At 43.9% G+C, this 72,089-nt stretch overlaps 1 protein-coding gene across 2 annotated transcripts; it reads left to right on the top strand.

The window, feature by feature from the left end:
• Window positions 1–11,652: 11,652 nt before the first annotated feature.
• On the top strand, window positions 11,653–48,296 carry MAT2B (methionine adenosyltransferase 2 non-catalytic beta subunit). Of its 2 annotated transcripts, none has more exons than XM_069970758.1 (7): window positions 11,653–11,784; window positions 34,592–34,783; window positions 36,976–37,090; window positions 38,962–39,114; window positions 39,212–39,405; window positions 41,727–41,840; window positions 47,220–48,296. In XM_069970758.1, exons 1-7 carry the CDS (start codon window positions 11,755–11,757, stop codon window positions 47,388–47,390), a joined length of 969 nt encoding a protein of 322 aa, XP_069826859.1. In that variant the 5' UTR covers window positions 11,653–11,754; the 3' UTR covers window positions 47,391–48,296. The 2 variants fall into 2 exon arrangements, with proteins under 2 accessions (XP_069826859.1, XP_069826850.1); XM_069970749.1 differs by lacking the exon at window positions 11,653–11,784 and adding an exon at window positions 27,150–27,326.
• Window positions 48,297–72,089: the final 23,793 nt, after the last annotated feature.

Below are 72,089 nucleotides of genomic sequence, written 5' to 3'. Positions count from 1 at the left end.
TGCCCATACAGTTGTTTATACCGACATATGAGGTACCGTTCTACTCAGGAGAACCTGCGTTACAGATTTTGGGGTGAGTTTTCTCTCCTGTTCCTCGTGAAATTGAGAAATTTCAAACTAAAGGAAAATATTATTGGAAAAATTCGAGTTTTTCATTTTTACTGTCTACTTTTGAATATTTTCCTCTAATACCTGTGGGGTCAAAATGCTCACCACACACCAAGATGAATTCTTTGAGGGGTGCACTTTCCAAAATGGGGTGACTTATGGCGAGATTTTATTCCGCTGGCACTACAGGGTCACTGCAAACGCACCTGGCGCTCAGAAACTTCTTCAGCAAAATTTGCATGGAAAAAGCTAATTGGCACTCCTTCCCTTCTGAGCCCGGCTGTGTGCCCATACAGTGGTTTATACCGACATATGAGGTACCATTTTACTCAAGAGAACCTGCGTTACAAATTTTGGGGTACTTTTTTCTCTTGTACCTGTGGGGTCGAAATGCTCACCACACCCCAAAATGAATTCTTTGAGGGGTGTACTTTCCAAAATGGGGTGACTTATGTTTTTTTTTTTCTCTCTGCTGACACTACAGGGGCTCTGCAAATGCACCTGGCGCTCGGAAACTTCTTCAGCAAAATCTGCAGTGGAAAAGCTAATTGGCGCTCCCTTCCTTCTGAGCCCCGCTGTGTGCCCATACAGTGGTTTACACCCACATATGGGGTACCGTAGTACTCAAGAGAACCTGCGTTACAAATTTTGGGGTGAGTTTTCTCTCATGTTCCTTTTAAAAATGAGAAACTTTAATCTAAACGTATATATTATTGGAAATTTTTAATTTTTCATTTTTTTTACTTTCTTCCAGCCCCTGTAGGGTTAAAATGCTCATTTTACCCCTAGATTAATTCTTTAAGGTGTCTAGTTTCCAAAATGGGGTTACTTATGGGGGTTTCCAGTATACAAACCTCCTAAATCAACTTAAAAAAAGAACTGGTCCCTAAAAAAATCAGTTTTGGAAACTTTCACGAAAATGTGGTAACTTGCTGATAAATTTCTAAGTCCCGTAACACCCTAAAAAAGTAAAATATGTTTATGAAATGAAGCCAGAATAAAGAGGACATATCGGTAATGTGACTTAGTAACTAATGTATGTGATATGACTTTCTTTTTTTAGAAGCAGAGAATTTCAAAGTTCATAAAATGCTAATTTTTTCAATTTTTCATGATATTTTGATGTTTTTCACAAAAAACACACAAAGCAGTGACCAAATTTTGCAACTCATATAAAGTTCCATATGTGACGAAAAAACATTCTCAGAATCGCTAGCATACGTTAAAGCATCACTGAGCTATAAGAGCATAAAGTGAGACAGGTCAGATTTTGAAAAATGAGCCTGGTCTTTTAGGTGCAAATAGGCTTGGTCTTGAAGGGGTTAAAGACAGAGCAAATTTTCATTTTTGCGCTTTAGATTTTTCCTCCTTGTGCTTAAAAGGCCATATCACTTGCATTTTTTCACCTAGAGACCCAAATGAGTCCTTATTTTTTGCGCCACTAATTGTACTATGCAATGACAGGCTGATTTTTTGCATAAAGTACACTGCGAAACCAGAAAATGATTATTTGTGTGATTGTGGTGGTGGTGGGGGTTGTGTTTACAATGTTCGCCCTGTGGTAAAACTGACTTGTTATAAATGTTCCTCAAGTTGATACGATTAAAAAGATATGTAGCTTGTGTAACTTTTATTTTATTTGATGGCTTTTAAAAAATTAAAACCTTTTTTTTTTTTTTTTTTTAAAGTTCCTTAACCCCAGGTCAATGCCAATTTTCATTTCTGTGCTTTTGCTTTTTCCACTTTATGTTTAACCCCTTAAGGACAGAGCCTGAAATGGCCTTAATGACAGAGATAAATTTTATTAATATGACCAGTGTCACTTTATTCATTAATAACTTCGGGATGCTTTTACCTATCCGGCTGATTCTGAGATTGTTTTCTCGTGACATATTGTACTTTACATTTCTGGTAAAATGGAGTCGATACTCATAACGAATCTTTATGAAAAAAACCCAAACAACGTGAAAGAATGTGAAAAAATGCATTTTTCCAACTTTGAAACTTTTTTGCTTATACAGAAAGTGATTATAACACATAAATTATATATTAAATAGCATTAGCAACATGTCTACTTTATGTTGGCGGAATTTATTAAACGATCTTTCATTTTTTTTTAAACAATAGAAAGCTTAAAACACTAGCAGCAAATTTCTACATTTTCAGTAAAATTTCAAAATCAGATATTTTTAGGGACCTGTTCAGGTTTAAAGTGTATTTGAGGGGCCTGTATGTTAGAAAGACCCACAAAGCACCCCATTTCAGAAACTGCACCCCCACACTCTGCAAAAGCATATCCAGAAAGTTTTTTAACCCTTTAGGGGAGTCACAGAAATAAAAGCTAAGTGTGTAAGAAATTTGAAAATTTTAATTTTCTGTGCAGAGATTTTATTGTAATCCAATATTTTTCATAATTATAAACCTATTACCAGAGAAATGCACCCCAATATTGATTGCTCCGTTTCTGAAGTTTATAGAAATACCCCATATGTGGCCCTATTGCGCTATTTGACGCAACCACAAGCCTCAGATATAAAGGAGTGCCTAGTGAATTTCAATGGCTCCGTTATATTTGGTCATTTTTGACCGTACCACTTCAGGTTGGCAGAGGCTCTGGGGTGCCAAAACCTAAAAAACACCCCTAAAGGGACACCATTTAGAAAACTACACCCCTCAAGGAATGTAACAAGGGGTGCGGTGAGCATCTGGACCCCACAGGTGCTTCACAGATTTTCCGAACAATATGGCGTGAAAAAAGAAAAATTTATTTTTTACACTAAAACGTTGTTCTAGCCTTCAATTTTTCATTTTCTTAAAGGGATGAGGAAAAAAAAGACACAAAATGTGTAGCGCAGTTTCTCCCGAGTACAGAAATACCTCACATGTGGCGATAAAGCGCCAAGGGGGCGCAGGACGAGCCTCCAAAGGGAAGAAGCCCCAATTGGCTTTTGGAAGCTGAATTTCACTGGAAAGGATTTCAAGGGCCATGTCGCATTTACAGAGCCCTCGTGCTGCCAAGACACTGGAAACCCCCCACAAGTGACCCCATTCTGGAAACTACACCCCTCAAGGAATCTAACAAGGGGTGCAGTGAGCATATGGACCCCACTGGTGACGGGCACAAATGTGGAACAATGTGACGTGAAAGGGAATATTTTCATTTTTTCACTTTCATGGCACAAATACCCGTCATCAAGGGGTCAATATCCTCACTGCACCCCTTGTTAGATTCCTTGAGGGGTATAGTTTCCAGAATGGGGTCACTTGTGGGGGGTTTCCAGTGTTTTGGCAGCACGAGGGCTCTGTAAATGCGACATGGCGTTCATCATCCATTCTAGCCAAATCCAACCTCCAAAATCCAAATGGCGCTCCTTCCCTTCGAAGGATTGCCCTGCGCCCACATGGCGCTTTATGTCCACATATGGGGTATTTACGGACTATTTACGGGGGGAATTGCTCTACACATTTTGTTTTTTTCCCCTCTTTTAACCCCTTGTGAAAATGATAAATTCAAGGCTAAACCAACATTATAGTGTAAAAAATGTAATATTTCATTTTCACGCCACATTGTTCCACATTTGTGCCCGTCTCCAGTGGGGTCCATATGCTTACTACACCCCTTGTTACATTCCCTGAGGGGTGTAGTTTCCATAATGGTGTCAATTGTGGGGGGTTTCAACTGTCTTGGCAACACAGGGGCCTTTTGAATGCAACATGGCCCCTCGAAATCCATTCCATCCAAATCCAGCCTTCAAAAACCAAATGGCGCTCCTTCCCTTTGGAGGCTTACCCTGCACCCGCATGGCGCTTTATGTCCACATGTGGGGTATTTCTGTACTCAGGGGAAATTGCGCTACACATTTAGTGTTTTTTTTATCTTTTAGCCCCTTCTGAAAATGAAAAAAATCATGACAAGATTAATGATTTAGAGTAAAAATTTTACAAAAATTACACTAAATGTTGGTCTAGCCTTGATTTTTTCCATTTCCACAAGGGGTTAAAAAAGAAAATGAACACAAACCGTGTAGGGTAGTTTCCCCTGAGTACGAAAATACCCCACATGTGGATATAATGTGCAATATGGGCACAGGGCAAGCCACCAAAGGGACAGAGCGCCATTTAGAGGCTGGAATGGAGGATGGAGGCCATGTCGCAATTACAAAGCTCCTGTGCTGCCAGGATAGTAAAAACCCCGACAAGTGACCACATTCTGGAATCTACACCCCATAAGGAATCTAACAAGGGGTCCAGTGAGCATATGGACCCCACTGGTGACGGGCACTTACGTAGAACATGTGCCGAGAAAATAAAAAATACCATTTTTTTTCATTTTCACGTCCCAAATGTGGCCGTCACCAGGGGGCCATATCCCCGCTGCCCCCCTTGTTAGATTCCTTATGGGGTGTAGTTTCCAGAATGGGGTCACTTGTGGGGGGTTTCTACTGTCCTGGCAGCACAAAGGCTTTGTAATTGCATCATGGTAAGTCTCTAATGGGAATGGCGGCCATATCTATTTAGCTGGGGAAAAGGGACAATTCTAATTTATTTGGGGGTATTAGGCCAATTATTGGTTTATAAGGTTGAAAATGACAGGTTTCCATCAAACTTAATCTGTGTTGATCCAGAGGAAGGCAAAAAATCATCGTGAGGCAGACGACAGTAGCCTCATCACAGGGGAAAAATTCCTTCCCGACTCCATATTGGCGATCAGAATAATCCCTGGATCAACGTGACCCCTGAAATAGGAATAAGCCCCATCTGGGGCTGGATTCGGGTGTCCCTTCCTACATACACTCTAAGGGTACGTGCACACTGCGGAATCGCGACAGATAACCCTTCATGCATTCCACAGCTGGCACCCACCGGCGGAGTGATGCAGGCGCACGTCTCCATCCATGTCATAGACTCCATTCTATGCACGGGCGGATTCCGCTCTCCGTCCAACGTGTTCATTCTTTGGATGGACGATGGAATCCGCCCATGCATAGATTGGAGTCTATGACACGGGTGGAGACATGCGCCCGCATTAGTCCGCCGGCGGGTGCCAGCTGCGGAATGCACGAAGGGTTATCCTTCGCCATTCCGCAGTGTGCACGTACCCTAAATCTGTAAGTGTACCCTGGGGTACTCTCACAGAGTTTGGAGAATTTCATACCGTCATCTCTTATTGGGACGGTACTGGCGGAAAAGACGTGTCTGGGGGGCAGCGTACGCTACGCTACCCCCAGACACGTCACTGGATGATGAGGATGAATGGAGGAAAGAAGGATCCCCCCATTTATCCTCACTGGCTGTTTCGGTGTCGGAGGCAATAATAACGTATCCCTCTTACGCCGAAAACACCCTGGGGGCCATCTTTATACGGGGATTGGTATATGGGGTATGTAGTGGTGTAGTGTCAAACTTTATTCAATATAGTGTAGTGTGGTGTAATGTAGTGTTTTTTACGTGTTTTTTTACAGTAAGTATTAAAAAAAACCTACGCCAACAAAGGAGTTGCTGATAAATGCCGCACTTATGTGCGGCACTTATCAGCAGACCGTGGCAGTAGAATATAGGAAAAAAACACCCTACGCCAAAAAGGAGGAGTTGCTGATTAGCAGCGCACTTTCGTGCAATGCTGATCAACACTCAGGGGCGATAGGGTGCGGAAAATAGAAAAAAAAAACAAAAAACTTTTTCTACATTCTGAACATCTCTGTAGCTGCTGATAAGTGTATTACACATATAAGCCACTAGAGGGCAGCAGAGCGCAAAATCCGGAAAAAGACAAGCCTGTAGCCGAAAAAAGCCGATCGGGACCGCCGGAAATAGCCGAAGACCCGACAGAAAGATGGAGGTATTTACTATTTTTGTGGACTCTGATCGCCGTGCCACCGGCCACCGGCCCGTGACTACCATTACTTTTTACAGTAATGGCGGTCAGTGCCGTCCTAGGACAGCACCGACCGCTATTTTTTCCGGGTCATTGGGTCACCGATGACCTGGAAAGGTTCCGATCGCCGCTATTGGCTGATCTGAATTGATCAGCAAATAGCGGCGATCGTAAGCACTGGGGGTGTTAACCACCCCCCATGCCGAGAAGCTAAGATGGCCTGCTATGATTTATAGCAGGCCATCTTCCCCGATCGCTGTGTGCGAACACACAGCGATCGGGGAAACCGGGCGTAAATTTACGCCCTGATGCGTTAAGTACCAGGGCGCGAGGGCGTAAATTTACGCCCGATGTCTTTAAGGGGTTAAAAGGCCTTAGCGCTTGCATTTTTTTACCTAGAGATCCACATGAGCCCTTATTTTTTGCGACACCAATTGTACTTTGCAGTGACAGACTTTATTTTCCCATAAAATATGCTGCGAAACCGAAAAAAAATCATTTGCTTTGTCAAAAAAAAAAAGGAATTTGTTTTCTTTTCAGGGAGTTTCGTGTTTACGTCATTCACCCTGGGGTTAAACTGTCATTGTTGTATATGTTCCTCAAGTCGTTACGATTACGATATGTAACATGTATAACTTTTATATTATTTGATGGCTTTTAAAAAATTAAAACCATTGTTAACAAATATATGTTCCTTAAAATCGCTCTATTCCCATGCTTATAGCGCTTTTATCCTTTGGTCTACAGGGCTGTGAGATGTCATTTTTTGCACCATGATGTGTTCTTTCTATTGGTACCTTGATTGCGCATATGTGACTTTTTGATCGCTTTTTATTAAATTTTTTCTGGATTTGATGCGACCGAAAATTTAGCAATTTGGCATTTTGGAATTTTCATGCTCGAATATGCTCGAGTCCATCCGAACCCGAACTTTCGGCATTTGATTAGCAGTGGCTGCTGAAGTTGGATAAAGCCATAAAGCTATGTGGAAAACATGGATATAGTCATTGGCTGTATCCATGTTTTCCAGACAACGTTAGAGCTTTATCCAAGTTCAGCAGCCCCCGCTAATCAAATGCTGATCGTTCGGGTTCAGATGGACTCGAACCCGAACCTGGTTTGCTCATCTCTAATGCTGTGTATAGTCCAGAGAAAAGCCGCACATCCGGGGGCAAAGGCGTGGGTGCCAGCGAAGAAAGTCCCTTGGCTAGGGATCCCAAACACAGTCCACAGAAATCCGCAGCACTCCAACATGTGGTAAGAAAATTTATTCCATCAACACAGGTACAAAAATGGCGACGTTTCGACCCTCTCACAGGGTCATTCTCAGGCCTGAGAATGACCCTGTGAGAGGGTCGAAACGTCGCCACTAATGCTGTGTATATACACAGCAAAGATCCATTAGATCGGTGATCCATTGCAACGCTGAGTCCCGGCCCGGCCAGAAGCACGGATCTCCCCCCCGAGATCCGCCCCACTAGACACCAGGGATGCACAGAGCTAAGCATCTAAATGCAGCTGTCAGGTTTGACAGTTGCATTTAGATGCTTAATTAGCCAGCACGGCAACTGGACCCGCGCCAGCTAATAGAGGCGCTCCCCGGCTGCAGATCACATGGGACATAGCGTCATGGGACGCTAAGGGGTTAAAATTGCTCTATTACTATGCTTATAACGCTTTTATTTTTTGGTTTATGGGACTGTGTGAGGTGTCATTTTTTGCGCCACAATCTGTACTTTTTATCGGTAACTTGTTTGCGTATATGCAACTTTTTGATCACTATTTATTACAATTTTCTGCATTTGATGCAACAAAAAATGCACAATTTTGCACTTTAGAATTTTTTGCGCTTACGTGGTTTACTGTGCGAGATCAGGAATATGATAATTTAATAGATTGGGTGATTATGCATGCGGTGATACCAAATGTTTGTTTATTTTTATTTATAAAATTGAAAAATGGGGTTGATTCAGACTTTTATTAGGGGAGGGGATTTTTAATTAATATATATATATTTTTTTTTACACACTAACTAGAAGTCCCCCTGGGGGACAACTAGTATAACTACATTGATCTCTCATTGAGATCTATGCAGTACATACTGTATATACGGCATACATCAATGAGATCAGTGATCTATTGCTCTGGCTTGCTGCAGCCAGGAACAATAGATCGTTGAGCCGGGATCAGCGCCACTACGGCGCAGACCACCGGCTGGACAAGATGAAGGGTTCGCTCCAACATCGCGCCACGGGTGGCGATTCCCTGCCACTAGACTACCATGGATGGGGGAAAGCAGTAATTTAAATGCAGCTGTCAGCTTTGACAGCTGCATTTAAATAGCTAATTAGCGGGCATGGGAATCGGACCATGCTTGCTAATTGCTGCGGTCCCGGGCTGCAGATAGCAGCTGGGATCGCGGAGGTTAAGAGCAGGGTCGCTGCACAGTTTCCCCCTGAACTCCCCTAGCAACGCCAGGGTGTACATGTACGCCCTGTGTCGTTAAGGGGTTAATAAACTAAATGTGTTTAACTACTTAACGACCAGGGGTGTACATTTACGCCCCTGCAGGCTGGGCCTTAACGCAAAGGGGCGTAAATGTATGCCCCGCTGGGGGGCTGCACTATGAAGCGAGCAATAAGCAGCCGGCCCCAGCGTTAATGACGGGCCGCCGTGATTGCACGCCCGCCATCAACCCCTTAATCGCTGCGATTAAACGTGCATCTCCTGCCACTTACAGATCGTAACCCCCGCAGTGTGTCTGTGGGGGTCCCGATCACACTGCCTTACTGCTGGAGGTATACTCCTTACCTCCGTGCAGTCCGATCTCCTGATAGAGTCTGCCACAGGCAGGCTCTATCAGAAGTTCGCAGATTATACTGATCTCTGCTATGCTATGGCATAGCAGTGATCAGTGTGAGAAATCTAATGTTTGTATGTAAAAGTCCCCTAAGGGGACTTATGGTGCTATTACACAGAGAGATTTATCTGACAGATTTTTTAAGCCAAAGCCACAAACAAACTATAAACAGGAAACAGCTCATAAAGGAAATACTGAGATTTCTCATCTTTTCAAATCCATTCCTGGCTTTGGCTTTCAAAATCTGTCAGAGAAATCTCTATGTCTTAAATGCACCATCAAACAGTGTAAAAAAAAAAATTATAAAAGTTTTCAAAAATGCCCCAAAGCCCCTTCCCTAATAAAAGTGAAAATCACCCCCTCTTCCCATTTTATACATAAAACACATAAAAATAATAAAGTTAATTAACATATAATATACCGTAGCGTGTGTAGTCGTCCGATCTATTAAAATAAAACAACGGCGTGAACAAAAAGCGATAACAAAAAGCAGAGATTGCTTTTTTAAAATTACATTTTATGTATAAAAAAAAAAAATTATAAAAAAAAGTGATCAATCTGTATGATCTAGAAAAAAATGTTACTAATAAAAACTAGAGATCATGGCGCAAAAAATGATGCCCCATATAACCCCATAGGTGAAAAAATAAAAGTGCTATAAGAGTCACAATATGGCCATTTTAAATATGCCTATTTTTTTTTTTTTTAAAAGTGTTACTGCTAATAAAAATAGTAAAACGTTAGAAAACCTAGTAAACATCATATCGCTGTGTTCAGACTGACCTATAGAGTAACTAAAAAATTTCAGTTTTACAGTAAAGGGCATTACGTAAACATAGAACCCCACAAAATTTGCGGAATCATTTTATGACCCAAATTCACCCCATAAATGATATTTTGGGGTTCCGTCATTCATTTTATGGCAGATTAAAAGATACCATTACAAAGAACACCTGTTCCTGAAAAAAACAAGCCCTCACATGGCCTTGTAGGTGGAAAAATAAAATAGTTATGGGTCTTAGAAGGCGAGGAGAAAGAAACGGGCTCTGTCCTTAAAGGGGTTGGCCACTTTATAGTAAAATAATTAAGTGTACAGTATTAGTTAGTGTACTCACTGTATATACTGACAGCAGCTCCCTGTGTGCCTCATAGAGCTGAAATCAGACTCCCCTCCTCCCGGCTGTTTAGCCCTGCTCTGTGGTGTTTCTGTCCATAAAATGGCCGACATGGAGAAGCATGTGACCAGGCCCCACCCCAGTGTTCACCACTGAGCCTGTATATACCTATAGAGGACACAGGGGGTGGGGCATGGTTACATGCTCCTCCATGTCAGCCATCCAATGGACAGAAACAAAACAGAGCAGGACAGCACAGCCTGGATGAGGAGAGTGTAATAGTAGCTCTATGAGGTACACAGGGAGCTGCTGTCAGTATATACAGTCAGTACAGTTACTAATACTGTACACTGAACTATTTTACTATAACGTGGCCAACCCCTTTACGGGGTTAAAATTGCTTTATTTCCATCCTTATAACGCTTTTATTTTTTGGTCTATGAGGCTGTGTAGTCTACCGGCAATCTGCTGCAGCCACTCCTATTTCACAGAGCAACACGCTGCAGACCTTCCAACATGTTCAGCCAACATCGTGCATGGCAGCTGAATGTTGTTGCCTCTCAACATGTGCTTTTGCACTGAACGGTTATTGGCCTGATCCAAGTAGGACCAATTATCGATCAGTGCAATAGGGCCTTAACATCAGGAGTAAGTTTACCATTCTATCAAAGTGTTTAGGCTCAGACACTACTTTTAAATTCCTCATTCATGTGGGTCCCAAACCGAAATGGTATAGCGCCGAGCGGCCACAACAACAGCACTCTCAGAGGGAGGGACTCCAGCAGTACCACTGCCGCCAAACATGCCCTGGGCCTCAGATTTATACATGGCAGGAAGAACAGGTCCTCAGTTGAAATCTCAGACTTTATAGTGCATTGTTAGATCCATCCTTATTGTGGTTTTTATATCAAGTGGTGCTTGATATAGAATGTTTTTTTAAGGCATATTCATTTTTTGTTTTGTTTTTTAAATTCCCAGAAGAATTGCTGTTGGCATTCCACCTTAAGCAGGATTTATTTCATTTATGTATATTGTGATAATCCTCCTACAGGTTAGGACAGGTTGACTCTTATACATACTTTGCCTAGGCTTGGTGTAACTTATACTTTATTTCTGCTGTGATTGTTGTTTTGACTGTATCCTCACAACTTCTGTCATGCACAGTATAGTCTCTGGCTTACCATCCTCCTGTTTTCTTCACCATGCCTTGCTCAGTTTTGCACAGGCGTTATGTTCTAATGCGTGTCCAACAGTACTTTGGTTGCCATTTTGATTGTGCCATCTATATCCACCTAGTAAGGCAGAGTTTTTTCTATTTAATCCACCTTACGTCTCTCTGTGTGTGGCTTTATTGCTTAAAGGGGTACTTCCACATGAGGTAAAAAAAAAATAAAAAATGATGCAGAGTCATGTAGCATTGCTTACCGGTCTTCTCTAGTTTTGAAGCTACCAAAAAATCTATTTCTTTGGGGGATTTTAGTTCTGTATAGTGTCCTGTAGTTTCCATCATTTAATGGAGAAAATACCTTCTTTCTTTGGTCAGGGCAAAAGCTCCTACATATAACTTCTTTAAATTAGGCGTTTCTTATTGCTGGATTGTATTTGGCTAAAGACCAATTAGTCAATGTGTAATAGGAATAGTAATGACTAAGCTGTGCACTGCCTGTGTGCAAAGGGCAGCTGGTTGCTTCCTCTCTCCCTCCTTTCCTCCCTCCCATGTGCTCAGTACTAAAAGACAAAGACTGAAGCAGCGATCTGCGGCTTTCTCAGCATTCTCACTAGTACAACGCTTCAAAATGCCCGAAATGTTGATGGAAGTAGAGGAGGTAAGATGCGGACATTAGAAAATACATTGGGAGGACTTCTACCAACCAATACAGAGTATGGTATATAGATCTGTGAACGTGTGTTTAGTAATCCCATCCTGCATTTACAGACCTGACACATATGTGAGCAGGCTTTTCCTAAACACAGACATTGTAATGTTTCCTTGATAAGTCTTCAGTAACAATATGAAGGGTGATAAAAATCTAGAATACAATGTGTACATACATAAAATATACATTATTAATAGATTACTTTTTTTTACATGATTCTGTTAGGGATTTTCAGAGAAATTGGGCACTGTCGGTTTGTAATGTTACAGGATAAAATGCTGATTACTATTAATGGTATGTTGCTGCATTTAGAAGAGAGAAGGTAGTAAAAAAATGGAGGAGGTAGTGAAACAATAGCTTGTGTTTTGGTTAGGGAACTAGATCATGTCGAGCAATATGCTGCTTGATATCCCGGCTGCTGCCCCAGTAAGTATCCAGGAGGCGGCTCTTTACATTAAGTGTCATGTGATGTATTTAGTTTCCCCATCTCCTCCTCTTAGGTATGATCAGACAGAATCGTTACTCTGCCCCTTCTGCAGAAAAAGCTGTAAACGAATACATCAAGATAAGCTTACTTAGTTCCAGTCCATATAACCTAGAACCTATTTAATTTTACACATTTGTAGTGGATCCCATTTTTTTATTTTGGTCAACGGGACTCTATAAAGGGATTATCACATGAATCATATGGCAGGCTGGAACAGTAGATCCGTAGCAGCAGCCACAGAGGCCTAGTAAAGACCTTGGGCTGCCATGAAAACAGATCGGCTCTCCACAATCATGTTGTTGGGGAGATGATACGACCCCTGAACCACCAATAATCTGGCGTCTAACTAACTTCTGACAACAGCCACTAGATTGTTAAATAGCAAGCAGTTAGAACTCAATCCATGCTGGTTATTGAGAGTTAGTGTCAGCTGGTTATAGCAGCAGCTGGTATCCACTGGGTATGGAGTGGGCTTCATACAAATATATCATGGTGGGTTAAGGTGTTAATGGTGGAACAACAAGTTCCCTGTTTTCTGGCTTTGGGATTTTCTGATATCCTGCCATATGCACTGACCTTGACTATGCCTTGCTAATAGTATTTTTACACTCACCAATAATGGTCATCATTTGCATACTTGTTATCAGTGGCACAATTCATAAGTGTTAATGCCACTCATAACTCATGACTAGATAACATTTCCATACAATGACTGGATATCAACCACCGGTTCCTCAATAATATCACCATACTGTGACTATGTTACATCACCAGTTCCTGAATAATATCACCATACTGTGACTATGTAACACCACCAGTACCTGAATATCACCATACTGTGACTATGTTACACCATCAGTACCTGAATAATATCACCATACTGTGACTATGTAACACCATCAGTACCTGAATAATATCACCATACTGTGACTATGTAACACCATCAGTACCTGAATAATATCACCATACTGTGACTATGTTACATCACCAGTTCCTGAATAATATCACCATACTGTGACTATGTAACACCACCAGTACCTGAATATCACCATACTGTGACTATGTTACACCATCAGTACCTGAATAATATCACCATACTGTGACTATGTAACACCATCAGTACCTGAATAATATCACCATACTGTGACTATGTAACACCATCAGTACCTGAATAATATCACCACACTATGACGATGCAACACCACCATTACCTGAATATTACCATACTCTGACTATATAACACCACCAGTACCTGAATAATATCACCATACTGTGACTATGTAACACCACCAGTACATGAATAATATCACCATACTGTGACTATGTTACATCACCAGTTCCTGAATAATATCACCATACTGTGACTATGTTACACCATCAGTACCTGAATAATATCACCATACTGTGACTATGTAACACCATCAGTACCTGAATAATATCACCATACTGTGACTATGTTACATCACCAGTTGCTGAATAATATCACCATCCTGTGACTATATAACACCACTAGTCCCCGAATAATATCACCACACTATGACGATGCAACACCACCATTACCTGAATATTACCATACTCTGACTATATAACACCACCAGTACCTGACTCATACCAATATACTGTAGCTGAATATACTGCAGTGGTAGGCTGAGAACTGTTCTGGTGATCGGCGTGCTCACCGTTGTAGAATGGAAATAGGGGAATGTGGATAGGGAATAACGTTGTCAGATGAAACAACCCCGTTAAATGGGCATGTCACCATATTTGGGGCCACTAAACAGTCAGGTTAGTGTTCTAGAAATATCTTTATTAATTATATCCATTTCTGCATTAAGTTTAAAAAATTTTTTTATTGGAGTTCATTACCCATCCATAGACACTCATGCTGATGAAGCCAAAAACACTACACCTTACGTCACTACTCATCGCTTCCTCTCTCCGTAGCCTCTCCGCTCAAAGAATTGACATGTCAGTTCATTGAGGGGAGAGGCGCGGAGAGAGGAGGCACGTGAGCCCTCCCATAGACCACCTGTATGACCGAGGAATTCAGCCTCTTTTACTTAGTGGGAAAAGAGCAAGGGAAAATGAAAGGTGGTGGAATATATGACAGCTAATGAAATCAGCTGCTAAGAAATTATGTTATGCATGTCTTAATAGGAGGAACTCCTCCACATAAGGAGACAAAATAGGAGATGATTGCAAACTTCATTTTAAGGGGCTTGAGATGCTGCATGCAGTCTTTGTCCTAAAAGACCACCTGCTGCTATGTGCTACATGTATTCTCTACTGTTCAGCAACTAAGATGTAGCTGGGGGGGAGGGGGTCCATTTCTGAAGCAACCATTCCACACCCAGCGAGTTTTGCAAGAATTTAGAATAGGTATTAAAAGAGTCATAAAAGTGTGAGAGGACCGATGAAACAAGAATGGATGAATCAGATTGATAGGATTAAAAAAAAAATAGAGGGATTGGTGGCTGGTGAAGAAAGAGGAAGAGAAGAAAAATTCATTAACAAGTGGAATGTTTGGTAGGATGGTAGAGGAGGGTTTTTTTTTTTACACTCCACCCCCCCCCCCCCGATTAGTCTGGGGCAGGGGTTGGGGTTAATAAGGGGGAAAGTTCTTTTGTATAAAGTGATATATACCTATATCATGCGGACTTGTATATTCGATCATTGGATGGCATGTTTGACTGTAGGATAAGTTATTACTTTTGTTCTATTTTTGTTTCATTGCTGGTTCCCAGTGTGGAGCAAGTGAATAGAAGCACCTGGAGCCATTAGGTGATGAATGCCATTACGGAAGTATCCTCCAAATAAGATAAAAAAATAAGCTTTGTTTTAATGTCTAAAAACATGGTACAAATGGTTTCAGGAAGAATCCCTTAATCATTAAAGTGACTCTGTACCCATAATCCGCCCACCCCAAACCGCTTTTAATCCAAGATCTGTCCTGGGGTCCGTTCGGCAGGTGATGCTGTTATTGTCCTAAAAAACAACTTTTAAACTTGCAGCCCTGTGTCATACTGGCGTAGCCTAGAGTGACTATGCATTCGGCTGGCACAATCTCTCCGTTCCTTCCTCCCCGTCCTCTTCATCATTAGGAATGCCCCAGGCAGTTATTCTCCTATTCATCTGCTGTGTCAATAACGGCACATGGGCTTGATTGTTAGGGCACCTTTGCAGTGTTCACTGCAGAGGAATAGGAAAAATCCTGCCAGTGGCATTGCTAATGATGAAGAGGATGGGGAGGAGGGATGGAGGGGGGGTCGAAGGTTAGGGCACACATACTCTAGGCCACGGCAGTTTGACACAGGGCTGCAAGTTTAAAGTGACTGTACCACCAGGCCCAGGTTGAAGCACCAGAGGCAGGCCGACCCACCCCCAGTGGGAAGAAATCCCAGCCCCTCCATGACGTGACTCCTTTAGAATTAATGGAACCCTATCTTAGAGGGGCGGGGGTTTCCTCCCACTAAGGGTGGATCAGCCCGCCTCCAGTGCTTCAGCCTGGGCCTGGTGGTACAGTCACTTTAAAAGTTGTTTTGTTTTTAAACACTTTTTATTACTATTTTCTTCATATAAGTGGTATAAAACAGCATTCAGACACATTTACATCGCGTGCCCAAATTGAAGATACAAGTAGTGTGAGATGTTCCGCACAAAATCAACAGCATAACATAACAATAACCCCCCCCCCCCCCTCCTTCCACAGATACAGCAAGTTGTTTTTTTTAGGACAATAACAGCATCACCTGCCGAACGGACCCCAGGACAGATCTTGGATTAAAAGCAGCTATCTGAAGGTACAAGCGGTTTGGGGGGGACAGATTGTGGGGCTTTAAGGTGTTCTTCCAAAATGCATTAGTGTATGCTTTTATCCATTTGAACCATGTTTTAAGACATTGGAATAAAGCTTATCTTTTATCTTATTTGGAGCTGTGGACATTCTACATTACTTCTGTGATTACATGTATGTCTGTGGTTGCTTCACAAACCCAGGTGCACATATATATATGTAAATTAATTGAACTGTTGAGGTGTAAAATCGCACAATGACAGTTTAATTGACAGCCGTGTGGCTGTAATAGAACAGTTCCACAAAGATTTAAACACTTTCCCTGCTCCAGCATCATAATGGTACATGATGATGGGGGGGGAATACATTCTATTGCGCAGCCTCCATGGTTAACAGAATGCTCCCTAAGGATGCCTTTATACAGAGATTTATCTGACAGATTTTTGAAGCCAAAGCCAGGAATTGATTTGAAAAGAAGAGAAATCTCTTTCCTTTAGGACCTGTTCTCTGTTTATAGTCTGTTCCTGGTTTTGGTTTCAATGACTTGTCAGATAAATCTCTCTGTGTAAACGCACCATTAGAGATGAGCAAAATTTAGAAATGTTTGGTTCGGCAGGTTCACTGAAATTTGGGTAGCTTCACACACACAACGTGTCCGCAGCGGAAATCTTACAGCGAATTTGCAGCAAAATCCACTGCAGATACTTACTCATACACTATAATGGGCTGAAATACTCGCAGCGGGATTGTCATTCCGCTGCGAGTATGTTTAACGCAGCGCCATTAACCCCCTTGGCCTGGGAGCGTACATGACCTACAGGTAATGTATGCTCCCTGGCCTCGGAGGTTAATGGCGCTGTGTTTGACATACAATTTTGAATACTGGTGAAAATAATTGTATGCGAGTAGGGTGGGAAGGATCATTTTACAGACTATTACAAACAAATTTCTACCGAAGAAAGTAATCGCTGGATTTTTGTTTCTTCTCTAGTAGAACTACCCTAGTCTTTCTATAAAATTATTTTGGCCTTTGCCTCAGTTTGATGATATATGTTGTTTATAGCCTGAAGAACTAGTTAGAATTATTTTGTGTGTTCTGTGGAGTGAAATTCCTAAAATCACCATACTTAGGCCTAATTCACACGTCCGAATTTTTTATCCGTTTTCCCAACCCAGGAAAAACGGAATCCATTACAACCCATTATTTTCAATGGTGCTATTCATACATCCGTTTTTTGTTTTTTTTGCTGATCCGCAATCAGTGACCAAAAAAAAAATGGACGTGTTGTAATACGGTCCGTAATTACGGAATGGACACCCCAATAGAAGTCTATAGAGAGCATATCACCAAGCTCCTTCTGCCAGAAATATCCTGCTTTATAGAAATGATTGTAGAATGACCCCCAGACAACCAGGTGACCTTTTTTGGGAGGTTGGGACAGCTTCTGACATCATTTTTGCCATCCCCTCTTTTTTCTTCACACCTTGGATGGATAAAAATACGGAACACAATACGGATGCAAAACAGATGATTTTTTGCGGATTGCGGATGAAAAATAGAGGATCCAGATTTTCATCCAGGAAAACATGGACGTGTGAATAAGGCCTTACTGACCTTGTGCTGTAGGCTACTTGACCTTCTTGGTTTCTAGGTGACAGCACAAGCACACTTGTGACTTTCCTTTTATCCCCAGTATAAATGATCTAACTTTAGAAGGCCTCCTCTACAGGTAGGGACACACTAGGAAGAAATCTTGCAGTGTTTACCTTTCCTCCAATAACAGAATATAGTAGCAGATGAGTGGATGCAATTTTACAAATCATTTTCCCATGCCATGGATATTTTTTATCTAATAAAATTAATCTGTGTTTCAGTGAAAACAACCCCTATTTAGAACAATAAAACAGAATTTCAGTTACAGAAATTTCTGTAACCAATCTGTAGTGTGTGAATATATCCTAATATCCCCCAACGGTGTTTAATAAACCTAAAGATTAAGGCCAGGGTTACAAGATGATTTCTAGTCGCATGACCAGAAACCGAAAGTGAATAGGGTCATGTTAAGACCCACAAGTGGCTGCAACAGTCTCAAGAAATCCATCCATGATGGAACCACATGATCAGGAATCACAACAGGCACAACACAGTGGTTTATGGTGACGTGATCAGAAATCACAGCATAGCCCTAAGCCCTAGGGTAGAGGAAAACTGTAGGACATGCTACATTAATTAAACAGCCTTGCGGAAGTCCTGAAAAGAACAAAGGTGTTGAATACCTCATGATTTTTATACTTTCAATATGAGAAAAAATTTCAAGGGAATATTTCACCTAGATTTTTTTTTCTCAGAGCCAGACACTGAAATATATTTTCTAATCTAATTTTATTTTTAGATTTTTTTTCCCCCATTATTTGTATATTATTATGTAGCTATCTTGCCTGAGCTGTTTTTAACAGCACTTAGTGATATGCTTTACAGTAAGCCTCATGGACATAGACAACAGATAAACGGGAAACATTACTGACCATACTCTGTGACCTTTGAAGAGATCATTCAACAGGCATAGGGAGGCTGAGCTAAGGGTCCTATCAGACAAAGGGATTTTTCATTTTCTCTGATTATCAATAAACGATTGCAAACAAGCGTTTTTGGGATCGACCTGAAATCATTCACCATAATACACGGAATGATAGTAATCACAATCGTAATTACGATCATTCATATATGCTAGTATAAGAACGATCGTAGTTATGAAGCAAAGATGTGTACATACACTAAAAGATTAAATTTGCAAATGTGCAAATGTGATCAATGACATACGAACAAATGTTCGGTAGCCGTTTGATTGTTGCCTGCATACACATGGAGAGATTATTGCCTAAATTCAAATAATATAACAGGGAAATTAATCAAAAAGCATATTAATTATTTTTTGATGCATTCAGTGGAGAGTAGCTATACAGGCTGTTTTTGTCAGGTTATATTGTCAATATGAGCCAGTTACATAGCTATCTGTTTAGGTTCAATTGTTGAAAATTCTCCAATTCAGTTCAAATACAAATGTAGTAGAAGATGCAGAAACATCTGTTCATCTGTTTGCACCCCTGGTCTTAACTTGTGCATTGTCACAACCACTCAGCTCAGAACAAAACGTTTGATGAGATTACCTATTTGTTTACCGAATATTCCTCCAGGGAAACCTTAAAGCTTCTCCCTTTATCTTAATATTCTTTGGTGCCCATCTCATACAATAAGAGACAAGCTACTTTATCTACAGACAGGCCGTCCTTTCAGCTAATGGGAAAAAAATTATACAATTCCCTTAAAATTGCTTGCACCAACCACCAAGAAGGAGTAATAGAATTTAACCTGCCTCTCATATATAATACAGCTAACTGTGTGCTGTCCACACTGACTGGCTACGTTACCTTAGTGAAAGTCTCGCTGCTCCTGAGATGTTGATGTTCTGTGGTCTATGTCCTCAGTTCTCCAGCAGAAAGCAAGAGGTATGCTTTTTATGTTATATATATATATATATATATATATATACACACACACACATTTTATATCAGATGAAAAAGATGATAAAATATTCTAGAGATAATTCTTTTATATGGGAACCTATACTTGTGATGAAAAATATCGAAACACAAGTTATTATTAGACGGCATTTAGAGATGTATTAAGATGTTGCACTGAAGGGGTATTAAGCTCTTTTTTTGTGTGTGTAAAAAACTATAATATAACCTAAATTCTGGAGGCCCAATTGAAGTGACATATATATAAAATTTATTTTTTTTCCCCCCAAAGTTCACAGAATCGATAAAACCTTCAATTCTTTAGACTGCATGCCTTAGTGGAAAAAAAATCTGCATTTCAGTGGTTGGTATTGAATCTGAAATTTAACCAATTTATGACCAGGGCTCTGGAGGTATCACATACTGTACATATTTACTTGATGGGATTCAAGATAACAAGCTTTTAGGATTAAAGGAGAAGTCCTGTGAAATTGAAACAATAGAGGAAGGCAGAGGGTGCAGGAAAATGATAAACTAAGTAAACTTATCCGTCACAGTGCCTCCTACTCGCCACACTTGGGTCCGGCTGATGGCTGTTAAATGTCATTTTTGTCTGGAATCCGGGTATGTCACATACCCAGCTTTCCAGCTGTAACATCATTGCCTGGCTGAGCTATTGCTAACTCATCGTTGCAGCTGGAACAGCTACAGGTGGCTGTCGGCTGTCAATGGGATTTGAGAGCGGCACTACAGTGAAGGGTAAGAATACTTTATTGTTTTCCCACACACCCCTGCCTTCCTCCCTTTTTTCAATTTCATGAAACTTTTCCTTTAAGTAGTGAAAGACACCTCAATTCCAGCACTTTGCCAGTTATATATGCCTGTGGTGTACTTTATGTAATATTTACCAAATCAGCAAAGTAAATGCCATTTTGAGCATGACTGTCTTCAATGTCACAAAATCTTCTCAGCTTCTACCAGGTAACATGTCTTTTAAACCCTGGAAATATACCACTATATCACAGTATGAGGAAAGGTTTCATAAATTCAGTAGTAGCGCATAGGAGTCTGAGTGTTCATTAGTTTGGGTGTGGAGCTACATCCCTTTATTCTCATGATCAGTGGTGGTCCCAGAGGTCAGACATCGAATTATCTTAAAGGGGTACTCCAGGTGGGAGTGCTTCTTTCACTATGACCAGGGAGGGAGTGGATGAAGGCAACAACATCCACTTACCTCCCTGATTCCAGCGTTGACTCCCGCATCTCGTTTCTCCGGCTGCTTTCTAATCTATGATGTGGCTTGAGATGTGACGTTTCAAGCCTGTTCAGTCATTTAGCGTCTGTAGCAGGGTCTTGCCTGGACCAGAAAGCGGGCGGAGACCAGGGCAGCGTGATGCAGGACCCTTTTTCTTCCCATGTTCTACATAAAAAAATACAAAATTAGGTATTACCGCATCTGTTTCGTCTTAAAAAATAAAATAATTTTATATTTTATCCTGCATAGTGAACTCGGTAAATAGAATTGGAGCATTTTGTCATTAAAGGGGTTTTCTGATTTAACAATACTTGTCCCCTATCCACAGGGTAGGGGACAAGCATTAGATCGAGGGAGGTCCATGCCCCTATTGGCAGCGTGGGAATGATGGCTCCAAAGACAAGATTTTTTTGAATCATAGGGTTCCTTTAAAGGGAACCTGTCACCCCCCGTACCGGGGTGACAGGCTCCCGACCCCCCGTTAGAGACCCCTATACTTACCTCATCCCGCCGGGTCCCGCTTCTGGAGGTGGTCGGGTCCCGGAGATATCAGCCTCTGCAGCCCGGCGCGCGCGCTGAGAGATGAGTCCAACACCCATAGAGAATGACAGGAGAGTCCAGCGCTCCGTCATTCTCTATGAGCGTTGGACTCATCTGTCAGCGCGTGCGCCGGGCTGCAGCGGCTGAGATCTCCGGGACCCGACCGAATCCAGAAGCGGGACCCGGCGGGATTAGGTAAGTATAGGGGGCTCTAACGGGGGGTCGGGAGCCTGTCACCCCGGCACGGGGGGTGACAGGTTCCCTTTAAGGCCCAGAATATATTCCAGGGAAAGTGGTTAAAAAGGCATAGCACTTTAACTTTTTTCCACCTGTCTCACCAAGACTTTTTTTTTTTGCAACACCAATTGTACTTTGTAACAAGACTTAATTTTTTGGGTCTTGTGTTTCTGCAGTTTACCACGTGGTAAAACATGTTACCTATAGTCAGTATTAGTGTTGAGTGGACTTGCCAAACTGTTTTGGTTCAGCCAAAAAATATGCTTAAAACTGTTCTATTTGGACTCTTACAATGTTTTTATTTTTTTTGGTCTATAGAGCTGTGTGAGGTGTCATTTTTTTGCATCATTAACTATAGTTTTATTGAATCTGCACTCATTTGCTACAGTCTGCTAAAGCTGAGGGTAGTGTGTAGCAATCGCTGATCCCTGGCAGTTCGGAAGGCCTCGGACTGCAAGGAGAATCGATGAGCTTCCCGCAAGGAGCTGATCACCCCTACTGGGCCACCAATGACAGGTAATCCAGCGCCTCTAAATGCTGCTGCCAGTCAGGCCCCTCTCTATACCCCTTTACTGGCACCATGTGTGCTGTATGTTGTGGTACAAGATGGGGTTACCAGTTCGAAAAAGCACAGCTACAAAAACAGCACCACCCCTGGCCTCAGGTTGTGCTGATACAAGGATGCATTCACACGTTCTGTGTTCCGCTCGGAATGGAATGCCTGTAACGGACTTCACCCTCTGCCCATGCAGCATCTGTGATAAGAAGCTGGGAGCGGGGGGAACTGTACAGATATGCGCAACGCTGTAATGAATCAGCCGTGCGGCTCTGTCATTACAGAGCAGCGCATTTCTGTACAGTTCCCCTCGCTCCCAGCTTCTTATCACAGATGCTGCATGGGCAGAGGGAGAAGTCTGTTACAGGCCTTTCACGGAACATGAAACGTGTGAATGCAGCCTAACATTTTAGCTCAATTTGCTTCAATAGAACTGAACAGAAATGTTGCTGATTCTAGGAAAACACTATCAGGTTTTTCTAAGCAAGTATAACCCCTTTAAGGCCTAAAAGTACATAACCTCCTATATACAGTACACAGCCTCCTATATACAGTACACAGCCTCCCTTACAGAGTACATAACCTCCTATACACAGTACACAGCCTCCTCAATACAGTACACAGCCTCCTATATACAGTACACAGCCTCCCTTACAGAGTACATAACCTCCTATATACAGTACACAGCCTCCTCCATACAGTACACAGCCTCCTATATACAGTACACAGCCTCCCTTACAGAGTACATAACCTCCTATATACAGTACACAGCCTCCTATATACAGTACACAGCCTCCCTTACAGAGTACATAACCTCCTATACACAGTACACAGCCTCCTCCATACAGTACACAGCCTCCTATATACAGTACACAGCCTCCCTTACAGAGTACATAACCTCCTATATACAGTACACAGCCTCCTATACACAGTACACAGCCTCCTCCATACAGTACACAGCCTCCTCCATACAGTACACAGCCTCCTATATACAGTACACAGCCTCCTATATACAGTACACAGCCTCCCTTACAGAGTACATAACCTCCTATACACAGTACACAGCCTCCTGTACACAGCCTCCTATATACAGTACACAGCCTCCTGTACACAGTACACAGCCTCCTATACACAGTACACAGCCTCCTCCATACAGTACACAGCCTCCTATATACAGTACACAGCCTCCTATATACAGTACACAGCCTCCCTTACAGAGTACATAACCTCCTATATACAGTACACAGCCTCCTCCATACAGTACACAGCCTCCTCCATACAGTACACAGCCTCCCTTACAGAGTACATAACCTCCTATATACAGTACACAGCCTCCTATATACAGTACACAGCCTCCTCCATACAGTACACAGCCTCCTATATACAGTACACAGCCTCCCTTACAGAGTACATAACCTCCTATATACAGTACACAGCCTCCTATATACAGTACACAGCCTCCCTTACAGAGTACATAACCTCCTATATACAGTACACAGCCTCCTATACACAGTACACAGCCTCCCTTACAAAGTACATAACCTCCTATATACAGTACATAACCTCCTATATACAGTACACAGCCTCCTATACACAGTACACAGCCTTCTCCATACAGTACAGAGCCTCCCTTACAGAGTACATAACCTCCTCCATACAGTACACAGCCTCCTCCATACAGTACACAGCCTCCCTTACAGAGTACATAACCTCCTATATACAGTACACAGCCTCCTGTACACAGCCTCCTATATACAGTACACAGCCTCCTGTACACAGCCTCCTATATACAGTACACAGCCTCCTATACACAGTACACAGCCTCCTATACACAGTACACAGCCTCCTCCATACAGTACACAGCCTCCTATATACAGTACACAGCCTCCCTTACAGAGTACATAACCTCCTATATACAGTACACAGCCTCCTATATACAGTACACAGCCTCCCTTACAGAGTACATAACCTCCTATATACAGTACATAACCTCCTATATACAGTACACAGCCTCCTCCATACAGTACACAGCCTCCTATATACAGTACACAGCCTCCTATATACAGTACACAGCCTCCTATACACAGTACACAGCCTCCTCCATACAGTACACAGCCTCCTATACACAGTACACAGCCTCCTCCATACAGTACACAGCCTCCTCCATACAGTACACAGCCTCCCTTACAGAGTACATAACCTCCTATATACAGTACACAGCCTCCTATATACAGTACACAGCCTCCCTTACAGAGTACATAACCTCCTATATACAGTACACAGCCTCCTATACACAGTACACAGCCTCCCTTACAAAGTACATAACCTCCTATATACAGTACATAACCTCCTATATACAGTACACAGCCTCCTATACACAGTACACAGCCTTCTCCATACAGTACACAGCCTCCCTTACAGAGTACATAACCTCCTCCATACAGTACACAGCCTCCTCCATACAGTACACAGCCTCCCTTACAGAGTACATAACCTCCTATATACAGTACACAGCCTCCTGTACACAGCCTCCTATATACAGTACACAGCCTCCTATATACAGTACACAGCCTCCTATACACAGTACACAGCCTCCTATACACAGTACACAGCCTCCTCCATACAGTACACAGCCTCCTCCATACAGTACACAGCCTCCTATATACAGTACACAGCCTCCCTTACAGAGTACATAACCTCCTATATACAGTACACAGCCTCCTATATACAGTACACAGCCTCCCTTACAGAGTACATAACCTCCTATATACAGTACATAACCTCCTATATACAGTACACAGCCTCCTATACACAGTACACAGCCTCCTCCATACAGTACACAGCCTCCTATATACAGTACACAGCCTCCTATATACAGTACACAGCCTCCTATATACAGTACACAGCCTCCTGTACACAGTACACAGCCTCCTCCATACAGTACACAGCCTCCTATACACAGTACACAGCCTCCTATATACAGTACATAACCTCCTATATACAGTACACAGCCTCCTATATACAGTACACAGCCTCCCTTACAGAGTACATAACCTCCTATACACAGTACACAGCCTCCTGTACACAGCCTCCTATATACAGTACACAGCCTCCTGTACACAGTACACAGCCTCCTATACACAGTACACAGCCTCCTCCATACAGTACACAGCCTCCTATATACAGTACACAGCCTCCTCCATACAGTACACAGCCTCCCTTACAGAGTACATAACCTCCTATATACAGTACACAGCCTCCTATATACAGTACACAGCCTCCCTTACAGAGTACATAACCTCCTATATACAGTACACAGCCTCCTATACACAGTACACAGCCTCCCTTACAAAGTACATAACCTCCTATATACAGTACATAACCTCCTATATACAGTACACAGCCTCCTATACACAGTACACAGCCTTCTCCATACAGTACAGAGCCTCCCTTACAGAGTACATAACCTCCTCCATACAGTACACAGCCTCCTCCATACAGTACACAGCCTCCCTTACAGAGTACATAACCTCCTATATACAGTACACAGCCTCCTATATACAGTACACAGCCTCCCTTACAGAGTACATAACCTCCTATATACAGTACACAGCCTCCTGTACACAGCCTCCTATATACAGTACACAGCCTCCTGTACACAGCCTCCTATATACAGTACACAGCCTCCTATACACAGTACACAGCCTCCTATACACAGTACACAGCCTCCTATACACAGTACACAGCCTCCTCCATACAGTACACAGCCTCCTCCATACAGTACACAGCCTCCTATATACAGTACACAGCCTCCCTTACAGAGTACATAACCTCCTATATACAGTACACAGCCTCCTATATACAGTACACAGCCTCCCTTACAGAGTACATAACCTCCTATATACAGTACATAACCTCCTATATACAGTACACAGCCTCCTATACACAGTACACAGCCTCCTCCATACAGTACACAGCCTCCTATATACAGTACACAGCCTCCTATATACAGTACACAGCCTCCTGTACACAGTACACAGCCTCCTCCATACAGTACACAGCCTCCTATATACAGTACACAGCCTCCTATATACAGTACACAGCCTCCTATATACAGTACACAGCCTCCTGTACACAGTACACAGCCTCCTCCATACAGTACACAGCCTCCTCCATACAGTACACAGCCTCCTATATACAGTACACAGCCTCCTATATACAGTACACAGCCTCCCTTACAGAGTACATAACCTCCTATATACAGTACACAGCCTCCTCCATACAGTACACAGCCTCCCTTACAGAGTACATAACCTCCTATATACAGTACACAGCCTCCTATATACAGTACACAGCCTCCCTTACAGAGTACATAACCTCCTATACACAGTACACAGCCTCCTCCATACAGTACACAGCCTCCTCCATACAGTACACAGCCTCCCTTACAGAGTACATAACCTCCTATATACAGTACATAACCTCCTATATACAGTACACAGCCTCCTATATACAGTACACAGCCTCCTATATACAGTACACAGCCTCCTATACACAGTACACAGCCTCCTATATACAGTACATAACCTCCTATATACAGTACACAGCCTCCTATATACAGTACACAGCCTCCTATATACAGTACACAGCCTCCTATATACAGTACACAGCCTCCCTTAGGGTGCATTTACACAGAAAGATTTATCTGACAGATTTTGGAAGCCAAAGCCAGGAATGGATTTGAAAAGAGTCTGTCCTTTATGACCTGATCCCTGTTTATAGTCTGTTCCTGGTTTTGGCTTCAAAGATCTGTCAGATAAATCTGCCTGTGTAAACGCACCATAATAGAGTACAATTGATCACAGATAAGGAACAAACAGTACGGCCGCCGCAGCGCAGTGTCCACCGTCACGTGACTTGGGCTGGTCACATGACGCGCGCACGTCAGCAGGTCCTAACCGAGCAGGGGCTTCAGCAGCTCCCCTACAGCAGTAAGTGAGAGCAGAGGAGTGTGAGAAGAAGTGCGGTACAGTGCAGCGCTATGGAGGGGAGGCAGCCCGACTATAAAATCCGATTCCGACCCGGTTGGGTGGAGGTTGTGCAGGTAAGCACGTCGCTGCATCTGACACCTGGGCCTCGCTCCTTCTGCCTGCGGTCAGTAACTGCCCCTCCACTATATAGTGCGGTAGAACTGCGGGTCATACTATATACAGGGCGGGGGAGGCTGCTGGCTATATGTCCCGTCACCTGTAGTCTCCCCCCCCACCTTCCGGGAAATAGATGAGGCCGGTGCTGAGCAGGATGTTATGAGGACGCACCTAGCGCTGCATGGGCTGGGAGGTGTGCGGCACTGTATGCATATACATACTGCACATAATAAGACTATACATTGTAGTATACAGGCCGCAGCCTCTGTGGGATAGAGCGCCCCCGTGTGTCCTGTCATCACTCCTCCATCACTCTGCCTGGCAGTCACTATTAGGTTTGGACCCATAGGTTGCATTATAGCCAGAAGCCTGTATTAGCCTGGGGAAATGTATTAAAGGGGTACTCCAAATATACCTTTTTTTATTCAAATCAACTGGTGCCATGAAGTGTCACTTACTTCTATAAAAAAAAAAAAAAATCTCTAGCCTTCCAGTACTTGTCAGTTGCTGTATGTCCTGCAGGGAGTGGTGTATTATTTCCAGTCTGTAAAGCAGTAGAGGTTTTCTATGGAGATTTCCTGCTGCTCTGGACAGTTCCTGACATGGTCAGAGGTGGCAGCAGAGAGCACTGTGTCAGATTGGAAAGAATACACCACTTCCTGCAGGACATGCAGCAGCTGATATGTACAGGAAGACTGAAGGTTTTTAAATAGAAATAAATTACAAATCTCTGGCACTTTCTGACAACAGTTGATTTGAAAGAATTTTTTCCCCTCTGCTGGAGTACCAGTATTGATATTAGGGGGAATTTATTAAGAAGGTGTGCTTGCTTTATGGCATACAAAGTCACACCCAACTGGCGGATATTTCAGTGGGGCAGCTACATGTGCACCTGGATTTATTGAGAGTCATGAACTTTTATATAACTCCAGCCTGATTGTATGTTGATGGGTTTTTACTTAAAGGGGTACCAGAAAATTGTGGCCTCAAACTGCACTAGCTCCAGTATGCTTTTTCTTGACAGGAAGTCCCTTTATCTTTAGTGTTGTGTTGTCTCAGCCACTCCTCAGCTCCTCCTTCCAAGACGACGCTGTCTCAGGTGGCTTGGCTGGATCTTGCCTCTTCTCTAAGTCATGTCACCATGTCTAACCAACCCCCCACAACCTGCAGCAGCTACTGAAGGCTTATTGGCTCCACCAGCTGTGTATATAGATATGTTTCAGTAGAATTTTTATTTTTACCTGAAGTTTTATGACCCCTTTAGGACTGGCATATGAGCTGCAAATCTTGGTAAATAACTTCATTTGTTCCAGGAGTCTTGTGGTTTGTTGAAACATAAGCCATGTTCTTTTAAGAAATGAGAGTCTTTCTCCTTCTAAACAAGTCAGACCTGTTCAGTTATTTTCTAACTGTACTGACATGAACTTACTGAGGCCTGTAGCATCTATATGACAGCTCCTACACACTGCAGCCCTGCATCCAGACCCTATGCAGTTTTATATCACCCAGTACAGCTAAGACTGGCTCTCTGGATGCAGTTTAATGCGTCCATTTTTCCATTGATTTCCATTATTAAAGAAAGGATCAAAATGCATCCATTTTTTTTTTAAAGTGCGGTCAGCTATGTTTTTGTTAATGTTAAAAAAAAAAAAAGAAATGGATGCGTTTTGATCCTTTTGTTATAGTGGAAGTCAGTGATAAAACGGATGCACACAAATGCATCTCTCTTTCTAAACGTTCTTCATCTGTTTTTTGCGAAAACGTAGTGCAGGCCCTATTACACAGAATGATTATCTGCCATTATGGCCAATAATCGTCCTGTGTAATAGAAGGCAACGATCAGCCGACATGAACGATGTCAGTTGATCGTTGCAGTCGTTTGTCTTGCAAAATTGTTGCTTCGTGGAATAGGAGCAGCAGCAGCAGACCACTTCCCCATGCCATGCCCCATGTCTACCCCAATAGCTGGGTGATGTTGCTAATAATCCAGACACCATTGTGTGGCAGATAGGGAGGAAATGGGGTTCACAAAGTTTCAGCCACATTCAGAACACAAACATGGACACCCGGCCTCACAGCTGATTCAAAATATGCTAATTCTTCATACTGTACAGTATATTGCACACAGTAAAATCGTTTATTGAATCGTTCTAATCGCTTATCGAAACGTTTTAATAAAGTCTATGGCACTCTGTTCTGAATATAATAGTATAGAACGCTTTAAAATGAAATACTTAGCTCTCGACACCAAGTTTACCTGCCCCCATGCTTCTCTGAGTCCTTGCTCAGTGACGGCCCACTCAGCCAATCAATGGTTGCGGTGGGATAGCACAGTGATTGGCTGATCGGGCTGTCAGTATGTGGGGACCCAGGGAAGCACGCGAGAGCGCACCAGTGGAACGCAGAAAGGTAAACATGGAGCTACGTAGTGTAAATAGCTAAGTCTATAGGACAATATTTTCGCAGCAGGATTTTAATCCGCATGGACTTTATTGAAATTGATATCCGAGCAGATTTCACTGTGAGAAACTAACAGCGTGAAATGCGCTGCAATATGGTGTGTGTGAATCTAGCCAACAAAAGGGCCTAGGAAAGTTGCAATCTACCTATGTACCCATCTTTCTTTCTACATGGTAGTATACACTTACATGGAGGCCCTAAGCATCTCAAGTGTTAATAAAAGGTGATGAAATGGCAGCCTTGCGCAAGATCCTGTAACACATTCCAGTATACAGTATATAGAAGCACATATCAGTATGTAAAGAGTTCTGATCTATATAAAGCACAGACCTCAGGGGACCCATCTCCAGCAGAGGACACTACCTGTTTACTTATATCAGGAAACTTCTATGTATACAGTGCATATAAGCAGAGCACAGCCACAGTCTCCAATGCACTGACTATGTGCAATAATGTACCGGGCGTTTCCTAATATCAGCGTTTTCAGTGTCTGGCACAGTTCCCTGTGTTAATGCTTGCAGGTTTTTTTTTATTGTAGCAGGTCTGACTCTACTCTGTAAATACTGTGTAGAGCCATATTGAAATAACATTTTAAACCCTTGGTTGAAGGGTTTACATGCAGTTTTCTTTAGCTGAAGTCACTATGGGCATGTTATGTGGCAGCTTTAAAACCAGCATGCATTGAAGATATAGTTTTAGCAGAATGGGATTGTGTTACTTGACATATTTGGTATGTTACTACATCTGCATATTTTCCCTTTTTTACATCCACAAGTCATGGGACCGCAAAGGATGAACTTCATTTTAATGTGTCCATGTCATAAAAAAAAAATGTAACATGTCACAGACATAAAAAAAAATTTCATTAGTCAGGGCCTGGGTTCTGAGAGCCTCATTGACGTCAGGGAGAGGCACTTCTCTCCCCACCTCTCACCTTGCTGCAGAAGAAAGTCCATAGAAAGATGAGGAGAGAAACGAGGGGAAGACTCCTTTCAGTCTTAGCCCTCACACTCAACAGATAATTTCTTTTTATGTAAATCTATGAAATGTCTATTTTTTTTTTTTTTTTTTTTTAAATGATGGTAACTTTTTCAAGGGGTTTTCTGATTTAAAACTTACTTGCCCCCTATTTCCCTGTTTGACCTCCGTGACACCCCCCTCCCCTTGGTGATGCGGCAAGACTTGTTTTTGAAGGAGGCACGTGGAGGGAGGAGTCATATCAGTGAACTGGGGGCAATTAAGAAATTTGATGGGGTGGGAGGGGGGGGGGCTGTTCGACCTCTCTGCCTCACGCCAATCTCCAGTTCAGCCCCCAGCTCCTTTGTTTTGAATACAGCTGTGGGTCGCCACATAACCCACAGCAGGGCTCCAGATGGCGACCAAAATGGTCGCCAATGCGACTGACTTTTTGCAAATGGCGCCCAGATTTATTAATCTGGGCGCCATTTGCGACTGGCCCCGGCGGCGGCGCGCTGTCTCTTTAAGATGCGCGGCTGATGCGCAGCTGCCGGGGGTGTCCCGTCCTATCCCCGGCAGCGCGGCGCATCAGTGAGCTGCCTGGGGCCCTGACTTCCGGCACAGGAAGCGCACGTCAGAGACGCTTCCTGTGTCAGAAGTCACAGCCCCGGCGTACAGGAGCTCACTGACGCGCCGCGCTGCCGGGGATAGGACGGGACACCCCCGGCAGCCGCGCATCAGCCGGGGACAGCGTCCGAAGAAGAAGAGGATCGCCGGGGGAGCGGGTTGTCAGGTGAGTTTGTGTGTTTGTTTTTTTTTAAATATTGCTTAGCATGGGGGGAAGAGAAGGGGGGGCATCTATAATGGGGGGAGAAGAGGGGCCATCTTCAAGGGGGGGAGAGGGGGCCATCTATAAGGGGGGGAGAAGAGGGGGCATCTATAATGGGGGGGGGGAGAGGGGCATCTATAAGGTGAGGGGGTATCTATAAGGGGGGGAGAAGAGGGGGCATCTATAATGGGGGGGAGAAGAGGGGGTATCTATAATGGGGGGAGAAGAGGGGGCATCTATAATGGGGGGAGAAGAGGGGGTATCTATAATGGGGGGAGAAGAGGGGGTATCTATAATGGGGGGGAGAAGAGAGGGTATCTATAATGGGGGGGAGAAGAGGGGGTATCTATAATGGGGGGAGAAGAGGGGGTATCTATAATGGGGGGGAGAAGAGGGGGTATCTATAATGGGGGGGAGAAGAGGGGGTATCTATAATGGGGGGGAGGAGGGGGCATCTATAATGGGGGGGAGGAGGGGGCATCTATAATGGGGGGGGGAGAGGGGGCATCTATAATGGGGGGGGGGAGAGGGGGCATCTATAAGGTGAGGGGGAATCTATAAGGGGGGGAGAAGAGGGGGCATCTATAATGGGGGGGGGGGAAGAGGGGGTATCTATAATGGGGGGAGAAGAGGGGGCATCTATAAGGGGGGGAGAAGAGGGGGTATCTATAATGGGGGGGAGAAGAGGGGGTATCTATAATGGGGGGGAGAAGAGGGGGTATCTATAATGGGGGGGAGAAGAGGGGGTATCTATAATGGGGGGGAGGAGGGGGCATCTATAAGGGGGGTAGAGGGGGTCATCTATAAGGGGAGGGGGCCATCTATAAGGGGAGGGGGCCATCTATAAGGGGAGGGGGCCATCTATAAGTGTAGGGCAAACTGGCTGCAGACACTGGGAGATAGATATATGCACAATTATTATTATCAGGGCCCCTCAGGTGTCTGTATTGTAGGGGGTCACTTGCATTAGTCACTAGGTGAGAGATATATCTATCTATATACACATCTTGTGGGGGGTCACTATGGCTGCAGTCATAAGTCTAGCTCAGTATGTATAGACTGTTGCAAGCTTTTAAAGGGAACCTGTCACCCCCCGTGACGGGGTGACAGGCTCCCAACCCCCCGTTAGAGCCCCCTATACTCACCTCATCGCGCCGGGTCCCGCTTCTGAAGATGGTCGGGTCACGGAGATCTCAGCCGCTGCAGCCCGACGCGCACACTGAGAGATGAGTCCAACACCCATAGAGAATGACGGAGCGCTGGACTCTCCCGTCATTCTCTATGAGCGTTGGACTCATCTCTCAGTGTGCGCGCCGGGCTGCAGCGGCTGAGATCTCCGTGACCCGACCATCTTCAGAAGCGGGACCCGGCGCCATGAGGTGAATATAGGGGGCTCTAACGGGGGGTTGGGAGCCTGTCACCCCGGCACGGGGGTCGACAGGTTCCCTTTAAGTTCAAGTTCAGAAGAGTAAGCCTCATTAAAAGGCTAGCCAAGTGAGGCTGAAGTACTGAGTCAGACTGTATATGGTTGTCAGACTGTATATGGTTGTCAAGTTGCAAGTTTCCATGTTGAACGTTTTCAAACTAAGAAAAGAAAGAATCTAAAGGAGGAGGAGGAGGATGCTGCTGCGGCCTCTGCACACAGTAAGTCCCATTTAACATAACATTAATTTTACATGGTTTAAAATGTTGGCGACCAAATATTCTATTTGGCGCCTAAATTTTTCAGGTTAGGAGCCAATGGCTCCTAGGTAAATTTTTTAGTCTGGAGCCCTGCACAGCTCTATCCATTCTCTTCGGAGCTGCCAAAAAGAGCCAAGTGCTGTACTTGTCTCGGCTCCATAGAGCGTGAAAAGGGCCACAAGTCACATGCCAATCCGTGGTTGTACTCAAAACAAAGGAGCCAGGGGCCGATCTGGAGATTGCCAGGAGGCAGAGAGGTCAGACTCTCCTTTTCCCTGCTATCTCTTAATTATCCCCCAGTTCACCGACAAGGCCCCTCCCTCCACGCACCTCCCTCAAATACAAGTGTTGCTGAGACACCGAGGGATGGGGATATTGGTGCACTGGGGGTGCTAAGCCGCCTGCCTGCAGTGCATCGGGCGGCCCTATTTGCATATCAAAAACCGCGCACAATTTATTTCTTTCGGTAAGTGGTATAATCACTTTACGTTTTAAGGCACTTTCCCCTTTACCTCGAACATCAATAAATTTTGCACTGAAAGCCCCTATGGGGAAAATACTTTAGGTAGATGTATTAACATTGATAAACCAGTTTCTTGTGTGCACCACATCTTTAGACGTTTAAAAAAATGCTTGGGCAGACCTAGTATTTTTTTCTGACATCTTTCTTAACGCACAGCTCTAGCCTTCAAGCCATCTTTTTCAACATTCAGACATGTCAGAAAAAGTGACACGGTGGACTTTTTAGCTTTGGCCTAGAGCAATCTTCTCAGTGTATTTATAGCAGAAAACAGATAAATCTGCCTGAATGTTGATAAGCGTACAGTGATCTGTTCAGTGACTCATCGTGTACTTACATGCATATGAGATTACCTCAGGAAAACAAGTGCCCTCCATATCTCCAGAGCTGTCCATTCTCATTACTGGAGTTATCGGGATGGTCGGCAGATATAATAGGTGAACAAACAATAAAACATATTCAGAAAACTTCCACTCATGAAGGGGGAGGGGGGGTTGTACCTACTGCTGTGAGAAGTCAGGGGAGTCGGTGTAGCCTTGAGGTTATTCTCCTCTTCTTCCTCCTCCTCCTTCTCCTCATGCCCATGGTCTTCAACTTATTCTGGTGTATTGAGGGCGGCCTTGGGAAAATATTGCTTGTGAATTTCTCATATTTTCCATTCATAAACTGAAGATTACAAGAAATAAGAATACGGATGGTAAAGCAATCCACACAGATTTATTGCTGAAATTCATGTGTAGGCACTATTGTAACTACAGTGTTTTGTGTTGTAGGATGATGTTGTTCCCAGCAGAAGAGTCTTGATAACTGGGGCTACTGGCCTTCTCGGTCGAGCTGTATACAAGGAGTTTAAGGACAACAGCTGGCATGTACTGGGCTGTGGGTACAGCCGGGCCCGACCTCGGTTTGAATGTCTTAATCTGCTGGATGCGTCTGCAGTGAAAGAATTGATTCAAGACTTTAAGGTAAAATATTAAACCAGAATGTTATAAGAGGGGTTGTCCAGGCAGCTTTTGTGTATACATATATGCTTGGGGAGGCAGTAGCTACAATCATTACCAGACACTTTTTTTGCTGGTATTACTATGCTCTGGTCCCTGCTGTGTAGCTCTTTTCCAATTTGGGGAGGTGACATTGCAGGCCTGCACAGCCAAGTAAGCAGCACGTATACAAAGAACTCTGTGCACACCACAAAAATATATAAACAAGAATAACTTTATTGAAAGGCAGCTCCCAAAAACACATGCCTAGCAACACCCTGAAATAAAGGGTGTGCACCCCCACTGAATGGAAATACGGGTGACAGAGCCTATGAATGTAAACAATGGTGCTCAAGAAATAGGTGCAATACAACCTGTAGCAAGGCTCCCCCAGGCAATCAATGGGGAGATGATACCCCACGTGTTACGCTGCCACCCTGCAGCTTTCCTTCCCTTTCCTTTCCTTTTAGTGGCAGCATTATGGATCAACAAAGCACCTCTACTGCCACAAAAGTTTGCGACGAAAACTGCACAGCTCCAAGTCCCGCAGTTCCCGATCCTCTGCTCTGTTTTAACACTGGTGAACAGCGCTATGCAGATCAGGGTTATCCCTCTGGTGCTGATTGCTGAGATATTGCTGCTTTACTTCATGTTGAGCTGCAGTAACACAGCATTATCACTGTACAATGTAAGAAGCTGACGCTTCCACTTCCACTGTTTACATACAGGTGCTTTAGCTCGTCCGAAAAGCCATTATTTATTTTTGCCTGAAAAACTCTTTAAAGGATAAATCCGACCATTTTCATTACCTAACATTACAAAAAAGCATTGCTTACCTCTCCCTGGGTCTGTGATGTGCTATCTGACATGTTTTGGGACCCTCAGCAGAAGGCAAAATCCACCGAGTTGTGATGATGTCACGACACTGAGGAAAATGCCCCTTCCAGCTGATGGACAGCCTGCTCAGCCAATCAGTGACTGGAGCGGTGTCCCACCCAGAGTGGCTGAGCAGGCTGTCCATCAACCAGGTGGTGACCTCTCCTCTGTAGAAGATCATGGAGCCCGGGAGGGGTCCTGCAGCAGCGATCCAGTGCAGAAGAGGCAAGGAGAGAGGTGAGTTAGTATAGCTTATGTTCCCTTTTGTCCCTGCAGTTTTTCTTTTTTTTTTTTTTTTTCTTGTGGTTGGACTTCTACTTTAAAGTGTACCTAAGTGTCGTTATAACTTTAAAATCTGAATGAACAGTAGATGTGAAATAAAGCAAGTTTACAATTTACATTCATTATTTTTTCTTTGTTATCATGCTGTAAAACAAAGCTGTACTCACCAGAAATCCAGGTCCAGTCTCCTCAAAGCAGATTTTTAGTCTTGTGTTGGTTGAAAAAAAAAAGAAACTAAAGTCATGAAGTCCTGGCCAGTACAGAGTGTTACAGCTCAATGTGTCCATCAGTGACATGGCTGCCTTCTCTGTGAGCATTCTGGTGACCTGGGAAACACTGGACTTTTTCACAATGTAAACACAGGAAGTGTTTTCCATTAATTACTAAAAATAATGAATGTAAATTGCAAACTTGCTGTATTTCACATCTACTGGTGATTTAGGCTTTGAAATTTATTATGACAGGTACGCTTTAAGGCAGCGCTCCCAACATTGTGTTGCTATTCATGGCTGCATGCTGTCCAATATTGTTGCTGTAGCTGCCTCCAATCCTCCACTATTAACATTTTTTACCATTTAACCTGTTGCATTTTAGCGAGAACCTGTCTTCAAAGTTTTGGTTATTGAGCCACTAGCATGCTTCTGCAGTGCTTTTTACTATTAGGGATAAAAAGAAGCTATAAATCCATCATGCACTATTCACTACTAGCAATCTGGACGTTGCACACACACTCCACTGGGCACAGCTGGACACCCTGTACCAGTCACCACTTGAACTAATAGTCTGATTTTCTTGCTTCTTTTTAAAAGGGCTGATCCACAGAGAAACATGGCTGGTTTAATTGCCCAAACTCTGCCAACGTCATAGTAATAGAATAGTTCTAGAAAAAAGTCTTAGCTACAAAATGTAAGCATGGCTGTAGTTCTCCATTTCACACAGCATCTGATCACAGTTGTACGATCATGTATTTGCAGGAAGTCCATTTTTACTGTAAATGTTTGCATTTGGTTTTTTTTCAGCCACATGTGATTGTTCATTGTGCTGCTGAGAGAAGACCTGATATTGTTGAGAATCAGCCAGATTCTGCTGTCATGCTAAATGTAGGGGCATCGGAAAATCTAGCTAAAGTAGCAGGTAATACATTGGCCTAATTCTAACATGTTGTATATGTTTCTTTCTCACATATATTTGACCTATGCTATAACAATTGCAGTTAGAAAAGTTATCATATACACGGTAAACTTTTCAGTTTAGCATCCTTTTAAAATCCACAGTTTGTTTTAAAATGGAATTTGACATCAGGATGAACCCCTTTAACTAAACGTTTAAAGGGAACCTTTAAACTGAACCATGAGCCAGCAGGGTGGTCCCTAGCTACCCACTCCACCAGGCCCGATTTATAGTTCTCTTCCTGTATGGCTATAGAGAGAGATCAGTCAATGACAATGTGCAGCTAGAAATCATTGGGCTCTGGCTGCCTGAAAGTGATGACCGGTTCCTTTTCATAGATATAAGAAAATAACATATATTGAGTTCCTTGAGCTCCTGCACATCCCTAAAAGATTCTTGTTTAGGGCACCACACAAAGCCTAGCCTTAATAGACATAAACATGCCTGCCTTATTTTCTATAGTTCATCTTTTAGAAGCCAATAGTGGCTAAACCTTTTTGTGAAGCCTGAGCTTGATGATCTTCTGGGGCACATGTGGTACTTGAAAGACACCACTGCAGTTTTTGCATAATCATTTTTTAGATGCCTGAACGCCCCTATCATATAACATCTAGGAACAAACTGGAGAAGGTTCGCACTTCCATATAAGTCAATTCCATTAAAAATTCCAAACAAAATTACAGTCAGAGACACAATCTACAGGTGAGCTGGTTGCGTTTAGATTTTTGTACTACTTATTACATCTACTCCCCAGCCATGTTTTCTTTGTATGTGACTGCTGCTTCTCAGCCGTCAAGGCTCAGAATTTTGTTTGTAATTTGTCAGTAAACATTTCACTGAAAGGTAGTGATGGGAACACTGAAACTTGCACCTATGTGAATGCACTTTTCCGGCCTGTAAAATGTGATCTGAAATGTGGCCTTTGCTGCTCTAATTTAGAGGTTTCTGTGTCTTAAAAAACCTTATCAGTTTACTAGTAGGAGACGTGATCCATCACAAATATTGGTGTAATTTTACTTTTCATACATCAAAGGGATATTCTGCTCAGGTAAAATATTTGTTAAATCACCCCCCTCCCGGAGACTAACAATTTGTTCCTCATCTTTTCAGTCTCCTTTCCCCAGTTTTGAGTCTGCTGATTTCTGCTAGAGACACAGAAATGGGCTGTTTACTTTGTCTCCACTCCCCCCTCTTTCTTCCTCCCTTCTGAGACAGCTCATGTATACAGCCTCCATGGCCGGCTGTTTCTGCACCCTGTAATGCTGGGTTAATCTCATGACAAGTTGCTGGTTACCTCACTGTGATTTCCCCCCCCCCCCCCCACACACACACACACAGAGTACAGAGACAACCGTCCAGGGACTCTGTTTACAGGAGCTATCTCGGAAGGGGAGGAGGGAGATCAGAACAGAGATGGAGAGAACAGCTCACACACAGTTGTCTGTGTCTTCAGCAGAAAGCAGCAGCTCAACTATAGAAAGGAGACTGAAAACATGTGGAAGTATGGAATGAATTGTTAGTCTCAGGGGGGCTGATTTAACATGTATTTTACCTGAGCGGAATACCCCTTCAATTTAATCTAGTTATCAGAGTCTTACTATTTATAGTAAGAAAATTCAAAAAGTTAATGTGCCAAACTAGATTTGCTCACAGCTCCTTGAGAAATAACTTATCAAAATGTGCAAAATGCCAGACTCGGCGTTTTGTTTTTGACAAAGTAGATAAAGTTGTCTATTGAAATCACTTGCTCTTTGCCCTGGCTGAGCTAGACAAGCATATTCATATTCTGCTATATATGCAATATATTATTTTCTCCTTTTTTTTCTGTTGCAAAGCTGCCGCTGGAGCGTTCCTTATCTATATTAGCTCAGATTATGTTTTTGATGGAACAAACCCTCCTTACAGAGAAGACTCTGTGCCCAATCCTTTGAACCTTTATGGTAAAACCAAACTGGAAGGAGAACGAGTAGTGCTACAGAACAATGATGGTAAGAACAGGATATTTTAGTAAGTCAATATAAAAAAACATACAGAGACAGTCTAGAGATAGTAAAACAAGTCTTCTACTCTTATGTTGATGGAAAGGTGCCGCAGTGCTCAGAGTCCCAGTGCTGTATGGGGAGGTGGAGAAGATCGAGGAGAGCGCAGTCACCATCATGTTTGACAAGGTTCAGTACAGTAACAAATCTGCCAACATGGACCACTGGCAGCAAAGGTTCCCCACGTATGTGAAGGATGTGGCCAGTGTGTGTCTGCAGCTGTCAGAGAAGAAACTTCAGGTAAGAGTTGAGGAAGATCCTCCACCCACTCAGTTCCAGTCTCACAGCAGATAAATAGCCCCAAGCACATCCTGCTTTGTATATATAACATTTCCCTATTTGCAGATACTTTTTGTACCACTCTTTATTATATAAACTAGGGCAATTCAGAATCTGTAGTGTAGGAGCTAAAGGGATACTCTGCAGAGTTAAAGGAGTAGTCCCATGAAATTGGAAAAAAAGAAGAAAAGCAGGGGGATGCAGGAAAATAATTAAGTCAACTTACTTGTCCCTCTGCCTCCACAGCGCCTCTCCTGGGTCCTGCTGGTGACGGCCAGGTGTCATTATTGGCTAGAATCTGAGTATGTTATGCTCCTGGATTTTCCAGCTGCAACTTCACAGCCTGGCTTCTCAGCCAGTCAGTGACTGGGGTGGTGTCTTGCCCCAGACACTGATTGGCTGAGCGGGCAGTCAATCACCCAGGTAAGTGACAGGTAAGTGACATTGCTGCTGGAAGAACTGCAGGTGGCCTGTGGCTGTTAACAAGACCCGGGAACAGCCCTACGGGGCACGGGGATGGGTAAGAATACTTTGTTTATTTTCCTGCACAATTCAACCCCCACCCCCCGCCGCCGCCTTCCTCTTTTATAGTTTCATGGGACTTCTCCTTTATTTTTATATTTATATAAATATATATATTATTAATTTTTGTGTGTTGTTTTTATCTGTGTGATTTTTGGCTGATATTTACTGTTGATAGTTTGTTCTTCCTTCACTTTCAAAGCAAAATGATCAATTATGACTTTCCTGAGAGCTCAGATTCCACTTGTACAGAAATAGATGAGCTTTTATGTTGCATGAGTGCAATTTAACTCAACAGCCAGCAGAATTTTAAACCTATTAGGGACCAAAGATGTATGTTTTTACTGATTGAGCCTTTTTCCATACACAGGATTATTAAAGGGTTAACATTACAGCTGCCTGTAACATAGAGAGATAAAATACAGAGTGCAGAGATTGCTAATTCCCATTAAATCCAAGTCTTAAGCACATGGATCATTCAGTGCTGTTTATTATATATATCTGAAAGAGAAAGCTCCATAAATCTTGGCACAAATAGGTTTCTGTAAATTCAATCATTTTTCCTCTGAAGATTTATGTTGATCTTAGACGCAAGTATGAATATGACAGATACACTGTGTATCATCATCACTGGCCTAAGATTTGTCTTATATTCTGCTTGCCTGTAAATAGAAGTAATATAAAATAATACTGTGACATGTCATAGAATGGTGTTAAACTGAAGAGGAGCCCAGCAGCTCCAATAGATCCTGGTCAGTAGTAGTAGTAGTATTTGAATGCCCACCGGAAGGCCCAGAATCATAGAACCTGCATTACAAACCCAAGGCCTACCCTCAGATTTCTTTTGCATATTTGCAGCTCCTAAATTGCATAATTTCTCACAGATTAGCCAAATCAGAATCTGGGCAGATTTAATGTCAAAGAGCTCGAAACCATTACAAACCGGTGTCAGAATACATCTGCAGTATCTGAACTATGGCGTGGATTCTCTTTGAAAACAAATTAAATTCCTTATTTACCTAAGAACTGTGTTGGCGAGAATATTTGCAGTTAACCCCTTAAAGGGGTAGTGCGGCGCTAAAAAATTATTCACAGAATATACAACTTTGTAATGTATGTTATGTCTGTGAATCAGCCCCCTTCCCGTGTCCCACCACCCCCGCCCGTGTACCCGGAAGTGTGTGGTGCATTATACATTACCTGATCCGTGTCGCACATGTCCTCCATCTTGTGCCAAACGTCATCTTCGGCCGGCCGAATTGCTGCCGCCGTCCTCCCTCCGCCGCGTCATAAGTGTGCTCAGCCGTGATTGGCTGAGCACAGCTATGCTCAGCCAATCGCGGCTGAGCCGCTGATGACGCGGCCGTGTTTTGCTGGGTAAAAAAGATATAAAGCGCTGGAAGTCCCGACCAGTAGGGAGTGTTTTTTTATTTTTTTTTTACCTATTTATGACCACTTTTACACAGCAGTTGTTTGGTCAGTATTTGTTAAAATATTTATAAACTTTACAGAGAAAAACTTCATAGAAAAATGTGCACCTCTTCTGTGTTTTAGTTTACAAATACCAAATACTGATGGGAATACTGCCTATACTGCAGTTTCCAGTCTCCAAAGCAGAAGGTAATCTTAGGATACTAAGAGAGAGAACTACATTCTATAGATCACCTATGGGTGTCCGTGTCTGAGGTACATGAAAGGGAATCCTTGTTCAATATATCTTCTAAGCAATAATGATAATTTTTTCTCCCCATCAATTCCAGAATCCTTCCCTGAAGGGCATTTTCCATTGGTCTGGGAATGAACAGATGACAAAATATGAAATTGCTTGTGCTATGGCAGATGCTTTCAACCTTCCCTGCAGCCACTTGAGACCAGTAAGTTTTGTAAGATACATACATAACTAGATACAATATAGTGAGAAAGATAAATATAATGATAGTATGTGACTTGCTAACAGTTCAAATAAATGTTTTGTGTGGTTTATCCATTGATTGATTGATTAAAAAATCAGTTATGAAATCTTTTACATTAATTCCAATGGTAGTGTCCCTTGCTGTTATATTTGTGTAAAACCCTCCTAAGTGTAGGAAAACACTAAACAGTTGGTGAATTTATCATTTCTCTCTCTTGTACAGTCGTTCCTGTGTCTTAAAGTAATGTTCTTGGGTCAATCTATAAAACACTGGCTTAATGTATATTAAATTGGTTGTCTATATTCGTTCTATGCTTAACTTAGCTTTCGGTGAAGAGCAACTAGGGCATGAGCACTGTGTTGGAAGCCTGCGTTTGTTGTGACTTTATCACATATCTTTATTTAGTTGCAGGGAGTTTCACCTTGTAGACAATTGTAAATAAATGGTTTCTCAGATTCTTTGGCAGTGTTCAGGGTCATAAAACATGCCCTTGTAGAAGGGAGTAAACTTTTGACAAATAGGAAACAAACTGATAAGTCTTGTTCAAGTATCTGGCTATGTCAGGAATGTGCGCTGCAATGTTTAAAAGGGAAAGTAGTAAAATTGTGAATAAATCCAGCTTTTTTTTTTTACTTAAAGAAAATAAAAATATTTATTCCTCCTTAAAAGTATATTTTCATTTCAGAGAGGTATGGTATATCCATATGATATGCCATAAAGTCTGATAGATATAAGTCCAACCTCTAAAAAAGAGATGCCTCCCCACCCTGACTGGACCAGAGTGTTATAGCTTACTAATATGTTTTTATTTTCTCATTGTAATTTTGTTCAATTTTTGTACAATATAATGGGTGGCTGCTATCCTGAGATATTTTTAACCCCTAGACAACCCATGACGTACAGTTACGTCATAGATGTCTGTCGTCATGGGTCTCTAAGCATAGCAGGTGGGGGCCCTCACCGTTAATGACAGGCTGCAGCGATCACGCTGCAGCCTACCATTAACCCCTTAATGTTTCAATATTATTTATTGAAGATTTTTGAAACAGGTTTTTTTTTCACATCATAACATAAAGCAAACCCCGAATCGGGGAGTCATGCAGGAAAATCAGTACAGATACACGCAGCAGTAAAATGCAGGACATGTCATCAGCAAGAAAGATGTGGAGAAAACAAAACAAGCATATGGTACAATGCAAGATATCACATGTAAAGTAAAGTGGCAGTATGATAATATTGTTTAGACTATAGTATGGGGCAGGAAGCTGCTAGAGGTGATATTCCTTTTAGAATATAGTATACAGTGCGTGTAAGTAGGGTTATATACAAGTGATCATAATAAACAAATATGCTACAAATCGCATAAGCACTCTTGTGCAGGAATAGACTACTTAATGTGGAGTAACAATAAAGTTGCAAAAGAACATATGCGCGTGGTCAAAAGGCGACTGCCGAGCAAAGAGAGCGCTGAAACATAAAAGCATAATGGCAACGTATAATACTAACGACTGTTAGAAACGCTGCATGGGTAAAGGGCAAGAAAGTTCGGTCTAGTTCACAGAGGCATGGGACAGATAATGTAAAAATGGAAATACAACAGTCCAACCAAAATTAGCGTCGATCATATGAGGGGATCCACGAGTTCAATAGGTGCTGACCCTCTTCTGGGCTTCTTACGATGCGCTTGTCATTTCCGCAAAACACCAGCAATTGCGCAGAGTTCATCCTTTTATATCTGATTTGTTTGTCTCTCAGAAATTTGGTGAAGCCAGCAAAGGTTCTACGTTTTTTTAAGGTGTCAGGAGAGAGATCTGCGAATACAGCAACTCCTTGATAAATGTCAGAGAGTGAGTCCATCCGCCTAGTAGCTGTCAGAAACGCATTTTTGATGTGTAAATAATGCACACAAGCAACAACATCTCTAGGTGTATCAAGAGAAAGATATTTGGGTCTAGGGACCCGGCGAACCCAATCGACCACCAACTCACCGTTGGGGCATGACGGCAGGACATGTTTAAGGAGGCCTTTAACATGAGAAGGCAAATCCGGAGCGGCAATGGACTCGGGAATATTGCGGAATTTCAGGTTATTACGTCTATTGTAGTCCTCCAATTCAGTAATCCTACTACGTAAGCGAGCAGACTTCTCATCTAGTCGCTGGCAAGTCGCCGACAGAGAATTATGAGATATTATGAGTTCTCCAAGTTTCGTCTCAATTAATAGGACCCTATCCTCCACCAATCTCAGGGAGGAGGTGATGGAGGAAACCATCCGATCCACTCCCTCTAAAAGTGAGTCCCGAAATGATGATAGTAACACTTTGAGAGAGGGAGATGGCAGCGGAGCATCAGACGTTTGTGTAAGATCAGTATGGTCATCTGTGTCTGTTTTCAAGGTAGCAGAAAATGACATAGAGGAGGTACACAAAGGAAATGAAGGTCAGGACGACAGCTGTGAAGAACGTACCATAGGAATGACCCCAGAGATTAACTTGTCAGCAATACTGGTGAATACAGGGGCGTCTGGAGAGAGATTGCTAGTGTGGTGCTTAGTGGTTGATGTAGAATCCGTTTCCTCGGAAAACGATTCAGGAACGATTCATAAATTAGAATAAGAACGCAGTTGTAAGTCGGCAGCTAAAGAAGAGGAAGGAGGGAGTGGGGAGCGAGCAGGAAAAGAGGGAGAGTGACAGAGTTGTTCTGCTGCACTGGATGAGCGCAGCCGACGGGGGTTTGCACCCGAGTTCTTACTTCTCCTGCTCCTCCTTTTAGATGCCTTAGAGGGTTGGGCTCTCTTGGTGCTGCACTATTGAATCGGACACCGGGGGAGCCTCCCACGCTGCCCCTAGGTCTAAGAAGAGAGACACTAACCATTGCTTAGGAAGGGAGCCGGCTCCATCTTGAAGTGTTCTTGCCGGAAGGAGAGAGGATTGAGTCCTCCTGCGTGCAGCTGCTGTAGCTTTCTTTGATGTTGTCCGCATCTTGGGAGGTTGTCCGGTATAGCGGCAGGCCCCAGGGGAAAATCGGATAGAGTTTATGTAGTGGGGATGCTGTAATGCCGTTGTATTTGCAGGAGCTTCGCTGGTAGACGTCCGCTCGCTTCAGTGGCAGACCACGCCCCCATTAACCCCTTTAATGTGGCGTGTAAGTGACAGGAGCAGCTTCTGTCACTTACCGATTGGGACCCCCGCAGCGTGACTGCGGTGGTCCCGATCGTTTTAATGGACCAGAGGTCTCTTGCCTTCCTCCAAGCGGTCTGATCAGCGATCTGCTCATTTAGTCTGCCACAGGCAGGCTCAAGGAGCAGAGCGCCTTTTACACTGATCAGTGCTATGCCTATGGCATAGCATTGTACAGTGTATGCAATCTAAGTATTGCATGTAAAAGTCCCCCAGCCTTCCACACTTAGTGTGTAAAAAATAAATAAAATAAAATAATAAAAAGTGATCAAAATGTCCGATCTACACAAAGATGGTATCAATAAAAACTAGAGATCATGGCACAAAAAATGTCACCCAATACAGTCCCATAAGTGATAAACTAAAACCGTTATAAGAGTCAAAATAGGGCCATTTTATTAATAATTAATTGCTACCAAAAAAAAAGTTTCATAAAAAAATATATATCACGTTAGAGAATCTGTGTAAACCTACATATGGTTGTGTTCAGACTGACCTATAGAATAATGGTATCATGTCACTTATACCATATAGTACATTACGTAGACACAGGAACCCCCCAAAAGGTACAATGTTGCATTATTTTTTCCAATTTAACCAATTTATATTTTCATAAATAATATTTTGGGGTTCCATCATACATGTTATGGAAGAATGAAAGAGGCCATTACAAAGTACAACTATTCCTGACAAGCCTGAAAAAAAACAAGCCCTTACATGGCCATGTAGGTAGAAAAATGAAAGTGCTAGAGCTCTTAGAAGGGGAGGAGGAAAAAAAGAAAATGTAAAAATGAAAATTCTCACTGTCCACTGGATCATTTTGGGCTCTGTCCTCAAAGGGTTAACAGCATTTACAGATATGCTTTACAGGCAACCATGGGCAGGACCTATTTACATGAATAGGAAAAGTTACTTTGAGCGCACTCTGTGACCTGCTTTGCCGACGTGAGCAATCTCTCCTGCTACTATGGTCCTGGAGGGCTCCGATGTCGCCTAGTGACCTTTTTTCCTCTCCATTCGCTTTGGGATGAAATTTTTTCCCTAGATTTTGCGGTTACAGATGCCATGACTAAGAGCCAAGTAGGCTCGAAACGCGTCGGCTATCATTTTTTAGACGTTTGGAATTAATAAAGTGGAATTTTATATGAGCTGGAGGAATCAAGTCTTTTTTTTGCTATGTTAGTGAATGCCCCCCCCCCCCCCCACACACACACACACACACACGCTAGACCCGGAAGTGTAGTGCTCTATACTCACCTGATTCGTGTCGACCCCCGTCCGCCATCTTGTGACAATGATTTCATCGTCAGACGGCCAGCCGAACTGCCCGACCGCGTCATCAGCTGCTCAGCTACGATTGGCTGAGCATAACTGTGCTCAGCCAATTGCGGCTGAGCAGCTGATGATGCGGCAGAGGGCGGCCGCCCGAAGATGACATCATTGTCACAAGATGGCGGACGGGGGTTGACACGAATCAGGTGAGTACAGAGCACTACACTTCCGGGTCTGGTTTGGGTGGGGGGAAACACAGGGAAGGGGGCCATTCACTAACATAACATACATTACAAAGTTGTAAAAGTTCGTAATGTGTGTTATTTAGTGAATAATTGCTTACTGCCGCACTACCCCTTTAAGCCTTGTGCATGATTTCAGGATTTTATAATATAGATGGCAAAATGACAAATTATAAAAAGCATCACAAAAAATTCTTAAAAAATGTTTCACATAAAGACTTGCTTTGGCTAATATGTAATTTTATGATGATACATTCCCTTTAAATGAACACTGCCATTTTTGTCATTCTGCCTGAACCACAAGTCATCGAGGGTGGTCCCTGGTGGCTTCCGCCTGCCCCACTGGCCTTAATTGGTAGCTCACTACTTACTACTACAATACCAAAACTGGGGGAGAGCTATCAGTCAAGGCTGGTGGGATGGGGAGAAGCCTCCAGGAACCACCTTGATGACTTGTGGCTCAGGCGGCGCAATAGTGACGACTTGTTCCCTTGCATCTTATAGTTCATAATCTGGGTGTTTATGGTGCTTGTCCTTTCGACAGTTTTTAGGGTTTCTTTGTGACTTTCATATTGAAGGCTGAACTGAAGGTATATACAAGCAAAGGGAATACAAGCTAATAGGACTATCTTTCTTGTATTTGTTTAGATCACAGATGAACCCGTTGGGGCAACTCCTCGACCCTGGAACCCGCAGCTTGACTGCTCCAGGCTGGAAGCACTTGGCATTGGACAGCGCACACCCTTCAGAGCCGGCATTAGGGAATCCCTTTGGCCATTTTTAGTTGATAAGAAATGGCGACAAACAGTCTTTCATTAGTTTTTTTTTCCCCCTGTAGATGAAGTTAATATTTCTACTTTTTTTTTCTTGAAGAAATTTAGTTTTGTATTGGTGTTGTTAAAACATATACACTGAGAATAAATTGTCAGCTCCTGTTACTTGGTTGTTGGTACATAAACACTTGAGATTATTTCATCATATGTCAGTTTACAGATTATCGACAGCAGTGAATTAGAATAATTTCTGTGATTTATTGTACCTTTTATCCAGATGCTCCTTTTTGTGTGCTGTAAATTGATGTTAGACACTCCAAACTCTTACATACAGTGTTCTACAAAATGCAATCGGGACCCATGGTAATTTTTTACATTTCACCCTGGAAAATACAAAATATTTTAGATAAAGTATTCCTTTTTCATCAAAAAATCATCTCTAATTGTATAAAAGATAAGTATACAATTATCCATTTTGATTTCTGGATTAGCTCTTCCTGGTTTTACTGCAGTCATTGCCTTCTTCCAAGTATTAACACATCTTTCCTGGTGTTGTGATACAACATAGCTCTGCCAATAGTAATTGAATGTACCATCACAGGTACTGAAATTTTTTTTGCAGTACCTGCTCGGCACTGGTGAGGGGATCCCGACGGCATGGCCCTTTTTAGAACACACTGCCCAGTTCCCGTGCTCAACGTCGTTTTCTGCTTGAACTGGCTCAGGGCACTGTGGGCAGGCCCGGAGCCCCCAGTGTGACCATAGCCCCCTCTGCTTGGTGATGTGTCCCCGCTTGATTCTAATGGAGACGTGTCACAGAGAGGAGGGGTTATCACCACACCAGAGGAAGGGGCGTCGGGCCTGCCCCCAGTGCTTTGCTGGTTCCCAAGCAGAACACAGTGCTGAGCACAGGAACTGGGTGGCGCCACCGGAAGTGCCAAGCAGGTTCTGGGAAGAAAAACTTGTACCTGCAGTGAATTTAACTCTCAGATTTTTATTCTCTGGACGTATGAGATGAAGGTCCATATGTTAATGACCTTAAAGGGAACCTGTCACCCCCCGTGCCGGGGTGACAGGCTCCCGACCCCCGTTAGAGCCCCCTATACTCACCTAATCCTGCCGGGTCCCGCTTCTGGAGATGGTCGGGTCACGGAGATCTCAGCCGCTGCAGCCCGGCGCGCGCGCTGAGAGATGAGTCTAACGCTCATAGAGAATGACGGAGCGCTGGACTCTTCTGTCATTCTCTATGGGTGTTGGACTCATCTCTCAGCGCGCGCGCCGGGCTGCAGCGGCTGAGATCTCCGTGACCCGACCATCTCCAGAAGCGGGATTAGGTGAGTATAGGGGGCTCTAACGGGGGCTCGGGAGCCTGTCACCCCGGCACGGGGGGTGACAGGTTCCCTTTAAGCAGATATCTTCAAAACCATTACTAGTTGATACAGAAAGTATAGTACAATGCTATGGCGTTTCATACACAGAATATTGAACACCTAAATATCCCTTTAAACATCAGCAAGTTGCAACATGTCTTAATAACAAGTATAGTATCTATAAATACATTTACATGCTATATTCACATTTACTATACAGATTATCCACCATGGGGCTAAATCACCATTATTTTCTGCTATTGAGACAAAAGGAGTGACTTTCAGATTTTTTAAAAATATTATGCTTAGCTACTATGGAGAAATTGCACATCTTTCTGGTCTCATTTCACATACATCTGCAGTCTGTATTTCTAGCGCTTGATACCATTAATAAATCCTATTATTTCCAGCATTGGGCCAATGTTCTTCCTAGAGTTTATTGAAAGCTTATTCAGCTTTTTGTATGTTGATTTACTTGTTTGAGTAAAAAAAAATAAATACCGTATATTTCTAGAAATTACGTCTCTGCTTTTATTTTTATTAAAGAGATGAATATTACATTTTGTATATGTGTGAATGAGCCTAACATATCTCTGAAAGTGCCAAAGCAGCCAGTTGGAGTGTATGAAAATCCCAACAATTGAGGAAGAGTTAAAGGGGATGTCCAAATTTGAAAAAAAAAGTAGTCTACCAGAAACCTCTTGTTTGTGTGTAGTATTGTATCTCCGTCACATTGTAGGGAATATTGAACAGTTGCTGAATTTGAAAATCCCTTTTATAATAGTGGACATTTGCCAAGGTTAAAGGCCCTATGTCTGTTATATAAACCTGATATAACATTAACCCCTTCACGTCACTAATACGTACATATACTTTCCTACTGCACATACCCCGTGCAGTAGGAATGTATATTTACGTTTCTGCGTGTCAGAAGGGTTTGATGTGTGCAGGACCGCTGCAGTGAGAGCGGCCCTGCACACAACAGTGTCCTGGGAGCCGAGGGTAATGACAGGCAGCTGCGGTCCCGCAGCTGCCTGCCATTAACCCCTTAAACGCCGCGATCTATAGCGATCGTGGCATTTAAGGTACTTAGTGACAGGACAAGCTCCAGTCACTGAGTGATCGGGACCCCCGCAGCCATGCTGCAGGGGTCCTGATCGCTTGTACCGACGGGCAGGAGTAAGTCACTTACCTCCGTCCTGTCAGATCGGTGATCTGTGTATAGAGTCTGCTGTCAGACAGGCTCTATGCATAGATCACCGATAACATTGATCTATGCTATGCTATGACATAGCATAGATAAGTACATGCAATCTAATGATTGCATGTTTTACTGTGAAATAGAAGTGTTTTTTTTTTTAAAGTAATAAAAAAAAGTTAAAAAAAGTATTAAAAAACCCCTTATAAACCCCCCAATAAAAGTTTAATATTCCTCCTTGCCCATTATAAAAATAAAGATATAAAAAAAGGATTGATTTTTTTTTTAAATTATATATAAAAAAAAATTAATAAAAATCTATCAATTTTTCTGTTACACCAATATGATATTAATAAAAAATAGAGATCATGGCGCAAAAAAATGAAACCTCAACCAGCCCTGCTGGTGGAAAAATAAAAGCGCTATGGCTCTTAGAAAGTGGGGAGGAACATTTCTTTATTTTTGCCTGGACATCTGTGCATCAATGTGCTTGGTCTTGAAGGGGTTAACCAACCTAAGTGAATTATTAGGGGTTTTTGTTAATATGCTAATTTTAATTCATTAGATCCCGATAAATTAAACCAGACCATAATTAGTCGTCAAACATGCACAGATCGCTTTTTCCTCTTCTTCCCATCCCTTCATATGTTTTCATTATTTTTATTATTATTTATTTATACAGCGCCCTTAATTCCAGAGCGCTGTACAATAGATAGGGGGTAACAAACAGGAACATTACAAGGCCATTGATTGCTGGTGCTATTTGTGAAGCTTTTTTTAGTGTCCAGGTATTTGCATGTTTGGCACCTATTTACACCACACTTATAGTTCCCTGTTATTCTGTCTTTATGTTAATAGTTGTTCGCCGTGAACATGCTAGGGGAAACCATTTTTGCTCTTTTTTACTTTCTGATTAGTCAGGCAGCAGAGTTAAGGATAGACTGGAGGGGAGCAAGGGAGTTTGATGAAAGGCCGGAGAGGAGGATGTTACAGTAGTCCCAAGTGGGAGATAATGAGAGAGAATGTACCAGCAGTTTTGTGGAGTCAGGGATGAGAAAAGAGCGGATTCTGGAAATCTTTTTGAGGTGAAGGCAGCAGGAGGTGGTCAGGGCCTGAATATGTGGTTTAAAGGACAGGAGGAGATCCAGAAGAGAGCAAGTGACGCCAAGGGGTGAAAGAATTTATAAGAGGAGAGAATGGTCAACTGTGTCGAAGGCAGAAGATAGGTCAAGAAGAAGGAGCACAGAGTATTGACGTGAGGCTTTGGCAGTTAGCAGGTCATTGGCCACTTTGGTTAAGGCAGTTTCTGTGGAGTGGTGGGGACGAAAGCCGGATTGCAAGGTGTCAAATAGCAAGTTGGATGAAAAGTGTGAGAATAGTTCATAGTAGACTTGTTGTTCCAGGAGTTTTAAGGCAAAGGGGAGAAGTGAGATGGGACAGTAGCAGGATAAGGAGGTAGGGTCAAGGGATGGCTTTTTAAGGATGGGTGTGATGGTTGCATGTTTGTATGTTTGTAATCAGAAGTTAGTGATAGAGTGAAGAGATGGGTTAGTGCTGGGACCAGTGCTGAGGAGAGGTTTGGTATAAGGTTGGATGGGATTGGGTCAAGTGCGCAGGTGGTGAGGTGCGATGTGGAGAGTAGTTTGGAGAGATGTTCTTCAGTGATGGTGGGGTGTATGATAATACACTGGGTGGATGATAGCATATGGGGGCCACTATAAAATCCTAGAAGTAAGGCGATTCTGTGGGGGACCCAGAATTTTTTAAACAGAGATGTTTCATATAAGTCATTCCCATTGTTATTTATATCTACTGTACACATAGTCAAAGTAACAATTGAGTGTATTAAAGGGGTTGTCCGGCGATAAAAAATTATTCACAGAATAATACACATTACAAAGTTATACAACTTTGTAATGTATGTTATGTCTGTGAATGGTCCCCTTCCCCGTGTTTCCCCCCACCCACGCTAGACCCGGAAGTGTGGTGCATTATACTCACCGCATCTTGTGTCGTCCACGGTCTCCGATCCTCAGCAGTGACGTCTTCTTCGGGAGGCCTGCGGATCTTCCCGAGTGCCGGCTGCCCTCTGCAGCGTCATCCGAAGCTCAGCCGCGATTGGCTGAGCATAACTGTGCTCAGCCAATCGCGGCTGAGCAGCTGATGACGTGGCCGCGTCATCAGCTGCTCAGCCGCGATTGGCTGAGCACAGTTATGCTCAGCCAATCGCGGCTGAGCTTCGGATGACGCTGCAGAGGGCGGCCGGCACTCGGGAAGATCCGCCGGCCTCCCGAAGAAGACGTCACTGCTGAGGATCGGAGACCGCGGTCGGCACGTGACAGGTAATGTATAGCGCACCACACTTCCGGGTACACGGGTGGGGGTGGTGGGACACGGGGAAGGGGGCCATTCACAGACATAACATACATTACAAAGTTGTATAACTTTGTAATGTGTGTTATTCTGTGAATAATTTTTTATCGCCGGACAACCCCTTTAAGTAAAGTGTCCAATGAGCAGTCTTCGGTCCAAGAGGTTAAGTATTGCCATGTGTAAAAGACCTGGAAGCATCTGCACAGTGTGGATGGAGTAGTAAGATATTAGTGGTGCAGGAGCCAGGGAGGTAAGTGTACTTAATCATTTTCAATTACCCCCTCCCTGGGCATAACCCCTGCTAGGATAACCCCTTTAAGCTTTGTAGCAATTTTTTCTTATTTCATATAACCTCTTTATTGTACTACTAAGTACATACTTACAGGATCTAAGCCACATTTTAACATTCTAATGCTATTTAGTTAAATTTCAGTCTTCTGTTTCCAGCTGCCACAGCCACCCTACTGCTATCATCTTTACTGAAACTGCCAAGAGGCATATTAGAGCCTTTGGCAGACTATAATCTGCTTCCAGCCAACAGTGTTAAGCTACAGCTTGGCTGAATAGAGGAACACTACAGCCAGTTAACATCCTGCTTTCTAATAAGCCAGCCCTCGGGGCCACCAAGTACACAAGCCGTTTTATAACCTTGTATGAAAACTATAGGGGCCTGATCTGTTTCTCGCAGAGCATACTTTTAATATGACAAAGACAGTAATTCATGGAATTCAGATATCAACACATTATAGTCTTACACGTTTAGTAAATATTTACAATATTAAAGGGGTAGTTCACCAAAATGTTATTTCTTTCAAATCAACTGGTGCCAGAGATTTGTAATTTACTTCTGGTAATTCTCAATTCTTCCAGTTCTTATCAGCTGCTTTATGTCCTGTAGGAAATTGTGTATTCTTTACAGTCTGGACAGCAGGAGAGGTTTTCTATGGGGATTTACTACTGCTATGGACAGTTCCTGACATGGTCAGAGGAGGCAGCAGAGAGCACTGTGGCAGGCCAAAAATACTTTAGCACTGCCTGCAGGACATACAGCAGCTGATAAGTACTGGAAGACTTGAGATTTTTAAATAGAAGTAAATTACAAATTTCTGCCACTTTTTATCACCAGTTGATTTAAAATATTTTTTTGTTTTTCTTAACTACCCCTTTAACCCTTTCACATTTGTAAATGTGAAAATTACACTTCTCATATTTAGAATCTCTGCAATTTGCATTATCTCCACTCTTGGCGGTATTAGCATTATAGAGCTTTTCTATCCTAGATACACTGATCACATGTTAGTAATACAAACTGCAATTTAAAAAAAACACGCTCATCACAAGAGATAATGTTAAAGTGGTTTTCCAGTGCTACAAGAATATGGCCACTTTCTTTCAGAGACAACATGACTCTTGTCTAAAGTTCAGGTGTGGTTTGCAATTAAGCTCCATTCACTTCAATAGAACAGAGCAGCAAAACCCCGCCCAAGCTGGAGACAAGAGTGGGGCTGTCTCTGGAAGAACCCCTTTAAGATCTCTCACAATTTATTGTGTGTTTAATAGATAAGCGAATACGAAAATGGTTGAATGCAATTTACTCAAGTCGAGTATTGTTTGGTGCTCAAGTGCTTGATTTAAAGCGTAACTGTCATTTCAGGGTTATTTTTAAAAAAAAACATTAAATGTCAATAGTACAAGCGATTTTAAGAAACTCTGTAATAGGTTTTATAAACCAAAAGAGTTTCCTTCTGTACTGAAAAAACAATCTCCCAGCCTCCCCCCTCACTTCAGAAGCAGCAGGATTTCTGTGCCCATTATGTGGCTATGGAGAGGGGAGGGGCTGTTAGGAGTGACTGAGCACGGAGCAGTCCAGCACAGCACAACATCCTGCAATCTTCTCTCAGTAAGTTTATAGATAAGCACTGACCTTTCTGACCCCAGAATCCTGCGGTTTAGGTGCCCAGAGAGTCTACAAATAGCTGACCTTCATGTCACCTCTTCCTGCTTCCTCATCTCCCTCGGCCCCTCCCCCCTTCATAGGCTTACAATGGAAAGAGCAGAGCCCGTCTTCACTGGCTTCTCTGTAATGAAGACGTGTTTGCCTGATAATGCACAGATAAGAAGTCAGGGGGGAGGCTGGGAGATTGCTTCTTGAGTACAGAAGGAGGCTTTTTTGGCTGATAAAACCTATTACAGAGTTTCTGAAAATCGCTTATACTACTGATTTCTGCAATAAAAAAATATGACAGTTACGCTTTAAAGTTAATAGTGTCCGCTCATCTCTAGTGTTTAACATTCATCAATCGCCATATTCACTTTGTGCCTAGACGTTTAGGTAACATGCACCAAAATTTTACACATTTCACATCTCATTTTAGACACATTTATTATGTGTTTTAAATTGTTGGCAACTCATACTGCCAGGGTTATGACTTGGAGGGAAGGGGTTTGGTTTAAAATGAAAGAAAATGTCACCATCTGCCTAGCTTATTCTCTTAAACCTTGTCAGCCATGAACAGTCAGTATGAACCTGGTTAGTCCCCTTATGGGAGACTGCCCTATAGCCAGGCTGTGTACTAACAGATAATTTAGACAGTGTTGTCTTTGCTGCCTTATCCATTAGTGCCCCTAATGTAATCTGTATGAGATACTTTCTCTATTGATCTGTTTTTTTTTTTTAATAATGAAATTCAATGGAAAAACGGATCAAAACGGATGCATGCAAACAATTTTTTTTTTACATTAAATGAATCCATTAAACGAACAGCAAAAATGCAGTGTGAACCCAGCATAAGGCTTTTCTCCTGAAGTGATGGTTTGAGTAAGAACTTTCTGGCAATTGTCCACCAAAGTGGATATGGCCATAGCCAGTCCATAGAAAACACGTTGGTCAAGGATAACAAACAGATCAACAAAAAGTGTATACAGTGGTGCCTTGGATTACGAGCATAATTCGTTCCGGGACCGTGCTTGTAATCCAAATCTCCTCTTAAACCAAAGCAAATTTTCCCATAAGAAATCATAGAAATGCAGACAATTGGTTCCACACTCCAAAAATAATGATTTATTATTCTGAATAACATGTAACACAGATAAGACAAACATTTAGAAACAGCAGAATATGTGATATTATAAGTTACTGTACAGTAATGGAGAGGATGGTAAAAACAAGGGCCAACATAGCCTGCAGGGAGTATGAAGGAATCAGCGGGGAATATGTAAGCACATAAATGCAGCACTCTCGGTTTGGGGAGAGAGGGGTTACAGCTATGAAGAGATTACCTCTACCGTCCTGTCCCCTGATGTGAGGCCCAGCCTGAGGTGTATTGTGTATCTGCTATGATTTGGAAGGTAAGGGAGACTTCCTGGGTCAGAGTACAGGGCTGTAGACCCCGCTATGCAGACCATTACCTCCCCCACTCCTGCTCCCACCCAGCACAGTGAGCTCTTAAACCAAAGCAATGCTCTTAAACCAAATCACAATTTTGAAAAACTGTGAGCTCTTAAACCAAAACGCTCTTAATCCAAGTTACTCTTAAACCAAGGTACCACTGTATTAGGAACTTGTCTAACTTTGCTTATGTAATAATATATAAAAAAAATAGCTTTTTGCCGATGTTTGTGCAGCATGTGAACAGAGCCTTAGAGGGTATATTTTGCATTGACCGGTAGACAAGTAATCTACTCCAGGAAATACTGTTGTAGGCATAAAACATAAATGACAGCTATAATTATAAAGTAGCCTGTAAAATGCATAGAGTATTTGATTTGAATAAAATGGCAGATAAATGGCTGCTTGTCACGATGGCTTAGTCTGTCTTTTATTGTATAACTTATTAGTACTGCACTACTTTCTGATCCTGACCTAGCTTCATATTTCCTTATAGTCCCTCAAGGCTTTCCTGCTCATGCAGTTCATTCTACTTTATATGAATGATTCTGAAGCTCTGATCAGTGAGTTACTGTAAGCTGACATCCCTGATGATGTTTATTTTAGCAATTCCCTGGAGTCACCCTTCACTGCAGTCTATCGGTGCGCCTATGCCATACACATTTATTCTAAATGCCAAACACCGCCATTATTAAACATGATCATGACAAGGTGAGTAGGGAAAACTAGGTTAACCCCTTCATCACCAAAGGTCATTAATGCTCCCATGTCCAGGTCACAATGAAGCAGTTTTCTCCTCCTCGCTTTCTAAGAGCCATAACGCTTTTATTTTTCTACCTACAGAGCTGGTTGGGGTGCCATTTTATGCAGCATGGTATACAGTTTTTACGGCTGATGACGTGGCCGTGTCATCAGCTGCTCAGCCGCAATTGGCTGAGCATAACTGTGCTCAGCCAATCGCGGCTGAGCACAGTTATGACGCGGCAGAGGGGGGACGGCGGCAGCCATTTGGCCGTCCGTCCGAAGATGACGTTTGGCACAAGATGGAGGACATGCGCGACACGGATCAGGTAATGTATAATGCACCAACACTTCCGGGTACACGGGTGGGGGTGGTGGAACACGGGAAGGGGGCGATTCACGGACATAACATACATTACAAAGTTGTATAACTTTGTAATGTGTGTTATTCGGTGAATAATTTTTTAGCGCCGCACTACCCCTTTAATCCACCCCTGGTTATCTGTGATCTTCTGATAGAGCGTGCCTGTGGCAGGCTCTATCATAAGATTGAAGATTTCACTGCACAGAGGTAAGCTGTATACCTCCATCAGTCTGACCGGGACCCCCGCAGACACGATCGGTGCAGATAGCTCGCCCCATAGCAGATAGCAGCCGGTCCTCACCTGCTATGGGGCGAGCTCACTCCGTTTCCTCCAAGGCCCAGGCTGCGGGGTCGTAAATGTACGCTCCCTGTGTCATTAAGGAGTCAATAGATTAGATTTACATATTTTTATTTGTATTGGGGGGGATTTATTTAAAAAAAATAAATTATACTTTAAAAGTCTACCTCTTACAACACACTAAAGACCATAAGACACCTCTTTAGTCACTGATTGGCTGATAGGGAAGTCCATCAACTGGGTTGGGCATTTTTCCTCGAGTCGTGATAACTTAGGGGATAATGAGTTCTGTCAGGGCATGTAATGGGCATGTAATGCTGCACATCAAGGGCATGGGGGAGTAACATTTCTTTATTATGCTGAACAGGCATGTAACACATTGGTTTTAAAATAAAAAAAATCCTCAGCTAGCACTGGCATAGATTTCACCAACAAATTACTCCAACACTCCATTGACATGTCAATTTTTTGAGCAGAGAGCGGAGGCGTGCAAGGCATCCCATTGACACACTGAGACATGCAGGATTCCACAGTGGGGGCTCAGCCGCGGAATTCTGCCTGTTTTACTCAGTGTGAACATACCCTAAGTAGGTAATAGTGAAAGGGTCGGGGAATGGGAAACAAGTATACATAGTAGAGGGGGGGGGAGTATAGAGGGACTAATATCTGTAAAACAAGGGATCATATGGGTCTCTATATTATTGGGAACTATAGGGGGGACAAGTGGGTGCAGTATCTGATGTGACAGTTTAGGGCCGACATCAGAGCTGCACACATGTATTTCTACCTGCTCCGTACTGCCCCTGATGAATGTGGATACAGGAAATGCATTGAGCATGTGAGCATACAGTCTAAGGGGAAAAGGGTCCATGGAAACATAATTACGGGGTAAACTTCTGCTTTGCTATTATGTACAGTATGGCTCTCTGACCAGGACTATTGTCATCTATGGAGCACATCAGCAGTAATAGGTGCCAAAGTGTCTCGGTTAGTACTGTATGTGAAGTTATCTACCCCACATATGGCTATGCAGTGTTTTGAGCAGTTTTTTGTATTCTATTGATCACTGTAAATAAATCACACTGTTTGCATATAAGTTTTCATATTCATTACAATCCTTTTTAATTGAGCATTGTATGTACCAGTATATGTGGGGTGAGGGGGGCATTGTAGCAGTTTATGGCAAATGGCACCTATGGGATCTGTATATATGAGAGCTGAGATATGGGAGCAGTATATATAAGATTGGTATATGAGGGAGAGGGGGTCTCTGAGGCTTACAGTTTTATTGGTCTCTAGGGCTGGCACTATTAGGGGATCTCTATGCCACCACCTCTGAGTCTAAAGCTTATACTAATATATGTCCCAGGAACACCTCAGCTTTGACTACAAGGGGTGTATCTTAGTTTGGTTGAGGTTTGTGGGACGTGGTCTGTTGTGGGAGTGGTTTGTGCGTTGTGGCTTACAATCATCTTCATGGCAATTGGTATAACTTGGTATCAATAAAAACTATACATCTTCCTGCAAAAAATGAGCCCAAAACCAGCTGTGTCATGTGAAAGATAAGGACACTATGGATCTTGCAATGTGGCGACAGTTTTTGTCATTTTTTTCAGGAAGATAGTTTCTATTTTACCAAAGTAGTAATAGTTAAAAATAAAGGGACACAAATGTGGTATTGCCGTAACCGTAGTGACCCAGAGAATACATCTCAGAATCACTAACATACGTTAAAGAATCATGGAGCTATAACCACATAAAGTGAGACTGGTCAGATTTAAGAAAAAATTTGCTTGGTCAAGCCCAAACTACCTGCACCAACAAGGCCCCAGCATAAAACAGACACCAATATCAGGCCCCCTGATTAATAGAGACACTAGTATTAGACCTCCAGCATATTACAGCCCCCAGTATCTGGTCCCCCCACATAACACAGCATATTACATAAACTAGTATCAGGTTCTCAGCATAACCATAAGAAGCCTTTTTTTTTATACAGGTCACCATTTTTAATGGCACATGTCATATAATTGATACATTTTTACCTTTTTTTGGCAGGGTGGGAAGAGGATGGAAACATATCATTGCCTTTTTGTTTTTGTGTTTTAAATGTATTTCATACTGTTTTTCCTGTGTTTCATACTGTTTTGACAAAAAATAAAAATTGTGTTGCCAGATGTCAAGATCCATAACTTATTTTTTCTTTAATTTCTCACACTTTCTTTAAACAGACCAAAATTCACACAGTTTGATGGGGTCAACAATTAGCTAAAGAATGAGCAAATGCGTGTTCATTGGCTGCACATCACCCTGAGTAATAGAACATGTACAGCCAACAAATGACAGTAGAAAGGGCCACATGAACAATTGTCTTTACAACCCTGCCTATACAATATGGAGCAGTGTAATAGGCTTACAAAACAAGCACCAACACCTTTTTCCTAATGGACATAGACAAAAATAGACACAGCACTGCAAAAACAAAAAGAGGTTTACTTGTACTATAAAGCACCCCTTGCGTAATTATAACAAATGGCCACAAGATGTCAGCATTGTACAATAAAAAATATGCTGTTAATTTATATAGGTTTACTTTTCAAGGATTACCTTACTGCTAAACATTTCTGGCTTGTAATTGGTTGACTGATCACTGCTATAATATAATATTTTACCATCACATAGGATACTCTAAGTGTACCTTCCCTTAAGTTGGATTGATAATCATTATAAAATAGTTTCAGTGATCTTCCTAGAGCCATAAGGCTGCAGGCTCTGAAGTCTATGTATCCATTATTTTTCGGCATCTCTCATCTATTATAAACGGAAGGTAGGATGTGATTTTTTGGGGGATTATGTTAATAGGTACAATTACTTCAGCATGACGCAAAGCTAAATGTTTTGAAACACTAGGTTTCATAATCTTTTTTGTGAATAAAGGCTTTATACCTATTTAGTCTGCGGTGTAGTGCCTGGGTGGTCCTACCCACATACTGCAGATGCCATTTGCATTCAATTAGATAATTCACATAATCTAACAATTGGTTAGATTTCTGTACTAAATCCTTTCTTTTTTTATTAGAACAAAATATATCTTCATTGTAAGTAATAGCGAAACAGCATATACACTTCTACCATATATCTTTGGATATTTCAGTTGTTTTGCCACTTTTCGGTGGTACTAAGTTGATGTGTTTCCCTTTATTCGTAACGGCCGTGATTGGTACGGAACCTACATTGTGCTGCAGGCCAAGAGAATCCCGGCAAGAGTGTATACACATGGTATACACTTCGGCCAGGATCCCTAGGGGCACCGCTTGAAACTGACATCTCAGTTTTCTGCGGCTGCTATTCAATGAATAGCGTGTGACTCCGGCCGTACGCTCCATAGTGTGCAGTAGAGAGTTCTGATGCGGGCACGCACGGATGTGCCTGCATCAGAACTCAGCGACACTAAGGGTACAAACACACACAGCAGATACACAGCAGATACACAGCAGATTTGTAACTGTAATATTTATTAAAGTTTTCATATAAACAGTAAAAGAATGCAGTGCACAATAAACAGCGGTAGTATAAAGCAATCTGCAGTATGCAGTATAATCGTGGACATGTTTCAAAACCGCAAGTACAAAAAAGGTCAAGGAGTCAAACTAAGGTGAACACCATAAAGACCTACAGGGGAAGACGTACATAGACAATAAGACATCAAAGACAAGTTGAGGGGGAGGAGATGGGGAAGGAATCGGGAAGGTAGAGAGGGGGTTGGAGGGGGGGAGGGGGGATCAGTTCTGGAGTCCATCAGGTATAACCCTGTTGTGAACAATACCCATCCCATGGGGCCCATACAGCCTCAAAGGCAACCACACTATTATTCAGCCTTGCCGTCAGTGATTCCATCGTTCGTACCTCCTTAATCCTCGCTACCAAGTCAGTAAGGGAGGGAGGGAGAACTGACTTCCATTGTCTAGCGATCAAGGTTTTAGCTGCCGTCAACATTTGCAAGAGCAGCTTGGTGGATTTCTTTCCTACCGACTTAGGGGTCAGGTCAAGGAGGCAAGACACTGGGTCAGGTGGAAAGGGGTGTTGCAATACTAAGGAAAATACCTCGCATACGGTGGTCCAATAAGGCCGAATAACAGAGCATTCCCAAAAAACATGGTATAAAGTCCCCACCCCAGTATGGCACCTCCAGCACAGGGGCGATATGGATCTGTTTAGTTTGTGGAGCAACTCGGGGGTGTGGTACCAAAACATTAGCAATTTATATTGGGTTTCTTTGTAGGTAACACATGGAGAAGACTTAGCCGCCCTGTCCCAAATAATTTCCCAGTGCTCAGGGGGTATTGGTTTGGCCAAGATCGTCTCCCACCTAGTCATGTATGCGTGCCGGACTGGTGAGTCATTTACTGGTGTGCCCAATATCTTATATATGTTGGAAACAAGACCCTTCACACCCGGGCCGGCTCTGACCAATTGTTCAAAGGCCGTGGGCTTAGAGACCGTGGTGCTACCTATGTGCGTCGACATGAAATGCCGCAACTGCAGAAAAGTGTAATGCTCCGAGGTGGGCAGAGCCCGTCTCTCACATAAATCGTCAAAAGAGAGCAGGGAGCGCGTCAGAGGGTTCACAACATCCGCAAAATGAAAGAGTCCTCGAGAACCCCAAGCCTGTACCACCACGGACTCCAAGCCCGGCCGAAAAGCCGGAGTGAGAAGGAAAGAGACCAGGGGGGGAGCTGTGGAAGAGAGTTGAAATCGCTTAGAGCAAGTGTCCCAGATATGCTTAGTGAATCTGATAGGCCCTAAGAGTGATCGGGGCAAGGGGGTGACAGGGTCAGGAAGCCACAGGAGGGAATTTGGGTGTATGGGGGCCAGCCACCTCCTTTCTATTGCCATCCACTTGCTGTATGCATGGTAGGAGGACCAAGATGGGATAACCCTTAGGTGTGCTGCCCAATAATAGTGCAGAATATTAGGCGTCGCCAACCCCCCCTGAGTCTTACTGGCCATCATGACAGTTTTGGGGATTCTATGGCGCTTAGAGTTCCATATAAACCGGAAAATGGCGGTTTGGATCGCTTTTAGTTCCCGCATAGGGACTTTTACTGGTAATGTCACAAAATGATATAGTAATTTGGGGAGGATAGTCATCTTAACCGCCGCTATTCGGCCTAGTAGGGAGATAAAATGTTTATTCCAGGACAATAGGAGGGATTTCACAGTTCGGAAGAGCGTGGGATAATTAGCTAGGTACAAGGAAGAATATGAGGAGGTGAGGCGGATACCCAGGTACCCGATGGAGTCGCAGGACCACCGGAAATGGAAATTGGCTCTGAGGGAGCGAAGTTCATTTTCGGGCAAGTTTAATGGAAGAGCCTCCGTCTTGGCAGTATTCACCTTGTACCCAGATAAGACCCCAAAGTCTTGGAGCAATTTATGGAGGTTCGGGAGAGTGGTGGGTAGATTAGTTAGGGTAAGTAAGACATCATCAGCAAACAGCATCAGTTTGTATTCCATACCCCTAATGTGTACCCCCTGGATATCCGTACTGTTTCTGATGGCTGCCGCCAGAGGTTCTATGCAGAGCACAAACAGTAGCGGGGACAGGGGGCAGCCCTGGCGGGTCCCATTGTGAAGGGAGAAAGTTCTCGAGAGTTGGTGAGGCATTTTAATGGAGGCCGTGGGGCGGGAATAAAGCCCCTGGAGGGCTGTAACAAAGGGACCTGCAAAGCCAAAAGTCTGAAGAGTTTCAAAAAGGAAGGGCCAACCAAGGCGGTCGAATGCCTTCTCCGCATCAAGGCTTAGTATCAAGGCTTTATCCGCTTGTAAGTTAACCGCATCTATAATGTTGGCAGCCCGTCTAGTGTTATCCGCTCCCTGTCGGCCCAGTACAAAGCCCACTTGGTCCTTATCCACCAATCCTGGTAGCCAGAGATTAAGGCGGTTGGCCAAGATTTTCGTGAAAATCTTCAGATCAGCATTGAGCAGTGCAATGGGCCGGTAGCTGGAGCATTCTAGCGGGTCCTTGTTAGGTTTGGGGATAAGGGTGATCAGGGAATGGAGCATAGAGGGGGGGGGAGTCTCAGAGCCCTCCATGAAGGAATTAAACAGGGATACTAGCCGCGGGCCGAGCTGCTCCTGAAAGGTCTTAAAGTACAGATACGTAAATCCGTCTGGTCCCGGCGAGCGTCCCGAAGGAAGATCCTTAAGCACCCCAGATAACTCCTCTAAGGAGATTGGAGCATTTAAGTGCTCAACCGCCTCCTGGGAGAGTGTGGGCAGTCCACACTGTGAAAGGAAGGCTTGTATTTGTCTGGCTCTCGCTGCAGGATCAGAAGGAAGGGAAGAGGGTAAAGAATACAATTTCGAAAAGTATCGCTCAAAAATCGAGGATATGTCCTTAGGGTGAAATTTGGTACGGCCCAGGTGGTCCCTAAGGGCCTGCGGAGACTGAGCAGCCGAACGGTCGTTTAGCATACGTGCCAGCAGGGTATGAGCCCTATTCCCCTTCTCATAGAAGCGTTGCTTCGAGAACAGGAGCAAGCGTTCCACTTTGTGTGTAAGGAGGTCTTTAAGTTTGGCTCTGGCCGCGATCAGTCTACGCAGACCCCGGACAGATGGCCGGGAGGAAAGAGCAGCCTCCAAGGCACTAATCCTTGATTTGGTCTCTTTAATAGCCTCTAATCTATCCTTCTTCCCTCTAGACCCCAGGGCGATGCAGTGGCCTCTAATAACCGCCTTATGGGCTTCCCACAGGGTAGACTGGGCAGAGACCGAACCTTCATTCTCAGCAAAGTAGGTCTCAATACAGTGTTGGATAGAATCTTTTAGAGTCTGCGTTTTCAATAGCGACTCATTGAGACGCCAGTGACAGTGGCGAATAGGGGACAGTAGGGAAGCTAGAGAGATGCTAACCGGTCCGTGGTCTGACCAAGAAATGGGGTCGATATTTGAACCTTTGAGCAAACGTACTGTAGGGATGTTGCCGAAGAGATAATCAATTCTCGTGTGTGTTTGCCTAGGGTGGGAGTAGAAGGAGAAAAGTTTCTCCCCAGGGTGCTCAATGCGCCATAGGTCAAAGAGACTGTGTTGTCGGATTAGCTTCCGAAACTCAGTAGAAAGCCGACACTGGTCGGGGGAGGGTGGGGCGCCAGAGATCGAGTGCCTATCCATCACCTCAGAAAAAGGGAGGTTAAAATCGCCTCCTAGGATCCATGGCGAAGGAGGGTATCGAGAGAGGCGCCTGAGGACCCCGCGGAGAAAGGGAATCTGCTTCCTATTAGGGGCATAGATGTTGCATAACAGTAGAGGTCTGCCTTGGATGGACCCCTCGATTATGACATATCGACCGCCGGGGTCTGAGTAGGTCGTCTCCACCTGTAGGGGACAGGTCCGGGAGACCATGATGGCTACACCCCCCCGTTTACAGCCCATAGAGGCAGAGTGAACTAGTGGATATGAGTGTTTGGCAAAGTTAAAGGTGGCGGAGGCATCAAAATGAGTTTCCTGTATATATGCTATATCAGCTTTCTGAGATCTTAATTCCTGCAGGAGCAGGCGTCTCTTCAGATTGGAGTTTAGTCCCTTAACATTAAGTGTGACAATCTTAGCCATAAGAAGTGTAGGGGGAGAGGACAATGCGTGTGCAGTGAGACTCACCAGACCCCATCCAACGGGCTCCAGGTAGTGGGAAGTCAGGAACAGCGGCGAACCAGGGCAGCAACCTCCAGAACTGCAGGAAAAAGGAGGGGGACACAACAGTGGGAGAGACATGGAGGGAGGGGACGAAAAAGACAACACGATAAACACAAAAAAAAACACATTGGTACAGAAAATCAATTAAGAACAAGGGCTTCCATAAAGGAAAAAAATGGCTGTGAGCCAAAAACCCATGCAAAAAATGCATGGGTGGGAGCAATAGGTCCTTCCTCTGTCACCAAGGAAAAGGAGTTCGGGGAAGGAAAGGACAGAGGACAAACGCTCCTAGGGAAGCGGGGGAGCCAGGCAATGAGCCCAGAGGGAGAAGAGAACTAAAGACAGCAACCACACAGCAAACGGAAACCAACAGTGTGGGTACTCCGTCCTTGCAGCTTTGTAGCTCATAGTTGGCAAAAAAGTACAGCCCATCAGGGGTGTGGCAAAGGTCCCGGCATCAGGAGAAAAAAATGGGAACAAGGGAAATGGAGGAAGGGTAGTCCCCAAAAGTGGACGGGAAGTAGCCTGTCATCAGCGGCCGCTCAAGGAGGTGATGAAGGGTTTCGGGGATGAGGCCTCTGACGCTTCTGTCGCACAGGCCGCCAGACCTCATCCGGCGGGGGTGGAGGAGGTGGGGCAATTACCCACTCAGAGATCTGCGGAAGGGGGATGTCCAGGGTTTCACAGAGATGCGGCAGGTCCTCCAGGTCACGTAGAGTGGCCGACTTGCCGTCCCTCCTGGCCGTCAGGGAGAAAGGAAAGTTCCAGCGGTACGTTGCCTGGTGATCCCGTAGGACTTGCAGGAGGGGGCGTAGAAATCTCCGCTTCTGTAGAGTGACCCAGGCAAGATCCGGAAAGAGCTGAAGAGGCGCTCCATCAAAGTCAAAGTCCTTCAGGGAACGTGCTTTGGTCATAATGCGTTCCTTTAAAGCAAAATCGTGTACGCAGCATATCACATCTCTCGGGTTGCCGTTAGCTGACTTAGGCCGGAGAGCCCGGTGGGCCCGGTCCAACTTTATCTTGTGGGAAGCGGGTTCCCCCAGAATTGTATTAAATATGGCTTCCAAAGTGTCCGGAAGATCGTCAGCCTGAGTCGCTTCCGGCAAACCCCGGACTCGGATGTTATTGCGGCGTCCTCTATTATCTATATCCTCTAGATGGCGTTGCACGTCATTCAGCATAGATGATTGGGCCGCTACAGTGGTGTGTAATTGGGCTATATAGGCCCGAGTGGCATCATGTTCTTCCTCAACACCCTCAACTCGGTTAGTAATGTGCTGGATGTCTTTGCGAATTTCAGAGATTTCGGTTTTAAACGCTTCCTTAACCTCGGCTATCAGCAGTTGGAAATCATTTTTGGTTGGTAGCTGAGATAGAAGTCTATGCATGCCTCTCTGTGATTGCGGGCCAAACAAAGAGGAGTCAGAGTCTGAGTCTCTGGAGGTCTGCCAGTCATTAGTATCAGGGCAGGCATCCCTGGCAGTGTCTCTGGTTGCGGGCTGGGGTGGAGGCTGTTTAGGTGCTTTCTTCCTCATAGTGCCAGCCTGCCCCTCCTCATGAGGTTGAGGGGCAACAGACATGGCTGGCTGTAGCAAGACAGGGATAGAGGAGGGGAGGGGAGCAGCTCCAGCCACAGGGAAGTGGGCCTCCTCAGTAAGCAATATGCCCCCTGATGTTGTGGAGGTAAGCTGTCTTGGAGCTGGGGTGAGAGAAGCCGCAGGGGGACCAGCCAGGTGGAGGGTAGGCAGTCTCTGTGAGGAGGAGAGGGGCTGCGGGGTGACTGCGGTGTGTCCCCCGGGAGAGCAGTGCCGCAGGCAAGATGGCGCCTCTCCAGCAGGAAGAGCCGACTGAGGGGACCTGCCGTTTTCCGAGCCTCCCCCACTCACTCGACTCAGCAAGTTCGCCCCCCGGAGAGTCCTTGGAGAGGAGGCCTGCGAGCGCCTGGTGGTCCGAGCCGGCAGCCAGGAAATGCCCGGTCTGGATCCCGCACCTCTGCGCCGGACACGTGGGCAAGATGGCGCCCGTCTTCCTCCTCCCTGCTGAGCCGAGCGCGTCAGAGGACCTCTACTCGCCTGTTCCAGAGGGGTGAGCGGATGCGTGACCGGCGGGTCCGGCGGTGAGGTAAGATGAGCCGGGGACCGTGTCTGGCGGGTGGAGACCGCCTCAGCCTCCGACGGGGTGTCCGGTAGGGTGCTGCTGGGCCCCGGAGCTAGGAACCGGTCCAGCGTCTGGGTACGGCTCCTCCGGTGGGTTTCCGGTACGGGGTGCTGCTGCCGGCCTTTGGGGGTCTTCCCCATGTGTAGGGGGAATCTTTGGGGGTGCCGGGAAGGCTAATTATGGGCTGATTTGCAGGCTACAGGACGGAGCTCCAGCACCACGCGTCTGCTCACATCGCTGGCTCGCTCCGCCCCCCACACAGCAGATTTGATGCTGTGTTCCGTTATTTAGATCTAATCTGCTGCGTATCTCAGCAGTAAATACGCAGCGTATATGCCGTGTGTGTTTGTACCCTAAAGATAATTTTTACTGAGGCCCGCCGGGTCGCGGAACGGCCAGTCTCTTACGAGGTCTGAACATGTGTTCACACATTGTATTTTTGAAGCATTTGTGACAAAATTGTCAAATGAGAAACAGATCGCTGATCTCAGGTAGACCAGCCAAATGACAACACCGCCGGCTGCTAGTGAAAGCGCTCAAAGCAGTGAAGTCCTAGGTGCATTGCAGCCTGGGAAACATGAATATGCAAAATAAGAGCCCGTGGAGCCTCATGAAAGAATCTCGAAGCACAGGACTAGCCAGATATCCCTCCGGGAGGGACCCAGCCAAAGGGCGGCTCCTGTAAGGAAACCACAAAAACCACCATATTAAGTGGCCCTATAAGTCAATGTAATGACAAGGGAAAAACTAAGGCCAAGTAACCATCCACATACAGCTGTTTCGGGGTGTTGCCCCTCATCAGTGTGGAGCAGGATTCTGGCTAGGTGGGAGCAATGCCTAGTAGAGCCATAAGAGAAACAGATCGCTGATCTCAGGGAGACCAGCTAAACGACAACACCGCGGTCTGTTAGTGAAAGTGCTCAAAGCAGTGAAGTCCTAGGTGCATTGCCCCCTGGGAAACATGAATATGCAAAAGAAGAGCCTGTGGAGCCTCATCAAAGAGTCTCAAAACACAGGACTAGCCAGATATCCCTCCTGTAAGGAAACCACCAAAACCACCATATTAAGTGGTCCTATAAGTCAATGTAATGACAAGGGAAAACCCAAGGCCAAGTAACCATCCACATACAGCTGTTTTGGGGTGTTGCCGCTCATCAGTGTAGAGCAGGATTCTGGCTAGGTGGGAGCAATGCCTAATAGAGCCTAAGAAAAACAGATCGCTGATCTCAGGGAGACCAGCCAAATGACAACACCGCCGGCTGCTAGTGAAAGCGCTCAAAGCAGTGAAGTTCTAGCTGCATTGCCCCCTGGGAAACATGAATATGCAAAACCCCTTCACGGAGTGATATCTGGCTAGTCCTGTGTTTCGAGACTCTTTGATGAGGCTCCACGGGCTCTTCTTTTGCAAAATTGCTGTAAAATAGCCCCCTAAGCTTCTGCTAGCTCAAGCCAACAAAAACATTCAATTCAACCCCCAAACAAACCCCGGTAGCCTAAAGAGATGAAAAAACAGCCTGTGCCGAAGCTTACTGATTTTTTTTCCAGCCACATAGGCTGCACAAGATGGCGCCGCTCAGAGCCCTGCACTGACTATCTTACAAACCTCCACTGCTCCGGCATGGCTCTGTGCAGACCTGACAGCAGCGTAAGGTGGCTCTGTTACTGCGGTGAGTGAAAGCCTTATTACTGCCAAACCATTATTTTCCCTGGCTCCCTCTCCTGTGAACATACACTCTGGAGATCAGGAAGCCTCCTGGATTTGGAGGTGCCTTCCTTACCTCCTACACCTGTGTCATGGAAGGTCTTACTTATTCCTATCACTTTCTATGCAGCTTCTAACTCACCTCAATCTGAGTTAGAGCTCAATATTGGCATGGATTTACCTGTCATTGAATCTACTATGAAAATCCTTCTAAATTATCTTAAACTTTCCATATGGCAGAACTTTCTTCAAGTTATGACAAAGGTTCAAAAGAACATTACTGCAATATAATAGTCTAATTTTGAAAACAAAATGGCAATCCTCACTTTAGCCCATAACAAGATGGTTGACAGTGCTAACTTACTGCAATATGAAGTAATTGCTCTGAAGTTGAAGAATGCCGATATAGAGGATAGATAGTGAAGGAACTATATAAGGTTCAGAGGCCTCTTGTAATCTTTCAAAACTGACCAACCTAAGGACTCTCTCACTGATTACTTTGCAATTCAATTACCTTCAGCTTCTGAAAGAGATTCAACTATTCACAGGGCACAACGTCCTCCAAAGCCTAAAAGCTTTGCCGGCATGCATTCCACACAAAGTTATCATACAGATGCATTTTTTCTGCATCTGAACAGTTTAGGGAAATCGCTGTCTTTGCTGATCTCTCAGCTATCACACTTGCCCACAAAAGATAGTGTATAACCAGTACTAAAGTACTCAAAGAGAAAAGCATCCAATACAAGTGTGGCTTCCCAGTGAAATTAATTGTTACCAGGAATGGCACCAAGATAGTAGTGCACACTCCAGCAGAAGCAACTCCTTTTGTCAGGAATGGGACATTGGGCCACAGGAAGCTGAAACGACTAGAAACAAGCATCCTTCTCCTAGACCCTTATCTCCAGAATGGTCCAGAGTCAACTGTGGCAAGAGACATTGTCCTTGATCATTATATCACCTTTGTGTGATATATGTCTTCAAGAAACTTCTCTTACCTGAATATTCTTTATGATTCTGAATGTACCGTGTTTCCCAAAAAATAAGACATCCTCCTAAAATAAAACACCCCAGCTAGCCTACCAAGTAGCCTAAAATAAGACATCCCCCCGCCCCCACCCCCACCCTAAACTGAGGCACCCCCTGAATGTAAGGCACCCCCCAAAAGTAAGGCCGCTAACCATCCACCTGACCCAGCCCCCCACTCACCTAATCCCCTTGTGGATTTTGATGTCCGGTGCTGCAGGCACACTGCTTCATGGCCCCCGTCCGCACGTCCTGATGTCCCGCCACGTTTCCCGATGTCCCGCCGTACGTCCCAATGTCCTGCCACACCACCGCATGTCCCGGCACATGTTCCTGTTCTCCTGGTCCTACAGGGCGTTGGTCCTGGTCCCTCCCAATAACAGGCTGCCTAAACCTGTTACTTCTTACCCTAAATGCTCTTAGGTTGTATATCCCTGTTATGGTTATTGTTTTATTGTGCTGTATTGATCAATTATGCTCCGTTGATAATTACTGACAAATTTGCAACTTTTCTATATAACTGGGTTGCTGTTATATCCCTGGCATCTCTCTCGCTCTGCATGGTCTTTTCCAAACAAATATTTACACTTTCATTATGGTACTAAGACTTGTGTCCCTTAATGGTAAGGGTTTAAATTCACCATTCAAGAGATCTAAAGAAGTCTTATCACAAAGAGCAGACATAGCATTCACACAAGAAACACATTCAAACAAAGAAGATTTCTTTAGATTACATTACAAAGCTTTGATTTTCTCATCTCCTGCAGTACGGAAGAGGTCTGGGGTTTCTATAATGTTGAGAGACTCCGTAGCAGTTTCGGTCACTAAATCTGTTCTTGATGAAAATGGCTGGTATGTTATCTTGGCTTGTTGGCTAAACAATGAACCCTTAAAGGGGTGCTCCAGCGTGGGGGCACTTTTTGGGGGGGACCGGGGAGGAGGTGGCTGAAATAAAAGACGTCCACTTACCTCCTCGGTTCCAGTGGCGGGTCCCGCATCACGGCGCTCCGGTGCCCGGTTCCCGGCCGCTTCCAGGTGCCTGACACCGCCCGAGACGCTACGTCTCAGGGCCGCTCAGCCACTCAGTGAAGGAGGCGGGATCTGTTTGAAGTCCGCTCGGATGCCGCCTTCTTCAATGAGTGGCTGAGCGGCCCAGAGACGTAGCGTCTCGGGCGGCGTCAGACACCCGGAAGCGGCCGGGCACCGGGACCCGCCGCTGGAACCGGGGAGGTAAGTGGACGTCTTTTATTTCAGCCTCCTCCCCGTTCCCCCCAAAAAGTGCCCCCACGCTGGAGCACCCCTTTATTAATAGTGTCTATGTATGCACTCATTGTAAAACAGCATGGGTTTGTTAGAAAACTCATCTCCACTGTTCATTTCATTAAGCAAGGCCCACTTATAATGTAGGATACTAAAACCTCCCTGTCTGGCTTTCGGTGGACACTACCTCCTCCCAGAATAGTAGTGACCCAACTCCACTAGCCAATACTCTCTACTCATATGGTTTTAGAGACACCTGAAGAATACAACAACCTGGAAACACATTTTATTCCCAGCCCCACAACTAGCCTTAAGTAAGATGAAACTTAACTATTACTGGCATGGTAACAAGTCTGGTGCTCTTTGTCGGCTGCACAAAATAGGCACTTGAGTTTATTGTGCGTCCGCATGGAATCCGGGCCGTAGTGTATACACTCCGGACGGGATTCCATAGTAGTTAATGCGATCGGCCGCTGTGATTAAACAATGGCCATTGTTGCAAACTTGCAACAATGGCTGTTGTTTGATTAAAACATACAGTTCACAGGCTATGTTCACACACAGTATTTTGGTCAGTATTTGTAACCGAAAGCGGGAGTGGAGCCAATGGGAAAAAAATTGATTACAGGTGCACAGGTTCTGTGTTTTCAACTCACTCCTGACCAAAATATTGAGCAAGATACTGCATGTGAATATAGCCTGAGGCTATGTTCACACAACGTATATTTTCGTTAAAGTACAGCAATCTGCAACAATGGCCGTACTTTTTACGAAAATATACGTTGCCTTGTCTTCTATGGAATCCCGTCCGGAGCGTATACACATAGTATACGCTCCAGCCAGGATCTCTGATGGCGCCGCTAGAAACTGACATGTCAGTTTTCTGCGGCCGCTATTCAGGGAATAACGACTGGAGAAAACCCTGTCAGTGCACACTATGGAGAGAGTGGCTCCGGCCACTCTTCCCACCTTACCAGCCTTGAATGATAGCTCTCAGTATCTGTCAAGGTAGATAGGTGGGAGGCAGAAGTCACTGGGGACTGCCCTGATGACTTGTGGTTAAGGTGGCATCAAAGTCATGACAGGCTCCCTTTAAAAAGGATCATGAGAAACCCGTTTAGGTGTAATTTGCAACTGGTATAATGAAAACAGCCTGAACATCCCCATCAGCAGGAA

This window comes from Dendropsophus ebraccatus, chromosome 1, assembly GCF_027789765.1.
Source record: "Dendropsophus ebraccatus isolate aDenEbr1 chromosome 1, aDenEbr1.pat, whole genome shotgun sequence".
Lineage (NCBI taxonomy): Eukaryota > Metazoa > Chordata > Amphibia > Anura > Hylidae > Dendropsophus > Dendropsophus ebraccatus.
This window is presented reverse-complemented; position numbering and strand designations above follow the sequence as displayed.

Excerpts from the sequence above, each read along its gene's own strand:
- MAT2B (XM_069970749.1), top strand. The coding sequence starts at position 27,264 with ATGGAGGGGAGGCAGCCCGACTATAAAATCCGATTCCGACCCGGTTGG. Across the intron at positions 37,091-38,961 it reads AAATCTAGCTAAAGTAGCAG|CTGCCGCTGGAGCGTTCCTT; the intron begins GTAATACATTGG and ends TCTGTTGCAAAG. Across the intron at positions 41,841-47,219 it reads CCTGCAGCCACTTGAGACCA|ATCACAGATGAACCCGTTGG; the intron begins GTAAGTTTTGTA and ends GTATTTGTTTAG.